This window comes from Lolium rigidum, chromosome 2, assembly GCF_022539505.1.
Source record: "Lolium rigidum isolate FL_2022 chromosome 2, APGP_CSIRO_Lrig_0.1, whole genome shotgun sequence".
Lineage (NCBI taxonomy): Eukaryota > Viridiplantae > Streptophyta > Magnoliopsida > Poales > Poaceae > Lolium > Lolium rigidum.
Genome location: NC_061509.1, coordinates 10,465,887 through 10,537,975, shown reverse-complemented (window position 1 = coordinate 10,537,975; position 72,089 = coordinate 10,465,887). Strand labels below are relative to the sequence as shown.

Below are 72,089 nucleotides of genomic sequence, written 5' to 3'. Positions count from 1 at the left end.
CATTTGAGCAAGTCTGGTGCCATTTATAAATTCGTCTTTACGGACTGTTCTGTTTTTGACAGATTCTGCCTTTTATTTCGCATTGCCTCTTTTGCTATGTTGGATTTATTTCTTTGATCCATTAGTGTCCAGTAGCATTATGCAATGTCCAGAAGTGAAAAGAATGATTGTGTCACCTCTGAATGAGTGAATTATTAATGATGCACTAACCCTCTAATGAGTTTGCTTGAAGTTTGGTGTGAAGGAAGTTTTCAAGGGTCAAGAGAGGAGAATGATATACTAAGATCAAGAGGAGTGAAAGCTCTAAGCTTGGGGATGCCCCCGTGGTTCATCCCTGCATATTTTAAGAAGACTCAAGCATCTAAGCTTGGGGATGCCCAAGGCATCCCCTTCTTCATCGACAACATCATCAGGTTCCTCCCCGAAACTATATTTTTATTCGAGTCACATCTGGTGTTCTTTACTTGGAGCGTCGGTTTGTTTTCGTTTTTGTTTTTGTTTGAATAAGATGGATCCTAGCATTCACTTTGTGGGAGAGAGACACGCTCCGCTGTTGCATATGGACACATGTGTCCTTAGGCTTTACTCATAATGTTCAAGGCGAAGTTTCTTCTTCGTTAAATTGTTACATGGTTGGAATTGGAAAATGCTACATGTAGTAATTCTAAAATGTCTTGGATAATGTGATACTTGGCAATTGTTGTGCTCATGTTTAAGCTCTTGCATCATATGCTTTGCACCCATTAATGAAGAAATACATAGAGCTTGCTAAAATTTGATTTGCATATTTGGTTTCTCTAAGGTCTAGATAATATCTAGTATTGAGTTTTGAACAACAAGGAAGACAGTGTAGAGTCTTATAATGTTTACAATATGTCTTTTATGTGAGTCTTGCTGCACTTGTTCATCCTTGAGTTTGCTTCAAATAACCTTGCTAGCCTAAACCTTGTATCGAGAGGGAATACTTCTCATGCATCCAAAATCCTTGAGCCAACCACTATGCCATTTGTGTCCACCATACCTACCTACTACATGGTATTTACCCGCCATTCCAAAGTAAATTGCTTGAGTGCTACCTTTAAAATTCCATCATTCACCTTTGCAATATATAGCTCATGGGACAAAATAGCCTTAAAAACTATCGTAGTATTGAATATGTACTTATGCACTTTATATTTTATTAAGTTGCTTGTTGTGCGATAACCATGTTTATGGGGAACGCCATCAACTATTGTTGAATATCATGTGAGTTGCTATGCATGTCCGTCTTGTCTGAAGGTCTATCATTTTAGTGGTTGGAGCATGCAAAATTGTTAGAGAAGAACATTGGGCCGCTAACTAAAGCCATGAATCATGGTGGAAGTTTCAGTTTTGGACATATATCCTCAATCTCATATGAGAATAATAACTTTGCTACATGCTTATGCATTAAAGAGGAGTCCATTATCTGTTGTCCATGTTGTCCCGGTATGGATGTCTAAGTTGAGAATAATCAAAAGCGAGAAATCCGAAATGCGAGCATTCTCCTTGGACCTTTGTACGAGCGGCATGGAGGTACCCCTTTGTGACACTTGGTTGAAACATGGCATGCAAAGATCCGGTAGTCCAAGTTAAGTAGGACGAGGTGCGGGCACTATTAGTATACTATGCGTGAGGCTTGCAACTTGTAAGATATAATTTACATAACTCATATGCTTTATTACTACCGTTGACAAAATTGTTTCATGTTTTCAAAATAAAAGCTCTAGCACAAATACAGCAATCGATGCTTTCCTCTGCGAAGGACCATTCTTTTACTTTTATTGTTGAGTCAGTTTACCTATCTCCTTCCACCTTAAGAAGCAAACACTTGTGTGAACTGTGCATTGATTCCTACATACTTGCATATTGCACTTGTTATATTACTTTATGTTGACAATATCCATGAGATATACATGTTACAAGTTGAAAGCAACCGCTGAAACTTAATCTTCTTATGTGTTGCTTCAACACCTTTACTTTGATTTATTGCTTTATGAGTTAACTCTTATGCAAGACTTATTGATGCTTGTCTTGAAGTACTATTCATGAAAAGTCTTTGCTATATGATTCAGTTGTTTACTCATGTCATTACCTTTGCTTTGATCGCTGCATTCATTACATATGTTTACAAATAGTATGATCAAGATTATGATGGCATGTCACTTCAGAAATTATCTTTGTTATCGTTTTACCTCGCTCGGGACGAGCGAGAACTAAGCTTAGGGATGCTGATACGTCTCCAACGTATCGATAATTTCTTATGTTCCATGCTACTTTATTGATGATACCTACATGTTTTATGCACATTATATGTCATATTTATGCATTTTCCGGAACTAACCTATTAACAAGATGCCGAAGAGCCGATTGCTCGTTTTCTCGCTGTTTTTGGTTTCAGAAATCCTAGTAAAGAAATATTCTCGGAATTGGACGAAACTTTCGCCCGGGGTCCTATTTTTGCACGAAGCTTCCGGAAGACCGAAGACCTAACGAAGTGGGGCCACGAGGCGGCCAGGAGGGTGGCCGGCGCGGCCCGGGCCCCGGCCGCGCCGACCTGCCCCCTGGGCCCCTCGTGTGGCCCCTCGCGTTGACCCTCCGCCTACTTAAAGCTTCCGTCGCGAAACCCCCAGCACCGAGAGCCACGATACGGAAAACCTTACGAGACGCCGCCGCCGCGAATCCCATCTCGGGGGATTCTGGAGATCGCCTCCGGCACCTCGCCGGAGAGGGGATTCATCTCCCGGAGGACTCTTCATCGCCATGATCGCCTCCGGAGTGATGAGTGAGTAGTTCACCCCTGGACCATGGGTCCATAGCAGTAGCTAGATGGTCGTCTTCTCCTTGTTGTGCTTCATTGTTAGATCTTGTGAGCTGCCTAACATGATCAAGATCATCTATATGTAATTCTATATGTTGTGTTTGTCGGGATCCGATGGATAGAGAGTACTATGATTATGGTGATTATCAATCTATTGTTCATGTGTTGTTTATGATCTTGCATGCTCTCCGTTATTAGTAGAGGCTCCGGCCAAGTTTTTACTCTTAACTCCAAGAGGGAGTAATTATGCTCGATAGTGGGTTCATGCCTTCATTGATACCTGGGACAGTGACAGAAAGTTCTAAGGTTGTGATGTGCTGTTGCCACTAGGGATAAAACATTGATGCTATGTCTAAGGATGTAGTTATTGATTACATTACGCACAATACTTAATGCAATTGTCCGTTGCTTTGCAACTTAATACCGGAGGGGTTCGGACGATAACCTCGAAGGTGGACTTTTTAGGCATAGATGCGAGTTGGATGGCGGTCTATGTTCTTTGTCGTAATGCCCGGATTAAATCTCACTATATTTACCATGTCATGTATATGCATTATTATGCCTTTCTCTATTTGTCAATTGCCCGACCGTAATTTGTTCACCCAACATGCTTTTATCTTATGGGAGAGACACCTCTAGTGAACTGTGGACCCCGGTCCTATTCTTTCCATAGCATACAATCTACTTGTTTTACTGTTTTCTTTGCAAACATCTTCCACTCGATACGTTTAATCCTTTGTTACAGACAAGCCGGTGAGATTGACAACCTCACTCGTTTCGTTGGGGCAAAGTACTTTGGTTGTGTTGTGCAGGTTCCTAGTTGGCGCCGGAATCCCTGGTGTTGCGCCGCATCACATTTCGCGACCATCAACCTTCAACGTGCTTCTTGGCTCCTACTGGTTCGATTAAACCTTGGTTTCATACTGAGGGAAAACTTGCCACTGTGCGCATCATACCTTCCTCTTGGGGTTCCCAACGGACGTGTACATCTACGCGCATCAGCCGCCACCATGTGTGGGGCCCCCAGGGCACCCCTCTGGTCCCCCTCTTACTTTCTGGAAGGTTCCGGGAAAAATAAGATGTTGGGTCTTCGTTTCGTCGAATTCCGAGAATATTGCCCGAACAGCCTTTCTGGAACCAAAAACAATAGAAAACAGCAACTGGCCCTTCGGCATCTCGTTAATAGGTTAGTTCCGGAAAACGCATAAAAACATTATAAAGTGTGAGCAAAACATGTAGGTATTGTCATAAAACAAGCATGGAACATCAGAAATTATGGATACGTTGGAGACGTATCAACTGCGACTAGGGTTGGAGGTTGAAGATTCAAATCATTCTAGGGTTCCATGTCGAGGGCTTACATGAGCACCCCCAGTTAGGGTTTACATGATTATGCACCTAAGGCGGTTACAAATGCCTAGGCCTAATGGGCCTTGGTGCTACTTAATCATGCTTCATCCGGGCCCACTACCTGGTGACTTCCTTGATCGAATCGCTCCAGCGAGTAACGTGGGCTTCCTGGGCTAATTGCCACTAGAGCTCAAATCAATTGGTGGTTTTTGGGTTTGAACAACCTCTTGACTAGGAGGATATTCGTCAGCATGGGCAAAATTGGGGTTGTAGTCCTTCCCCCGATAACCTGTGTATACATGAGATTGTACATGAAAATTCGTTACTTCAAGACACAAACCAGGAGTATCTACCCTAAACCAGGAGTAGGTGATCTGTTGTTGATCGTTATCTACAATAACAAAAACCAGGACTACATCGGAAATTCAATTCGGCTCTCGGGTGCGTATGCTCCCTCTACTAAAAAAATATATTTTGAAATGTCGAAAAATTTGGACAAAAAATTCTACATGTACATCTTCATAATATACGTGCGTTCGTCAAGTTTCACGAAAAACCAATATTTTGTGTGGTCTATATAAAAAAGAGAAAGTTTATCTTGTGAAAAACATTATTTTTAGCACTGAATTTTGTTTTTTTACACACGTCACATGATAAGTCGATTTTTTATGAAATGACTTTGTGAGCACGTAGCACGTGAAGATGTACGCACGAACTTTTATTTTCAATTTTTTTTTAAAATTAAAATGTATGTAAGATGTATTTCGAAATATAGAGAGCATATGGACCCATGTTCCAAAACACCACTCCCGGACTACATGGTCTATATAATTTGTCTACAACAAAATAAATATATAAACGGGCAAACAGAGAAAGCTGGAATTATGTACCAGTGTACGTCAACTACACTAGGGTTTAAACTACATGAACTGTGACACATGTAGTACACCATATACGTAAACAAGCGGGTTTAGGCTGGGTTTACCTTCGGTGGTGCCACCGGAGCCGCTGCTGAAGTTGAAGTCCATGGAGTCGCCACCGGAGCCGCTGCTGAAGTTGAAGCCCATGGAGTCGCCGCCGTCGCCGCCGCCGCCAAAGGAGATCCCGCCGCTACCATTGCTGAGGTTAAACCCCACATAAGAAGATTGGGCGCTCCCTCCGCTGCCTGTCCCGCCCCCGCCGACGAAGGCACTCCAATTCAACGAACCAGCCTCGTTAGGTGCGGGAGGGCGAGATGGGTGTGACAGGCCGACGCGCCGACGGGCAAGGTTGATGGAGGAAGATGCGGCTCGAAGCCAGCCGTGCCGACGGAGAAGGATGGCAACGCTCGTCCGGTGAGACCAAGAGGAGGAAGACCTCCGGGCGGCGGCGACCTACGTCGGAAAGCAAGTCGCGAAAGCCCACGGAGGCCAAGAGGAGGAGGCCGGCGATCGGTTGAACCTTGCTGCGGTGGCGCCATTGATGAGTGTCGTCTGTTCGTGTGCCTCCATCGGCACATATATATAGCGAGCGGAATTTGGGAATGGGGAAGATCGGCGGGAGCTTATGATCCACGAAATTTTCGTTTTTGATTCAAGTTTGGAATTTGGGAGCGGGGAAGATCGGCGGGAGCTTATGATCCACGAAATTTTCTCTCCTTTTGGATGGAAACTGTGCGGGAAGAAAGGAAGGAGTGCGGGAAGAAGAAGGAAGGAGAGAAAAATCCGCTGCAAACGATATCCACCTCTGCATGCGAGGAAACAGGTTGTTAATTGGCCGGGTGGGTTACTAGGCGCTAATTTCTCGCGTAATTAGGCGTAGATCACTAACTACCAAATCTACTCCCACGTTCGCCGTGTATACTGTGATGGAGGGAGTATAAAACTAAACTAGATACAAATTAAAGTGGATGAACTAAACGAAGCGTTTCGACATCTTACATTTTAAAACGGAGCGAGTAAACGCTAATAAAACTGAGAAAAAAATAGATTGTTGGATGACACGCACTGCATGCGATGTTTATAAGTTAAGCATGGCTCCCTGGAGCGTGGAGGTGGAGATGATAGCGCTGTAGAGTAGTGTCAAACTGTAGTACAGCGTACCGGACTAGTACGTACGTGACGGAGAGATGCTGTCGTCTTCTGTTGTGTTTAAGATATGATACGTCTAGGACAGGATAGATGTGTCGCCTTTTCCGAGACGGGTTCGGTTTGATACGGCGCCGAAAGGAAAGGGGCGGGCGGATGATATCATTCTCCATCGGCATCCACCGGCCGGTACGCTGCAAGTAGCTAGTGATGCGATGCGCCCATGTCAACGAGAAAGCTCTTCATTTGAAGCTTTTCTTTTTCTTTTTAAAAGCATTATATATATATCAAGCTAGCAAGACGCCTCATTAAAAACCTTCCGGTCCCCTTCGGTTGCCTGGTAAGGAAAAGAGTGCGTCAAAAACTTGCAGCCACCAGTTACACACTATTACAATCAGCCCAAAGACTGTGAGCTAACCAAGGCGGTGGCTCAGCATCCCAAGTGTTAGGCTCACCATTGATAGCAGCAAATTTAGCACAACAGTGAGCCACTTGGTTAGCTTCGCGACCCTCATACATAAAATGAAAAGAAGAAAAGGCACTCTTCATCTCACTAATCTCATCTAAGATAGGTCCAATCATAGATCTCTGTCGACTCCTTTCTTCCCAATGCTTCAACAAAACTTGACAGTCTGTACTCAGAACCACTCTATCAAAACCCCTTTGAATTGCATAGGCACATGCATCACGCAGGGCTAGAGTTTCAACAATCAGGGCGTCCAAAACCCCATCATAAACCTTGGTCATTGCTCCACGGAAGGACACATTGTCCCTTGCAACTGCTCCCGTGGCTGCCCTACTATCCTCCTCCCGGATCGCCCCATCTAGGTTTATTTTCACATACCCTTGGGTCGGTCTACTCCATTGACTAGCCCGCCGAGCTCCCTTAGTCGAAACTTTCTTTGGCGGCTCCAAGAGACTCAATGTCTCATATATAAATTTCATTAAATTTGCTGGATTATACCCCACCTCTCCATGAGTAATGTTATTTCTGGAGGTCCAGATATTATACATCACCGTAGTAATCTTTGCTCGCTCATCCGCGGTATACCTAGGATCACATAAAATGTCTTTTGTCCAAGTCAGAGGGTGAAGCTTTGGTAACTTCAAGAGAAGAATTTCCTTGGCTGCACTCCAAAATTGCTTGGCATGACTACACTTAATTAGAGCATGCATCAAATCTTCCGATTCTGCTTTGCAAATACCACAAGTACTGTTTTCCATGACATGCCGCCGTGTAAGAGTCCTATAGTCAGGTAAAATTCCTCGAAGAACTCTCCACCAAAAGACACGTACTTTAGGTACAACACAAAGCTTCCATAATCGGCTCCACACATCGGCGCCATTATCGGATGTGGAGGCATTATCTCCCCCACTGATATTCTGAACCATCTCCTGACGATCCATCAACGCTTTGTAAGCTGATTTGACCGAATATATACCATGGTTTTCCTTCGACCATGCAATCCTATCGTCACCCCAACTGCTTCGTAAAGGAATTTTCATAATGGCTTCGGCATCAGGTGCAAAAAACAGATCCTCGATCACATCAGTGTTCCATTTATGATCATTCATGATCAATTCACTTACCTTCTCCATATCAGTGTCTCTACGACGACCCATAGGCCTCATAGAATGCAGCTTTGGGATCCAGTTATCATTCTAGATAGAAATACTTTCACCCGAGCCCACTCTCTTAATCATTCCAAGTCCCACGGCTTCCCTTCCTGCCAAAATAGCACGCCAGGTTTTTGAAGCTTTTTTTGGTGCAGAAGCTTCCATCAAGTTCGTATTATGACAATACCGTCCTAATAGAACTTGAGAGCACAGAGATGTAGGGTTAGTCAAAAGACGCCACACCTGTTTTCCAAGAAGAGCAATGTTAAACATATGCATATCTCTGAATCCCATACCACCATTACTCTTCGGAACTGATAATTTTTCCCAGGATAACCAATGCATAGACCTTTTGTCTAGATTTCCTCCCCACCAAAATCTGCCAGAGATTGAATTTAATTTTTGACAGGAGCCTTTAGAAAGAAGAAAGCAACTCATGCTATATGTCGACATAGACTGAATAACGGATTTAATGAGGGCTTCCTTTCCCGGATATGACAGATTCTTTTCCGCCCAACCATTAACCTTGCTTCTTGCATTATCCGCTATGAACTCAAACACTTCACTCATAACCTTCCCAACTGCAGTTGGTAGTCCAAGATATTTATCACTAAATGCCTCAACCTAAATCTTCAGATTCGTCTTGACCTCAATCCGATGAGCATCAGAGGTACATGGGCTGAAAAAAATAGAACTCTTCTCTTTGTTTACTCTATGGCCAGACGCCCCATCATATATTTGCAAAATCTCACTAATTCTCCGAGCGCTTGCCCCATTAGCATTGATGAATATTAAGCTATCATCAGCAAACAGGAGGTGTGAAATTCAGGGTGATCTATTGCAAACTCTCACCCCTCTAAGTCCACGAAACCAGTACTATTATTTGAAGCTGGGGAGTGGGCCTTTCTCAGCTCCCTTGTTGTGTGTTTCTTTTGCCCTCCTCTTTCTCATCAACATCCAAAGATTTAACAAGACTCTAAACAAGGAACACATGTCGCTCATGCTTCAGAGAAGGCTCCAAGTTTCTCCATCAAAGAGGAAACTTAACGACACACATCTCGCGACAAACTTATTAGGTAGCACACGCTTAATAAGCTGAAGTTCGTTAGCCATAGAGCACTATAGCTAATCGGTTGGTCCGACTACATAACGAGTGTAAACCATCTCTTGTAATCATTGAACTTCTGCATCCATATATCAAATAACAGGTGCGTCATTGTTTACAACTGAATGGCATCGAACTTACCATATTCCAGGTTGCATAGTAGATCAGTGGTATATGTTGTATGCAGGGCACAAGTTACTTACTGGTTGGTACGTGTGTGTTGGGTACGTGGTTTGCGGCCTCAAGGAACGAAAGGTTTTGCATCTGAAAAATCGGGCAAAGGGTCCATGTAATCCATAGAGTTTTACGAGAATTCCTTGGGAATTGTAGCATAAGGTGTATGGGGGTCGTTTCCAAATTCCACAAATTCTATGTTTGACCAAATTTATATAAAAAAATAAACATCTAGAATTCTAGTAATTATAGTAGCTTCACCATAAAATATATTCTCAATATGCTTATTCAATATTGTAGTGTTGGTATTTTCCGTAAATATTTAGTCAAACTTAATAGGATTGAGTTATATGACTAAGCTTATACGCCTCATACTTTAAACAGGAAATTTACTATAGGACACCGCTATTTTTCGGTCTTTGCCGAAACAGACTGCCAGAACGTGTCTTTGCCCATTGCCATTACAATTTTGCGGTACGTTCTAACACACCAGATGACAAAAACGGATATATTTATTTATTTTATCCTGAAATTACAAATTACCTAGAGTGAAACCGGTTTTCCTTCTAATCTAAAAACAGAAAACCAAACCACAACTGATTTTCTACCATACACCTTACATTCAAGGGGGCGAATCAGCATCGATCAACAACCAGCCCTAGCAGGATCCGGGAACTTCCATCCTCCATCACGGCGGTCGTCATCGTTCTGCTGCTCGGCGAGCACGCGTACCTCGTTCCCAATGACTCTTCTCTCCCTGATTGTCCCTATATCCCGTCCGCGCCATTGGCGACCTACCGCAGGGACACAAGTGTCGCGGCGCTGAGGAGGGTTTCTATCCCTTATTCGATGCTCTATGCCGCTCTCACCGGCACCCTCGGCCGCAGTCACCGGCGCCGTCACACTGGACCACGATCTGCTGGCAGCCATGGACGAGGACTAGGCCTGTGTGCATGGATCCTAATTGAGCACATACAAATGATTCAGTACTAGCTCACATCTCATAAGAAATTTGCCAAAATATGCTATGTCCATCGAGTTGTTTATCGTATATGTTGGGTTTCATAAGCAATCTCATGGAAATTCGAGTCTCATAATTAATGAGAACCAATTTGTGGTTGGATGGTTAGGAGGACACTGACACCCTCATGCCACTAGAGTTTAAATCCCAAATTTGACACTTTGGTGTATTATTAAAAGGTGGAGTAATTCTTCAGTGGGGAGGTGACGTTCTCGTTGACATCGATGTGTCTGTGGTGATTTCGTCAATCTCAAGACCCATCAGATCAGTTTCTTGGATTCAGTCTCTCGGAGATGCTCATAGGGATAGGGTGAGTGTGCGTTCATAAAGGAAAATGTATGTACGTATGCGTGAACGTCTATGTTTGTACCGTGTTTCATAGAAAAAAAAGTCTCGTAATCAATCTGCAATCTTCTAGTTTATTCGGTGTGTATGTTGATTCATGCAATGTACATATCCACTCAGTCTCGTGAAAAAAACTACAGACGACCGGACCAAAATTTTAACAGGAAAATTAAACTACATAGAAAAAAATAGGTCTAAACTTGACGTGGATGGTCATCCTAAGTAAAAGAAATAAACTTTTCGTTTTAGATCATTAGGTGTGTTTTGGCAAACGTACCGCAAAATTATAATCGTAGTATGTTTCGGCAAAGACCAAAAATAATGGTGTACCGTGACAAATTTCCTTATTTTAAAACATAGGGAGTGGCTTTAGAATACCATATTATGATTTTGAAACGATTCTTGAACTGTCATGATCCAAATTACGCAAACATGAATGTTTTACTGTTACCCTCTCCGACTTTATAAACTTATCGTAATATGTACTAAAATCTATCTAATGAAGTCATCAAACCTGCAATAAGTATTTAAATTCGAGGGAGTATATTATTACAACGTTTGAACCTTAAAAGGTTATTACAGCAGTGCACTGATTCGAAAAATGAAATGCTCTCGCTAGAGATCGACGGGCTTGTATTCCTGCACACACCATCTCGCTCGAAAAAAACATCTGGACAGACTGCGATCATGGTATGTCTCTAGGTAACTGAGTTCTCTGAATCCATGTACTCCTACCGTAACACGCCGCAATAAGATGTCATATGTCAGTTCCGGCCGATCCACGTCCACCACAATTTGCGACAAAGATCGCCGCAGAAACGTCACACTCAGTACGTGCTGATGCTAACTGCTGCTAGTCTACTAGGAGGAGTATGTGTAGTGCATGGATAGGCTTCGAGCGCCAAACCAGGCCGGGGCCATCTCGATCTGCTCCAATCCCAGCAGCTAACTGCAACCGCACTTAATCATACGACTCTATCGACTCTCTCCAGGATATACAAACCACACTAAACTCGAGATGTATCTACGTCATTTTCCAAACTTTCCCCGAGCTCAGTTGGCAGCCGGCCTTTCCAACTATCCATTTACATCATGTGAACGGCAATCAACCACTCAAAGGTGGATTGGAGATCGTCATTTACCAATTGAGTTGGTTCTCAAAGTTTCACCGACAACACCCTACAAAAAAAACAGCTAATCTTTGCTTACTTTGCAGATACAAAAAGAAGAAAGATCGTGTCTTGGAACCCAGAGAGAAATTGAGCAGACAAACAATCTCACAACCGAGGAGGTGCTGAAACAGGAAAGAAACGGCCCGTCGAAATGGTTCCCACCCACTGACCCACGGGATCATGGCGAGCAAGGGTCGTTTTGCTCCACCTAGCCTAATTTTCACCATTTTCGGCGATGTCTTTTAGCTTTAGCTCTGCCCATGGGTAAAAGAATACACCATGGGCAGCTGCAGTTTCAGAGCTTGTCTTCGTTTCTCAGCTACACTGAGACCGTCACGGCAGAACGAGCAGCCACAGTGGAGCGCTTAAGCATGGGAAGCAGGTGCTTAAAATTGCAGTTGATGCGTGGAGTAAGCGCTAGCTGCTTGGTAGCCATATTTTTTTTTTAGATTCAAGGCTCCACGAGCCCGACTTTAAATTAATAAAGCCCACAACGGCCAGAGTTTACAAAATGCTGAAAGACAGCTTACAGGTGACGAAGAACAAGCACTAAAAAGAAAAATACATTGAAGCAAAGCTTGATCTACGACGCCATTGTCCCGCGCTGCGATCCGACTGAAGAGGAAGAGAGATACTGGGAGCACGCCACCAGGACTCGTACCATCGTCGAACACCATAGGAAAGCACAATGCCAGACGCTCCACCTCCGAAGAAAACCCCTGTTTTCTCGCCCCGGATCGGGGGGCGCCGCACCTGTCAAGAGGGGGATCTGCTCACCTGAGCACGCCTGGGCAAAGCTAAGAGATTGGGAAGACGCTGGCCACCGCCACACCGCGTCGCTACCGGAGACCGTCACCTCCGCCACAAGCAACCATCACCACGCCGCGACCCAAACTGCCGGAAGAGAACACACCGAAGCCGCGGGAAAGAAAGTGCCGATGCCCATGGTTGGCACCCTAGCTCAACCACCGGATCACCGCGGCTACCGGAGAAGGGACCCTTCCCCTCTCACTCACCAAGGCAGAGCGCCGGGGAAAGCGGAACGCCGCGCCAAGCACCAGCCCCGCAACACGAAGACGCCCGCTCCCGGCAGCCAAAACCACCATCGAAGACACGACCACCTGACCTAGCCATCCCAAGGCGGCGCCTTCAGGAAGGGGACGACGCCGGAGCGCCGCCGCCGCCCAAGCCGAGGCTTTTGGGTTTTCACCCGAGATAGGCAAGACAGGGAGGGGAAAGAGTACCTCGGAATCGCCTTCAAGAAGGAGATCGGCGCCAATGGCGTCGACGACTTCGTGGCCGCCCCGTCGGCCAAGGGTTTCCCCGGTCCAGCGCTCCACCTCCAACCGCAGCGAACCCACCGCAGCAAGTCCAGTGGTTGGGCAGGGTCGATCTTGACGCAGAAAGGCCACGCGCTCCGGATCCGGCGCGGTAGACCACCGGGGCGATCTCCCCACCGCGTCCCTTCCACCGGCGCCGCCACCCGCGTAGCCAAGGCGCACAGCAACCGAGCATCGGCAGACGGAGCCCGCCGGCGAGCCCACGCCGCCCTCCCCAACATGAGGCCGCCGCCTCGGATCCCGCAGCCCCACCGACGCCACCTCCGTAGAACACCTCCCGAGCCATCGTCGGGCCGTGGACCCGCCGACGGAGCGGCATGGCGCCCGGAACGGCGACGTCGACCACAGCAGAACCCGGCGCGAGATCCTCCAGCCTAGCGAACGCGCGGTGAGGCGGGCGCTCAGATCCCCGCCGCCCCCTTCACCGGCGTCGCGGAGCTTAGCCCGGCGGCGCCTTGGGGGCGACGAGGAGATCCCGGAGGTGGTGAGGGCGGCGGCGGCGGCGGGCTAGGGTTTCGCCCTCTCAGTCGCCTGGAGGGGCGACCCGAGAGAGCAAAACCGTCTATCTCTGTTACCTCCGCTCTGAAAAAGAGTCTTCTCTGGTAGCCATATTTTACACTGAACAATGTAGCGCGTTCCTAAACGAGGAAAAGAAACGAATACCCTGTAAAAGTGTAAATCCACCTTTACCTACACAAATGGTTGAGATATCACGATCGCAATAAGATGCTGTTTTGCCTATTCCCGGTAGTTTTGCTAGCACCGATGCCTAAGTTAGAGTCCGGCGCTCCATATTTTACACTGAACAATGAAGCGCCGGACTCTAACTTAGGCATCGGTGCTAGCAAAACTACCGGGAATAGGCAAAACAGCATCTTATTGCGATCGTGATATCTCAACCATTTGTGTAGGTAAAGGTGGATTTACACTTTTACATGGTATTCGTTTCTTTTCCTCGTTTAGGAACGCGCTACTGAATCTAGCGATGGACATGTATTGTGAAACAGTGCAGACACAAGTTATCCACGTCAATTCCAGCCCATTCACGCCCCCCACAATTTGCGACAAAGTTCGCCGCAGAAACGTCGTGCTCAGCAGTCGGTACGTGCTGCTGCTACGATATGGAGTAGATGCGCTTGGCTATTGGCTGGCCCCATCTTGATCTGCTCCAATCCCGGCAGCTAACTGCAACCGTACTTTAATCATAGGAGTCGGTCCCAAAGATACATAAACTGCAATAAACTTGTGATGCATCCACGTCGTTTCAAAACATTTCTGGAGTTCAGATGGCAGCCGGCCTTTCCGACTATATATGAATCCTGTAATACCTCAACCAATCAGAGAGGCAGTAGTGGTGGATCAGTCAAAAGATTACTAGTTGGTCCTCAATTTTTTTACCCCACTGCCCTAGGGTGCTGTACCGATGATCAATTTGAACACATCATTATTGGAAGGTTAAAGAAACCAGTCAATGGTTATTCTGCAAAGAATCTTAGCAGGGTAGCTCGAGAAGTGTTGATTTCTCACATATTCAATGAGCTGTTTTAGGCTATCGAAAAAGATGTCAAAAAAGTTACAGAGTATTATTACAAGATATGAACTTACAAGGAAAATCCACTGAATGGTGTGATATGGTGATCCTAAAAGTAATAGAAGTCATGGGTTGTGATCTTCAACCTTTTAATCAAGTGAATGCTTACCAAGCAAGGCCGAAGACTAATGACAAAATTAACCAGATTCCCTTTGTACCACGGTTTTGAAAGGAAAATACGACCACAACTCTGACTTTCTCTCGGCAGGGTGAAAAGGAATTTATTGCACACGCGGACATAGGTTTCTATTGAGCTATATGAAATCTCTGCTAATGATTAAACATCATCATGTTGAAGACCATCAATAAGGAAAATCATTGGGGATATAGAGGAGATGAGGTTATTCAGACCAAAAGTGCATCAACCTGAGCCTATTATCACTTGGAACCCGCCGCTGGAGGGCTGGTGTAAGCTTAATACTAACGGTTCGTGTGGTCCGGAAGAGGATGCATGGGCTAGTATGATAGTTCGAGATCATAAAGGAGAAACTATATTGTCAGGTTGTCGCTAGTTATTCTTGTGTAGGGATGCGTTGGAAGCAGAACTCTCGGCAGTTTTGGAACGTTTTTCATAAGCATTGTAATAGCGCAATCATCCCTTGATCATTGAGATGGATTGTTTGGAGATCATTGAGCTTCTAAAATAAAGATGTAGATCGCTCAGTCTATACCATGGTGATTGAAGAGATCTAAAACTTGTTGAAAGTCTATCATGCTTGTGTTACTCATGTTAAGAGATGCCAAAATACTAGTAGTCATTTTTTGGCAAATTATGCTAGAACAAATGTGAATGGCAGTGTGGTTCGCCTCTGGTCTAGAGGGTCTAGGGAGTAAAAGTCACAGAGATTGTAATCCGTAACTGTTGAGTAATACAAATTCATTTGAAAAAAAAAGACGAATGACGACGCCATCGTCTTTGGATTCTAGACCTGCGCGGATCTTAGCTATATGACTAGTCAGCTCTCTGTATCTTATGTTTTCCAAGGCAAATCTCTTGCACTCATCCATCAAACTATGCCAGATTTCGTATATGCATCAATAAATCTACGGATGTTCTAAATAAGGTATTCACTAGCTAACTAGTGTCGTCATCACGATATTCCGCCTACACCATCATCATCGAAAGGAGACAAAACTACGGATAAAAATGCCTTAACACCGAGTGACCTCTTGGGAGGCTTAGGGTTTCATCTCACCAAAATAATCAGTTTTTGACATATTGTCATGGTGTAATCAAACATATTTTGGTGTTGGGGGGAAATGACCACAATAGAAACCTATATTTTTGTGTGTGTCAGTTACGCCATTTTTTGAAACGGAGAGTTACGCCGTTTTTAATATGGTTGTGCGAATCTATAAGCCCGAATGGCTCTCTCTGAAACATTTGTTTACTGTCAAGGAGGATTTGCAGGCTGTTCATTTCTCCTCTCGTTCAGTACTTTGTTGTTGGGGAACGAGTAACTGAATATAGTGATTAACATGCAAGAACAGTACGGCCGCAACTTGACACATGTGTTAACCACGTCAATTCCACCTATCCACGTCAACCACAATTTGCGACAAAGATCGCCGCAGAAACGTCGCACTCAGCACGAACTGCTGCTGCTATTAGCCGGCCTACTACTACTATACTATGCATGGATAAGCTTGGAGCTTCAAAACAGGCCGGCCATTGGCTAGGCCCCATCTTGATCTGCTCCAATGCCAGCAGCTAACTTTTTTTTTTTTTTTTTGAACGGGGAAGAGGCCCAAAGGCCCCGGAAGCTGTATTAAGCGGTGGGACAGTTTACAAAGAGGACCCTAACAAATATAGCAATAAGAAAGCAGTCCTTAGATTTTACAAGAAACACCTCCACAAGAAAACAGAAAACGCAATCAGGTGCTTCTTCTCCACCGCAGCTCTGCCATGGTCTGGAAGCACGGCCGCCGTCGTCGACACCGGGGACTACGCCACTTGGATCGCCGTCAGCGTGGAGCGCCGCACTGAGACCGAAGATCCTCCGCACGGCGACAACGACTCGGAGGAAGAAGATTATGTGGTGCCAGCCGAACACCACATCGCGGAGTGGCCTCTGTTGGCCAAGAATCACGTCGGCGACCTTGTCCTTCGTGGATGAACTCCGCTGAAGAGCTTCACGAACCATTCCCCAAGCTCCAGCCTCCAAATCCGCTACCCGCCTTCCGCCCCCATGGCAGCGAGATGGAGCAAACAGAGGAGGAGGAAGAGCTCCGACATACATCGAGCTTATTGGGGGTAGCGCCGTCGTTGACCCTCCCAATAGCAAACAGCGCCGCCGCTCGCCACCGGAGCATCATCAACTCTAGCCGCCGGACGCTGCTCGTCCACGCCAGCGGCACACCACCCATCGGCATCATGCCAAGACACGGCATCGCGCCAAACCTCCCAGCAGAGAAACACCTAACACTAATATATACAAGAGAGCACCGAGCTCCTCCCCCATCTCGTCTCCAACCAGCTGCGCCGGCGGATCTGGTCCGGGGTTGGGCCGGGCAGCGAAGCTCACTCACGACTCTCAACGGTGGCTGTTTCGAGAGAGAGCCCCCGTTCCAGCAGCTAACTGCAACCGCACTTAATCATACGAGTCCATCTTTCTCGATCAGGGATATAAAATCCGCAATAAACTCGCAATATGTATCATCCACGTCGTTTTCACAACTTTTTTCCGAGTTTAGTTGGCAGCCGGCCTTTCCTACTATGTTTCCTGTAGTGTATGTGACCAATCAAGGAGGTAGCAGTAGACAGAGGTGGATCAGTCAAAAGATCACTAGTAAAGCTGGTCTTCAAAGTTCATCAGCAAATTATGTTCAACGTTTCACCTAAAAGACTTCAGAAAAGATCAAATCTTCCGCGGATCTATCTTGGTCTAAAGGTGGCCAACGGGCCATTGCCTGGCCCATCATTAGCCCAGCCCGGCGACTTCACTCGTTTTGTAAACATAAAGCCTCTGGTTCGGCTTTACATAAAGCCACAAATGGAGGTATAGCAGATTCAGTTACAACACATAAATAAGTCCGAGCGCATGCCACATCTGGTCGGCAGGAGATAGTAAAAGTCCGACACAAAGAACAAACACACACATATCAGCATAATAAACAAGGGTCAGGCTCTAGTCTGCGTGTTTAGTCTCCTCACCGTGCCCATCGTCTCGTCTAGCTTCTCCATGTCTCTCAGTCTAACCATAGCCCTCCAACGCTGTATACGGATGGACATTTGAAACAAAACATCAACTAGATTATTAATCATCTTCCCCTCTATCATAAGTTTGTTGCGAATAGTCCACAACATTCAGCACATGGCTGCGAAAGTGAACCCACCAAGCCTACGAAGGGAGCCCGAGAGACCTTGCTCTAGTCGCAGTGTAGTATCTCCCTAGCTCATGCCCATGCAAAGCGATCATGTGGTCAAGAGAAGAAAATGTGGGTGCAATCCTCAAACTCCCGACAAAGCGAGCAGAGACCCATCGATGAGCCTTGCCGCTTCGCGACCTGATCACTAAATGAAAATCTACCCCGTATCAACTACCATAGGAAGACCCTAATCTTGGGGGTACCCTAGTGCGCCACACATGAGTGTAATGTGTAACAGCCGCTCCATGTGACAAGCTAAGATAAATCGATCTTATCAAGTACACTCCAGAGGGCTTCCAAAGCCCAAGACACATCATCCTCCCTTGTGTCATCTGAACTCCCTACACATTTTATCCCACTCCACCGCTTCATCAAGATTGAACTGCCTATGGAAAAGGATGTGACATTCCCCATGATTACCCCTACAACAAGGGTCCCCTAAGCCGTGGTGAAGGGGTCGGCACAATAACCGATCAGACTCCACTCGTTAGAAGTCTTTATATGAATTTGAATCACAATATGACACACCCGGCTAACATGGCGGTGATGTTGACAAATAAAGCCACGTGCACAAACGATGTATAATGCTACTAGTGATGGACATAAGCTTGAAGCTCGGTGAGTTTAATGAGCACTCATTTGTTCGACTCATTTGAGTATGGCTTGTTTTCTTAAAGAGCCGAGTTGAGTAACAATTTGTGCTTATAAGGTGCTTGGTAAGGTTAACAAGCTAAACAACCGAGATGACCATATTCGTGAGCTACATGTTAATATCGGTAAAAAGCTAGTGCTAGTATAAGCTAGTATATTATAGTGTCCTTAGGCCCATCTAATGTGAGGCAAACATGCAACAACCAAGGCCATCAATGAAGACCAACGGGGCGACGACCCAAAGATCTAATGAAGCAGCCACCCTGCCTCTTCCTCGTCTAGTCGTCATCGTCATCCCATGTTCTCGATCACCCTGATGGTTGCGGTTGCGCCCTAGGGTTTCTTCTGACCACGCCCTGCCCGTGTGCTGCTAGCCTCTCTAATCAGGCCAATTCACATCACTCCATCTTTCATTCTTGCCTGGCCCCTCACTCTGCCCGCATCAATGTGTCTAGGTTCATGCTCGTCAGCGCAATGGTTCAGCGGAAGCAACTGGTGTCCAAGTTCAAGTTCAAGACGACCTCCCATTATATTCTGGCATGCCGTTGCAGTTAGCTTGCTTTGCATTATCCTAACCCCAATGCTAGATAGCTGGCCTAGCTTGCTACATGTACAAACATGCGTGGCTTGATTATCATCAAATCTTGAACATACACGTACCTAGGTTTGGATTTCCCTAGCTCTCCCTTGCTGTCACACGCACTGACTTGAGAAGTTGGGTGAGCACGGAAGGATAGCTTGCCTCGAGGTGTTTATATCCCTTCGTCGCCAAGACGGCATGGAGGTTCTCGCGAGTGCTCACAATGAAGTCGATGCACATGGCCTTTAGCCGCCGATAGTTGTGCTGCTCTGCTAAGGCAAGAGTCGTCGCCGCCATGCCGACGTATATGGCACCAGATTGCAGCTTGCGTTTGCAGATGAGCTTCAGCCCGTCCACCTCGTACCTGTGGGCAGCTCCAAGTAGGTGGTGGGCAAACACCGCCACCGCCTCCATGTCCGGCTGTTCCTGGTCGAATTCGGGCACCATGTCGGTGTAGATGAAGTGAATCATGGCCTTAAAGGCCGCCGCGTTCATGTCCTTGACCTCCAGGCATGGAGACTTGTCTCTAATGCCGTAGAAGAACTGGCGCAAGAAGACGACGGACTTCCCGGCCAATATGTACCTGTGAGCCGCCACAGACACGCCGGACACCAGGAACCTGACGTCCGCCTTCGCCTGGACCGTCGCCGCGCCGCCGTCCGTTCCAGCTCTGCGGCATAGGTCTCCGTCGAACAGACGCAGCACCCGCTTGGCCTTGATCCCGTTCTCCGTGGCCACGAACAACAGTATCCCCACTCTCGCGACCGCCCTGGCCAAGCAATCCCCTCTCTCCCACGCGGCCGGGTATGTGCAGTAGTCCCCCCTCTTTCTCCCGGACAAGGAATCGGCGTTGAGCAGCAAGCTGGACGACCACTGCCACCCGAGATCCTCCTCGCCGCCCTTCAGCGTCAGCTTAATGCTCTTTGTCGTCCCCGCGTCCGGTGAGCGCATTAGGCCGGCTACGGCCGCCGACACATCCAAGAACCGCGTCGCCTCGTGCACCATGTATCGGACCACCACCAGCGCCTGCCGCTCGGCGTCGGAGGAGGATATGTCGGCCTCCGCCGTGTGCGCGGCGAGCGCGTCCACTGCCTCCGTCATCTGCTGCCGACCGACGGCGAAGTCGATCGCTTCTCGTGCGCCACCGGCGAGGTCGCGGTACGTGCCGCCAAAGCCCAGGGATGAGGATCCCGGGATGAGGCCGCGCGGCCCGCGCATCACGCACACCATTGCTCCTCGCTTTCTTCCGTCGCTCAGCTCCCACCACGTGCCGTCGCTGCTTTGGAAGCCCACTAGATCGAGGTTGTCGGCCCGGGTGGCAAGCGTTAGCGCGCTCGCCGGCGTCTTGAGGACCACGTGGAACCACCGGCGCGGCGGGATGCCGGGCTCGACCGGCGGGAGGACGGGGCGGCCGTGGGAGACGTGCCTCGGGTTACCCAGCCTGGCGCGGATGCCAGCGATGAAGGCGCCATAGTCGTCCCTGCTGCTGCTGGTGAGGTCGAACGTCACGGTGAACAGCGGGTTCCTCGCCATGGACAAGAACCAGATGAGACGAGGCAACAGCAATGAGAGTTGACAATGGACGAAGAAGGAACATATTATTTCTGATCGATCCACGTCTAAACACGCAAGAAACGCAAATAATAACACCTCACACGGTAGAAAAGTTGACATTGTTGAATGGGTCGCAACTTAACAACTTCCATATATAATTTCGTCCAATTACAATGTCAACTCTTGCTAGCACATGGTACGGCAATTGGTATTGCAAAATTACAACTGTCTTAATAGGAACTAACACTAAATAGTGTCTAGATACATCTAAATTTAGACGAATTTGTAACATCCTTTTCAGGACAAAAGTAGCAGTAAAATTGGTCTTCAGAGTTTCACCGAGAAAAGACATAAAAGACCAAATAGTTGCTTACTTGCAGAGACAAAAATATCATGCTTTGAAATCCGACATTAGATTCAAAGCTGACCAAAGATGGATCGTATCAGATGTAGAGAGAAAAAGAAAAGGTTATTGAAGGTTATTGTCAATCTCAGTCCCAACTGTTCACTTGAGCAGACAAACAAATCTCCTCACTGTCTCATAGAGGTGCTGAAACGGGAAAGAAACGGCGGTTGCAAATGTTACCACCACCTCTATTTACACAGTGGGTACACAAGTAAACAAGCCACCATGGGCAGCTACTGTTTCAGAGGTCCTCTTCGTTTCTCAACGTTCTAAACTAGCAGCAGACTTAGGCGGTCAAAGCAGAACCCACCATGCCACCGGTTAAAATAACTTCCATGTTTCGCCTAGCAAAAAAGAAAATTCCACACCTGATCATGGATGGATATTAGCAGTCCGGTGCTGCTCCTGCACCCTTCAGAATGTTATCATCAGTGGAGGTGTCGTACCAACAGTACAGTCATCAGTAGACAAAAACTCCTAGGTTGAGCGAGAAGTTGGCCATTCCAAATCCCTATACTTCAGAACGTCAATCTTGTCCAAGTTGTACTCCTGGCAAATGCTTGAAATAGTGTCGCAGTCCAGACCCTCATCCAAGCCTCTCTTTTCAAGGAACCCAGCAAGCCTCTTCGATGGCTGCAAATTCTGTTGAAGGAACAACACAGTGAGCATTTTTACAAAGTGCATGCCAGAAATGAGATACAGGGTACAGGTCACTGGAACATATAGTTAGTCACACGTGAGGCTACATGCTAATGATCAGAAGGTTGCAGCCAAGCAAGCACAAGAACTTGAGACCGAAACCCAAAACACGCAAGAGACGAGAGTACAGAAAAAAAAAATGCACACAGCTGCTGACAGTCACTGAAATCTAACATCCTCTTCTAAATAAACTTGAGGATATACAGCAGAAAGCAAGAAGTGTAGAGTGCCAAGCTACCATCACCCAATGACTCTTGCACCTAATTGGTGGAGATACATGCCGCTCTGAACTCTCAAGAGTCTACACAGAGGCATGTGTGACCAAGGACTTTTTTTGATTCATCTACTTACCCAAGGAGTAACCTCTTTGTCACCATCCTTTCCTTCACTAATTCCCTTTTTCTTATCAACAAGTGCTTTCCATTTGCCCGGGGAATCTGAGACTAGCAGCTGGAGCCTCTCACTTCCCTGCATCAAAATAAATAACAAATAAACATATCTATTTGATTCCCATTTTGCTAACTCTTATATGGTACATCTGTTATAGTACATCTCTAGCTCTATAACAACATCAAAGAACACATGCCAGTCTAGGTGGTCAATCAAACAGTCCTCAAGTAGAAACTGTGCCATCACCAACAACTCTTCTCTTTCTAGCAAACTTTTAACTTGCAACAACCTATTTGACTTGCATGCCCTCTATAGCTTCTTTTTTCGAGAAAACGCAAAGGACCTTTGCGTTTCATTTCATTGGAAAGATAGAGTTTAGATTACATCCTCCTAGGAGGCAGTTTATCCTATGGAAAACAAAGTTTTGCGTAAATTATTTCCTATAACACTATACACCACAAACAAGTTTACAGAATATAACGAAAAAATAGAAAATTAATCAGAAAACGTGCTGACTGCTGAGAGAGCAAGTTCACAAGTTAGAATTCAAACAAACTGGAATTGTGTTCGACATGCTTTGAGTATATACACCAACATTGCACAGGAAAATCCTAAATTCACCCTCTACTACATTTCACCAAAAATATGGAGTTTGGGTAACAGCAGAGAATAGTCAAAAAAGAATTAGAGAATTGATTAGCTCTCATACCTGCAGAGCTCTCCAATGAGAATAAGAGCGAAACAGCATCCAGAAGAATGGTATGTTTGGTAAAGGCAGTACCTGTAGATGAATAAATAATGTTCTGTTAACAACTTATTTACCTTATGTAGTAACGAAGTACAATAATGCAACATACAATCAGATCTGTTGATGAACCAGACGATGATAAAATACGACAACTGCACTGAAAATGGCTACGTGCTAAACCATTAACTAGATAAGATGAATCACACTTCCACAAAAACAATCATTGTACAACATCTTTGAACATTGTGAGTATGAACCGTACTTGCACAAATCTAAGCCTGGTCCCTTAAATTTTTAGATACAAAAAATGGGCTTATCATTTCTCTATTCACAGTTTGGAGTACTAAGTCACAAAGTAGAACACGCGAGAGAGTTAGACCTCAACCAACTGAGGCGTGTGCAACACTAGAAGGCTAGAACGAGGCAGGAACAAATGTTCAAATGATGTGACCACTAAGATCTACTATTTTCTGTGGTCAGCACTCCATGGCACTAAAATATCAGCGATTCAGCGACAAGTATGAAATAACAATATCTTTGGAATCAACAACAAATGTGAAACATGATCTTCGGAATCATTCAAATAAATGTACTGGACAAACTATCATCAATTGTAGCCAACACTTTCAAAACAATGACTTACCATGAACACACTGGTAACTGGCAACAAGCAAATAGAGGCATATAGCCACTTCTTGTGAACAGAAGCACCCCTAACAGCAATGTGCCGCAACCGCCGACGCACAAGACGGGGATTTATACTGCAGTTAAAAAATGGTTTAAAATAAGTGTAAAATATGTTGAAGCCAGATGTAAGCACAAACTTAAATCGTACAGAACCCACTTAGATATATACTAAACATCCTGCTCAGTGTAGTTGACTAGTTCTATATCATTGGCAACAATGCCTACTTGCTGGTAAATGATATATCGCGCGTGTACCTCGAATATCAAAAACACAGTTTACAGTCACAAACATCAGAAATATTTCAATACAAGACAAACAGTTTCGATGTTTGAACATCAGCTTTCAAGAATGAAATTTCATAACTAAACTCAGCACGCACTAGCACCTCCCTTCCATTTTAGCAGCCACAAGACAAGCGAAAACTAGCATGTCCCTGTCATTTGAAATAGTAGCACTTGAAACTGTAAAAATTTACCTTTACTAGTAAATCCCCAAAAGAAGGCACGTACATTGTACAGCCATGGAGAAATAACAACACAAGCTATCACCACTGACCTTGCTGGCTAACAGAAGCTTAATCGCACAGAACCCACCTACATATAGTATAAAACATACCCTGCTCGGTGTGTTTAACTAGTTCTATCATTGGCGACAATGCCTACTTGCTGCTAAATGCAAAAAAAAAAAATGAGTCCAACAGGGATTAGCCCCTGTTAATTTTTGTTTACAGAAGAAACAACCATGCACAGTTCCCATGCAAAATGCTAATGGTATATCGCAAATGCGCATCCAATAGAAAAGATATACTAGTTTACATTCAAAGTCCCTAACATCAGAAAACTTTCAATACAAGACAAACTGTTTTGACGACCGAGCTTTCATTTTTCCCAGAATGAATTTTGGCACCTAAACTGAGCAGCACCACCCTGCCATTTGGACACACCCAACAGACAGAAACAAAGCAACGCACATTGTACAGCCATGGATAAACATCAACGCAGGACATCGCCACTCACCTCGCAGGGTACACGATGTCGAGCTTCGACACGTCCTTGGTGACCGACTTGAGCAGCATCTCCGACGGCCGCACCCGCGACAGCAGCTTGAGGCCGAAGCTGCGCGACAACAAAGCGAAACGGCGAACGGGATCAGCATCCGATCGATCATCTCGTCTCCACACACGCACGCGCGCACGCCAGAACGTTTAAACCACCACGGACCTGTGGATCCGGCCCTTCACCGACCCCGCCGGCGCGCTCCCGAACCCGTTCCACGCGGTGTTCATCTATCAAGGGGGAGAAACCGGAACCCTGTCAGAGACTGAAAACGCAGGGCGAGGGAGACGGAGGGGGAGACGCATTTCGTCGAATACTTTGTCTGCGACGAAGTCGGCGACCGCCTCGGCGTTCTCGGGCGCGGTGCGTCCGCCGGCGGAGATCCCGCGCCACAGGTCCCTGATCGTCGGCGGCGGGGGGAGCGCTCCGTGGCCCGCGGCGGAGGCGGAGGTGGCGGTGGCGGGGGCGCGCGGGCGCACGAAGCACCAGGCGCCGCGCCTGATGGGGAAGACGACGACGCGGGCCTGCATGGTGGTGTTTGCGGTGGACGGAGAAGTCGTCGGCCGGCGAGGGAGGCGGCGGCTGATCGCGGCGTGGGATGCGGCGAGGTGGAGCGGCGCGGTCGTCGAGTGGAGGCTTGCAGTGGGGGCACAGAGTGTTTTGTTTTGGGCGTCCACGCGGCGTGGGGTCGCTCTGTCTCAGCCGTTGGATGGCGATCCAAAGGCGCTTGGCCGCTTGTTTCCATTTATTTATTAGAGCTCTATTTATTACAACTATAGACCGGATCGGGTCGTCTGTGACTGTCAGAGTCTGAGTGGAAACATTTAAAAAAAGATTCTGACAAGGAAATGTTTCACAACACAATGGATAGTATCATAATATTGTATCATACTTATGTCATATTTAATTATTTGTAGAATCTCAATGCAAATATGTGTACATGATGTATTTGTCATGAAGTTTTTCTAGGTTTATGTGTCATAATACGGTATCATATTATGATACTACTCTAATTTCTCACCTCATTAATTGATGTGACATATCAGATTTTTGCCAACTTGGCATGCATGATACTACTTATGATACTCCTATTGGGGCTAGTCTTAATGTTCATGCGAAGCATCTTAAAAGAATAGACAGCGGAAAAGTTTTTTTTCCGAAAAAACTGCCAATCCATTGATAATTATTTGTAGTACAAAGAAATAAAAAATTATAAAAATTATAAATTGGTATTTACACCACCTACCGATGACTACAGACACTAGCAAGCCAGACGAAGCTTTTTGTAGTGGAGCTTATTGTAGCAGACAAACGAGAAGTCATCGTGTTAAGGTCCAAAATAACAATCGCACCAAAATATGAACCATCATCAAAGATGATATTCATAGGTCGGAAGAGATAGACCTTAAACCATGCCGACAAATACGAATATCAAATGAATACCACAAAATTTGCAGGGCACAATTCCGCGCTTGGTGCCTCACGGGAGCAAGAACAATGTGGGGAGGACAGCGGAAAAGTATTTAACATGTGGATGGTGCCATTTCCTGACAAGGTTCAGTCTTGGCAAGAACAGATTCTGCCGTACCAATACTTAGATAGATGAATGCAAAATGGATCAGTGGAGAGTGAAATTCTACGAATGAAAGGAACCGGAAATCCACAATGAGAACCAGATAAGATTAACACTAGTTGGATTTGATGCAGTGACCGAAACCAAACCAAAAAATATTATTCGGTCCGATTCAGATTAATTACCACAGATTCAAATTCGGATTAATTACCACAAATTCAATGTACCTAGACAGATTTAGGCAAAATGCAGTTAATTCGGATCGGGAGGGTGTACCAAGTTTTCAGAACACATGATTCGCTGCCCGGATGTTCATAACAAGGAACTGTCCTTGCTCAATCACACGGCAGATGGGCAGCTCTGTAAGTTTCGGCGCCTTACAAAGAGAAACAACGAGATATAAGTACGGTTATCGCGCACAATTTAAATTATGATAATAACCAGCAACCAAGGAGATGGGGTCTGTTCTTCCGGAGGATACAGTTTATTCATCGAGCTGTGCATTGGATACAGTTATGGGCTTTCCTACTACCGGAGGATCAGCGCAAGGATATGGATACTAGATGCAACAAGCTGATGTTGGTTACTCAGGATTTCTACTACCGGGCTACTGGATGGCGACACAGTAATAGGATAGAGTATGGCTAGCCTTTTTTTTTTTTTGCGTATTGGACACTGGCATTAAAAGAAACAACGAACAGTACAAAACACCCCAAGAAAAATGAAAAGTACAACGAGATTCTTGAGAAGCCCTTCAACTTCAACCTCTAGACCATGTCGACGGCGCGCCGCCGCTGCCGCTCCTCCCTGAGACGGCTTAACGTTATTGATTGCGGACGGGAAGTCGCCGAACGAGTCAAGAAGACCACATCCGTTCCGAAGACGTAGAAGAAGGATGAACTGCCGCTGAAGCTCCTTGACGATCCGAAGATCCCCACAGCCAGACGAAAACCTCGAAGACGACACCACTCCCACAAGCCTCTCAACGTTGCCGCCGAGATGGGGTTGAAGCCGGGGAGACTTTATTGCATGAGGCGGCGCCACCACCACCTGAGCGCCGCCCCTACAAACTTTGACCCTACAAACGAAGAACGGAACGCACAAAATAGGGAGTGGAGCCCTCCCGCCGACAAGGGCCGCGATCCACCGCACCCCCATGGCCCGAAGGCCACAGAGGCGAGGCAGATCAGGCAGCACCGCCGGCAGGAGGCGTTGGTCAGATGCGATCTCGCTGGAGCGGTTCCGTTATTGGTTGATTCATGTAGCAACCTTGTCGGATCCATGAATGTACTTTGTATACTGTTGCTTTCGTACTCGATACTTTGTGATCTTTAATAAAGGGCCGTGTGCATCAATTGATGCAGAGGCTGGAGCTTTTGCTCCTTTATCTAAAAAAAAGGAGATGGGGTCGAGCTCCGAGGCTATGCAAGTCTCGGAAACAATAGTGACGTCCCGACATCTTACAGACAGCAACCACGGGATATAACAACAAGCATCACATAACTCAAACCATGATAACCAGCAAGACAGCAACCAAATGATCAAACACAGATCGATTACGGCAGGCAGCATACCACACGATCCCATCTCCCAGAATGTATAGAGTTCGTCTAGAAGATGCAGACCACATATGGAACGCGGCCCATCAGGTCTAAATGACGGCTACTGTCACCCATCTAGATGAAGTCAGGGCAAACCAGAAAGGCTTTACCACTAGATGCTAAGAGCGAAATCTAGTGTCAAGTGCATAATAGTATCTTGGTACATACAAACAAGACACCAAACTACCTGATGTGGTTCATAATATAAAATTCGGAGACCATCTTGGTGTAGCATCGCAGCACAATTCACAGAAGACCACGCGCGTGTTTCCTCCACCTGTTTAACAATTCAGAGATCAAATTTTCTGCTTCACTATGATTCTGATCATGTTTTAGTCAGGTTGTGTACATTGCAATATAACACCGTGTTCCTCCCACCATCCCATCTCATCTCCCTCAGTACGCGAGGAGCGTTTTTCAGTTTTCAGGTGGTGAGCTCGACGCTGAAGTCCCAGAGCTTCTTGGCCAGCTCCACGTCCTTGGCCTTCTCGCTCGCCTCGTACACGTTGCTGTCACTGAAATACTTCCCCGACACACCCTTTGCGCCCGGGTGCAGCGCGACATAGCACGTGGTCGCTGCCCCCTGTTCGCAGCACAAACCCAAGGCTCATGTATCAGACAGATCCAGGAAGAAAACCAAGATCGCAGGAATGCAATCTTAAGCATAGTCATAAAACAAGTGGCTTGGCGAGATCTAGATTTGTGCTACCAATGTAGTATACAGTTTAGTAGTCGTCATCTTGCAGAGACCATACATGCTAAACTAGATCTTCAAGTTTAGGGGCATGTAGCAGAACAAGTGAAGTGCAGCTGTGCAGGTCCCTAGATCGACGCCCACTACTCCAGTTACAACACGACACAGCCCGAAGGCAGCACGGAAAAAATGAAGGCAACGGCCACATAGCGGCAAACTAAAGAACGGTTACTGCCCAATGAACAATAGCATAGCCGTAAAAAAAATGACTTAGTAAGATCCACAGTTGTACTATCAATATAGTACAATATGGTAGTGGTCATTTACGGAGACCGTACATGCTAGAGTAGATCTTTAATTGTAGGGGTCTGCAGCTGAACAAGAAGTGGATTCTTAGATTGCTAAATCTAGGGCAAGAGTGATTTAACTATATATTATAAATCTCTTTACACTTTGCTCCAAAACTAAGGATTTGTATGCCATTTCCAGGCAAGTTAAAGCCACCTGGAAAACCCCAGGATAGAAGTTGGCGACAGAGTAACATAGAAATCATTGATCAACACAATATAACACGAAGTGCTACATTTATTGCATTTTCTTTCCTATTTATGTTCTGTAATATGATAATATAAAGACCCTAAAGACTGAGCATAGTAGTGCAAAAGTGTACCTGATTAGCATTTTTCAGCACCAATTTACCAATAGTACGAGTGAGAACTGCATATGATAAAATGATGAGATCAGTTGCTACCGCTACAAAATAAGCTACTAATAGAAATCTAATGTTAACCAACAAGTAGAAGTATTGTTTAATTTCAGAGCTAGAGGTAATTTGCACATCATTTTGATTGATGCATGTGTTTCTGTCTAAATCTTAACATTTACGGTATTCCCTTTTTCTGCTGCTGTGAGTACCATGAGTTATTCAAAGTAAGGAGAAACGTGATTCAAGACAATTTCTTTTGTGAAATCAGGAATGAGAAATTTCTGTCAAGTATATTTACCATCTATGATACCGTGGTAGCGCAGAAGGTTCGTGATGATACATCCAGGGTGGAGAGAATTTGCAGTGATGTTAACACCCTCTTCCTGTTAGATAAACTGTTGTATCATGGTCATGATGATTTCACATAGTTGAGCTCAAACAAAGCTATGTAACATGAAAACGAAACTGAAAACAGACAAAACAAGTTACATGCAAACAGTTTACAAAAGTCTGACACACTACTACCCTATGAGGTCTCCCCATGGTTACAGTTTACAAAAGTTCTTCAACTATTTTAGACAAAGTGGAAAAAATGAAATAATGGCATGCAGATCGTGTGCAAAACAGCTTGGTTTCCTCAGCATAAGTACTCATGTTGGAAGTTTGGAACAAACACAGACATATAGCACACTGTACCTAACAAACTCGAAACATGGTGCAATGTCCCAACTACAAAATCTGATGAATGAACACACATTGAAAGAAAACACTTTGGTGGAACTAAGCATACCTTGAATCTCCTAGCAAGTTCATTAGCATGCAAAATGTTCGCAAGCTTTGACTGCCCATACGCTCCAAAGGTGCTATACCTGCAGAGCACAAGATCGAAGATCAATTGAATGGATTTGTCTTAGATGAAGGAAACAGGAGGGAGGAAACAAATAATTACATACTCTGCTTCATCATTTATCTTGTCAAATCGGATGCCTTCTTTGTACGTAAACCTGTGGACCTCTGATGAAACATTGATAATTCTTCCTTCCACGTTTGATTCACGAGAGGTCTTCTTCATGGTCTCCAGCAGAAGATTTGTCAAGAGAAAATGCCCTGAATATTATGACACCAGAGTCATATTTTACTATGCTGTTGTCTGAAAACATAACACCACCCTAACTTTTGTTAACGCTGACACATTTCCATCTGAAACATGGGAGGGTGAGAAGTAAATTTCAATGGTAATAACACTATATTGTTCAGATGAAGCTGTGTAGTATATCAGGTTATGTAACTGGTTCGTCATTAGCTAGTCAAGTAGATGTGAGTCCGTAGTTATACCAACATGGTTAGTTGCAAACTGCATCTCTATGCCATCCTTTGAGAGGGTGAAAGGAGTTGCCATCACTCCTGCATTGTTCCTGCCAGAGAAAGCACCATGTAATCAGGGAATGCAATGAGCTGCAAAGTACAGTTGAACAAACATGTGAGCGAGCAGAGCATAAAAATAGTACTCCCTCCGACCCGAAAAAATGGGCGGGCGGGCGTTTTAATTAAAATTTACAGAAAACCCCTTAGAAGTTTGAAAACTTTTGCAATCAGGTCCTCCCGTCGTCTTCCTCGCGTCGCCAGGACGCGCGCCGCTGCTCCCCGGCGACCGCACGCCGCTGCTCCCCGGCGACCGCGCGCCGCTGCTATCCGTGGCTCCGCCCTTTCCCGCGGAGAGATCCCAGCGGCCGGACGCTTCTCCTTCCCCTGCCCAGGCGACCTCGTCGACGGAAGGGTCGAGCTCGCCGACGGAAGGTTGGAGCAAGGCCGCTGGTGGAGGGCGCCGGAGCGGGGTATCAAGGCCGCAAGGACGCGACGGCCACGCCGGTGAAGGACGAGCCGCCGGAGAACCGCAGCGCTTCCAACCTCGCCGGAGTATCTCGTCGCTGCCGCCCCCAGGGAGGTGAGCTCGCCCTCTTCTTTACCGGCACCTCTCCGTGATGTCTTCTGGCCAAGCACCTCCCCATGTTCTGCATCCGTCCACTGGTACAATCAAGTAACCTCGGCACTCTAACAACATCAAGAATCTGAAGTTCAAAACCTCCTTCCCCGATGAAGCAGTCGTCCCTGAAGTTCCTGGTGGCAAAGTTTTTGAGCAACTGCCTGTGGAAAACATTATCCCATTATGAACAAGCTCCCTGCACTAGAGTTTAATATGTTGGTGTGTGCAAAAGAAACAGAAGCTATGATAGCATCACTTACGTTATGTACTGTAGGAATGTAGACATAGGTTCATTGGTCTGACACAACATGTGTTTGTATTCATCAACCAGCTTAAGAGTGCACTTCTCCACAATTGTTGTTGTGTGCAATGGAGAAGGCTCTGCAATTGATCAGAGTAGAGTTTTATCAGAACAAGCATACACAGCAACTATCTTGCCTACGGATGCTTTGGATAGTAGGCCGGTATGGGCAAGGCGTGGCGAAAACATCAGATCCTCCAGCCATCATCATGTGATCATTGATCTACAAGAGAGAATAAGATCATATATTATAAGAGTAGAAGCAAGAATATAGACGTCTAGCTAGTTATGATCCCCCTCACCTGCTGATTAGATTCACCCAAAAATTGCTGCCTCAAGTGCTGATCTCCATAGCCTTTCCCTTGATGCTCCGACCTCTTCATCCGCTCAAACACACTGATGCAATCCTGAACATCACCATTTGGCCAAATTGAATTGGTGCAAGGTTAGCAAAATGAATTGCCAATATTATTTACAGGTCAATAAAATCAAACATGGTCTCAAAGAAAAAAATACTGCCAAGCACCGCTATAAATGTTCATCTTGTGTTCCCTAAAAGAAATGTTCAGTTCAGTTTTATTGTAAAGATACAGCAGCATATAGGTCTACTAGTCCAAGTGAACTGATAGCAAAGTACTGTTGGACAGGCATTGAGGCAATAAGTAAAGGGTCTACAATATTTGAGATGCTCTCCTTGTCATGTGTTTCAATATAGCCTAACGTGATTGCCAACCAATCCTCTGAATCAGTGTCATTTGAGCCACTCGCACCGAAATTCCCGGTGATTATCTCAAGCAGCACCTTTCCAAAGCAGTAAACATCATATGAGCAGCTAGCAGGTGGACCTGTTGGTGAGAAAAACATGCCATAATGTTAGACAACATGGTTAGCAATGCTCATCAGGATTACTGCACATATGCTGTAGTAGACTATAAAACTACCAGAAAGGGGAGTTATGCAGAAGCTTTACACACCTGATATATTCTTGTCAAGAGACCTGTAACAAAAAAAAGACAAATGTAGATGTCAGCCATATACTCATACACCAAATTTCCATAGTTTTTGTTTACATAAGGACAACACCCTTTTGTATAACAAAAAGTAAACTATTACAGTACTCCTTCCTTTTTGGGACATTATGTGACAGCTTCCTTCCTTTATAGACAAAAGGTATAAATAACAGTTATATGTTAACATAATGTTACAGTAACTGGAAACAACAGCTATTTGTCATCAGATAAATTCAGTACTGTTAACTTTGCTATCATATAGGACAGCTATTTGGGCAGCGGATGCTCTATACTCATAGAGCACATAATTCGAGAACTAATAACCTTCCTTATCTGGAGGTCCTACTTGGTAACGCACTATGACAGTAAATTGCAAATCAGAACACAATATGGAAAAAGAATTGAGGGTTAGTTTAGCACACTCTGTTCTTATTCTTCTCCACTAACTGCTCCTCCTCGGACCTGAAGTGGAACAAGTGAGCTTACACAAGGATTATGTATTGCTTATAATATGGAACATTGTAATGACATGGATTTATTTTCTGCAGCTGGTTCATAATAGGCGAAAATGGTCATGCTCATTGATATCAACTCAACTCCTCCAGAAGAGGAGGATGATGTAGGGAGGGTTCTGGATCTGAACTTCAGTCCACATACTCCACAAGAACAAGAACAAGCTGCTCAGCCAGGTCACATTCCAGACGAACAAGAACAAGAACAAGCTGCGGAGCTAGAACAGAATCCAGAACAAGAACAAGAACAAGATGTGGAGCTAAACCAGAATCCAGAAGAAGAACGTAATTTGCAGCGGCGCCGTAAGGATGTGCCAGAGAGAAGCAAATTTGCCTCATATATTGCATTGAAAGCTTTAGGCAAAGATAGACCTGTTGTGAAGGCAGATAAAGAAAATGTGGCTCAACTCTTGGGAATAAGTCTTCGGTCAGTCGAGAAGACATGGAAGAAGGCAATGGATCAAGAGGCCAGGAATGAAGTGGTTGATTTCTCCAATAATCGGAAGATGTGTGGAAGAAAGAGGAGAGAGCTTAATCTGGATGAAAGGGTTCCTCAAGTTCCATTGAACCAAAGGGGTACACTGAGGGCGCTGGCAAGGTCCCTTGGTGTCCCTTTCTCAACACTACAAAGACGGTTGGCATGGGGCGATTTAAGGCGCCATACTAATAGTCTGAAGCCATATCTATATTTGGAAAATAGACTAAGAAGACGGCTATATTGCATCTCAATGATAGATGAACCATCAATAACAGATGCAAAGGTTATCTTCAAAATGATGGGGAACATAATGCATATGGATGAAAAATGGTTTGATATGACAAAGCGCAATCGAACATATTACCTAACTCCAGAAGAACCGGATCCAGTTCGCACTATCCATAACCATAACAACATCGGTAAGGTGATGTTCCTAACTCTGGTTGCAAGACCAAGATTTGATGCACAAGGTAATATGACATTTGACGGAAAGGTCGGAATTTGGGCTTTTGTCATAGAGGATGTGGCCAAGTACAACTCAAAGTATCAAACAAAAGGCGATTTGATGCTAAAGAATCTCAATGTTACTAGAGAGGTGATGCGGGAATACCTCTGTGAGAAGGTAATTCCAGCAATTGTTGAAGTATGGCCCGACGATGGAGACGTGGGAACCATATGGATACAACAGGACAATGCAAGAACACATGTTCCGCCTGATGATCCTATTTTTCAAGCCGCCGTAAAAGCTTCAGGATTGGATATTAGGTTGACTTTTCAACCTCCTAACTCCCCAGATGTGAATGTTCTGGATCTCTGCTTCTTCAGTTCAATCCAATCCTTGGCATTTGAGAGTGCACCTAATACTCTCAAAGAATTGATAGAATCAGTAGAACAAGCTTACGATGCATATGACGTGAATACACTTGCCAAAGTGTATGTCACCTTGCAGTCTGTCCTTGTGCAGATTATGAAAAACCAGGGTGGAAATACATACAAGCTAATTCACATGGGCAAGGACAAACTGATAAAGGAGGGAAACTTGCCTGACACACTAGAGGTTGATAGCGAACTATATGAAGAAACCTTAAAGTTGATAGAGGAATATGAGAAGCAACTAAAGGAGGAAGAGGAGAAACAGATCAAGGCTACAGAAGCAAAGAAAGCATCAAAGAGAAAAGGAAGATCCCAAATAATTGTGGACGATGACACCATTATCACAACAAAAGAATATAGCACATGGTTGAAGGAACCATCAAGCATTATCCAACCATTGCGTCGAGTCAAGACTGTATGTCAATGTCCTATTGCTTGTAATTATCTGTATTAAGATAGGTCTAAACTGATGCATCTTACTCACAGAATTTTATGTCTACTATTTACAGAAACTTGACCTCATCCGGGAAACACAAATAGGCAAATTTGAAGCTGCAATACAGCCAAGAATAAAAGAAGAGAAGCCTAAGCAGGAGAAGAAGATCGAGGCAAAACAACCAGCCAAAGCATCAAAGAGAAAAGCACGCAGGACTGGCCCCCAAGTAATTGTGGATGATCACATAATTATCCCAGGAAATACATATGACACATGGTTGAATGACCCATCAAGCCTTGTCCGTCAAAGGCGTCGAGTCGAGACACATAAAATTAACCTCATCCGGGAAACCAAAATAGGAGAATTCCAAGCTTCAATACAAGAGAAACTCGGATAAGGAGGACCCAAACAAACAGTCCTAAAATAGCTGGCATGGAGTACTGTACAATTGAACTGAGGAGAAGCAGGGTATATTGAACAAGGAGCAAACAAATGTAAAGTAGAAGCATGGTATATTGCAAAAAATGTAAAGGATAAGATGGTATAATTGTGTTGTCTGTAAGTCATTATTCTACAACTGTGTTTACTACTGTGTATATATGTACTTGATGGCATATACTGGTAGATTGCAATGACAGAGACAAGGAGTAATAGATTGATGGAATATTCTAGCATGCAAATTGTTCTGATTTTCAGTTTGTCTGTTTTTTGCAGCAACTCTTTCCAAGAAAGCCTTCAAATCAACAACATGATAATTCTTTCTCTTCATGTTTCAAACCAAATTAACCTTATGCAGTCTGAAAAATTAAAACTAAAAATTTAGTCTGCTGAATTTCGGACAAGCTGGGTAGAAGACTAGTTTAAACCACAAGCCATAAGTCAAAAAAATAAAAACTGAGATGAATATTACAGTACTCAATAGGACAACAATACACTGAGAGAAACCAAGAAGACGTAACACAAGGCTGTACTATATGCAAGGTTACACAAGGAAGCAGACTATCGACAAACTCTATCGAAAAACCTGAGCTATCTCCTTAAACTGCAATGGAGCAACAACCGTCAGTTTTCCAACCAAACCAGAAAGCAACCATGTCATTCAAACAGATTAACGACGCAAGCAACGGTCAACATCAACTGCTGAATTTCCCAACACAAGCACTTAACACATTCTTGCAGATATGAAACACATTGTTGCAACTAAATTTAAAGCCTGGGATGAACTGGAGGAAGGAAAGCTCACTCTGATCCACATGACAATTCAGTTACGGAGTATGACACACATTCTTGCAGCTATATTTAGAGCCACATTACTTCTTATCAAACAAAGCAAAAGCTCAGTAATTTTCGCAGTTAAACAAGCTAATGGCAACTCATACGAAGCATTTACATCGACATGTAGAGCAATTTAAACCCTCATGCTTCACCACATGGCTGAAAGGTTAGATAATTCAATTGGTCTCTGATCACTGGTAAGCACACTCTAAATTTGTCAATTATAAAGAAGCTAGAAAGTTCAGATGCTCTAAATAAGCACGAAACTAGATTGTCTACCTAGAAGCAACCATACAGGCTTTGTAATGAGAGCAAGTGCAATCAGTGGAGGTATCATGAACTTTACATAACCCCGGCTAAGCAGCAGCACCTAACTCTGGCTACCATTTCAGATCGAACCCAGGGTCAAACTGTAGGAGTTCAGACGGACTAAATTATGCTGGCAAACGGAACATCTGCAACGGCAAGCCTAATAAACAGTTGACTGAATTGAGCAGCAGCGAAGCGGGTAAGGAGGATCTGGACCTGGAACTCGCGCTCGACGGCGTGGGCGGACTGGAGGATGGCCCCGGCGGGCTTCTTCCGGAGCACGTAGCGCCGGGTCTCGGTGGCGGAGGCGGCCCGGAGGCAGTAGGTGGGGTTGGACTGGCCGTGGCCGAACTGCGTGAGCGCCAGCGCGGGCGCCGGCGCGGGGAAGCCCTGGATGTGCGCGGCCGCGTAGCGCAGCAGCGCCGCCTCGTCCAGCGCCAGCGCCGGGTCGACCGGCCACATTACGCCAGGTGGAGAAGGTTGCAGGGGAGCTCCGACAGGCGGTGCGTGTGGCGGCGCAAGAGGACGCGAGGAATCCGCTGGATTCACCCCGCAGACTACGAGCATCGCCGCCGGAGCCGGCAAAATTAGATGCTTGGGGGCAAAAGGGATCACTTTCATCTTTGCTCCCTCCTCGTTGGGTTCTGGTTGGTCGAAGGAAGGCGGGGAGATGATGAGGAAGGAAGGCGGCCGGCGAGGGAGGGGCGGAGCAGACGGCGCGGGCAAGATGTGGCCACCGGCGGTGGAGTAGCGGGGAAAGGGGGACGACCAGACGAGTAGCGAGGATAGAGACGACCTCGGTTGTTTGTCGGGAAACTTGGAAGGTGTGTTTTATAAAAAGGACATCACGTCCACTAATTCGGGTCGGAGGGAGTAGATGTAAATAGGAGATGTTTGTGTTTATCCAGGATTTAAGTGTCCTGGTGCAAGAATCGCCATAGGTAGTTGCTAGGTACGTCGGTACTGGGACAAACTTGTTGGACTGTTACAATTGTACAGAATGAACTCATACTGACCGAACACCCGACATAGAGACAAACCTCAGAGATCATATGCTAGTAATTGTACTGAAACTATCTGCATACAGACAACCAGCTAATTGTACTGAAGTGATTTAACACCTTTGAGACGCACGGGGAGGGAGTGTATGAGTATATTAGACTATTATTAGTACTATGGGAATTAAGAGCAGAGGGTGTACACGAGGATGTTGAGCGGGAGGCCCTTGGCGTTGAAGTCGGCGGCGAACTTGCGGACGGAGGCCATGGAGGAAAGGTCGAGCTCCATGACGTCGAGAGTTGCCGCGGGGTTGTCCGCAAGCACGGCCTGGCGCACGGATTCGGCGGCGGCGAGGTTCCTGGCGGCCATGACGACGTGGGCGCCCCGCGCCGCCAGGACCCGCGCCGTCTCGGCGCCGATCCCGCTCGACGCCCCTGAGGTTGGAACGAACCGAATCGAAATGAAGGCGGCAGAAAAGGCAAGAGGAAAGGAGGCGGCAGGGGAGGAGCCTTACCGGTGACGATGGCGGTGAGACCTGCGGCGGAGAGGCCTTGGGTGACCTGGTCGGCGGTGGAGGCCCAGGAGAAGCCCGAGGCGCCCTTCCGGCTGAAGATCCACGGCGGCATCGTCGCCTGCGGCAATGCGGTTATTGATCTCCGGCGGATGAATCAATTAATCGATCTCATGCAGAGAGGGGGGAATGGGGAAGAAGAGGAGTGCGGCGAAGTCCAGCAATCAGCACCACCCGCCCGCCCGACGTGCTGTGCATATTGTTCTTCTCGAGTCAACGCACTCAGTGCCTCGGACCCGATTTCTGCTCCAAGGTGAAGAAAAAAACCACTTATAAAATAATTCGAAGGAAAAAAATAAAAAACACAGAAGACCCACCCTTGCTATGTTCTGGTCAAATTTGTATGAAACAACCCGTAAAGGTGATGTGTCAGTTGGAGTGGAGTAATTTGGTAGTATGCAGTGTTGTTCTTGTCGAGTCAACGCACTCAGTGTCTCGGGTCCGATTCTTTTTAAACAGAAGGCCAAAAGGCCCAGCTTTATATATAAAGTCAACGACCACATACGATTCGATACAACGCACTCCAGCACATCACGATAGCTGATACCAAGTTTTAACAGGTCCACACAGGTCCAAACAACACAGGAAAGAAGTACATCGCGCAACAACAAGGACTAGGTAAAGGCACGCCCGGGGGTGGGTCATGATCATCCAGCCGCCTCCGTCCTGATTGTCGCCTGTAGCCTCCTAAGCTCGCCTATCGCCGCGTCCAGCAGCGGCCGGTCCCTCGGTCTGACCAGAACCCTCCATCTCTGCATGTACATGGACATATGATAAATAGCATCAACTTGTTTTGTATGTTCCATAGCGCCCAGGACTGAGCCGCGAAGGTGAACCAAGCTAGCCTACGAAGAGACCCCGAGCGACTTTGAACGATGGCGATGAAATGGCCAACCCCTGTTGGATTCCAGTCGCAGTGTAGGAGTTCCCTAATTCCCGCCCACATCATTCTTGCCAAGTGACACCCAAAGAAAATGTGGTTGCAGTCCTCTGTATCCCCACAGAGGGGGCAATCCCCATTAGAAGGATCATTCCTCTTAGCCAGCTGAACCCCGGAGGGTAGCCTACTCCTAATGAGCTGCCAAAGGAAGACTTTGATCTTGGGGGGCACCCTAGCCCTCCAAACCTCCTTAAAATGTGTTACCGCCACCCCCTTTCTCCTTCTCCTCGAAATAGCTTCCTTCTCGCTTTATAAATAAAGCCACAACGGTAAACCAATATAAAGTGGAGAGGAGAACCTCTTCAAGTGGAGAGGAGAACCTCTTACCAAGCAGTTTTAAGAAGAAGAAAAATGAATAACGCATAAGATCCACAATTGCTATGTTCTGGTCAAACTTGTATGAAATGACAGGTAAGGGTGATGTGTGTGTAAGTTAGAGTAATTTGGTGGTATGCATGTGGAAGTAACAATAATATATTTTGCTACGGTTTTTACCTTTTCACTGGTTAACTCACTAAGGATAAATGATTACTTATGTTATTCTTCATCCAATGACAATCTAGTTGCTTTGTTTCCTCAAAATAGTATTATGTTAATGTTCTTGAGGAAATACGTTGTTCAATCTTAAACTTGGTTTGAGAAGTTTTTTCTTTACAAAATAGTATTAGGGAGATGTGTTCCATCATCTCAATGCTAGAACATGATCCCTATATCAATGTGTATCAACTACTCAATTTATTTTGCTATCATTCATTTTTTGTTTGTCAACACCCGGATTTTTAAGTCCAGATGCCTATTATGCCATTCATCGCAATCCCAGAAATATTGTTTTGCGAGACATAATAGATTGATATCACAACACATCATTCATTACAACACATAATCGTCTTACAACAAAGGATCACATGATCCAGTTTTAATACAACATAGGGGATCTCGAGATCCAAATACAATTCATACAGCGGAAGCGAAGTAGCGGTTGCGGTCCATCTGTTCCACAGGCAACTGTTGACGTCAGGAGTAGTCCTAGTTGTCGTAGACGTCCTGCTGTCCTTCATCCTGGTATTGGGGCTCTTCTTCATAGTCTGGCCATTTGAATAGCCAGGGACACAGCCATGAGTACTTTAAAGTACTCGCAAACTAAGCTAATGTAAACACTAACAATTATATCAAAGGGGTTCTAAGCTCTAGGTTTATTTGCATAAAGCCAGTTTTATTTCGTAAGCAGTTAATAAACAAAGACTCCTCATTTGCCTAACTTAACTCAAGTGGGAACATTAGTGTCATTCCCACAACTCAGTTGTGATTCAAAGTCAAAGTCACCTTTCAAACTTAAGTCACACGTCACCATTCATATTTTGGAAAAGTTCTGATGACGGAACAGTATGGCCTTTCCAACTGTCCATGACCGCGGACGCGGTTATTCGAATAGGTTAAAACTCTGTAGATGTTGTACACTTGTGCCACAATAATTGCAATAGTCCGTCAGGGGTAACTGGCCCTGATTTATCGCACTCAGTGTGCGAACTACCAATCCTAACCTTTCATTTACATACCCTAGTATAGGCACCTCTCCCCATGAGCTTGGCCTCCCGGTGAGAGCAAACCGCCAACCCGGGAACTGCACAGGGCTTGGGTAGGACATTCACCTCATTTCACGTTATTTCACTTTCAACGGAGGCAGTCTTGGCATAACCCGTATGACGATTGTTCAGAGGGAACCCATACTAAAATACATAAGTTTCCAGTTAAGCCTTACCCAGATTCAGGTATTGTGGGGATATTTAAGAATTGGAATGGTATCGCATCCGAACCCAACCATCAGTTTTTGGTAAATTTCACCAAGTCATTCACAAGTTATATTCACCTTCAAAATCTTTCAATAGAATGACTCATCATTCCAAGGTTTTCAAAGTCATTGGTTTTCACAAATTCCCATCTAGAGTAGTCCATTTTAGTTTTAGCACTAGCAACTAGTCATGAGGGGTGCTAATCAACTTGTATTGCTCTAGGCTAAGTTTGAGGCTCTTGCACTACTCCATAACTAAACTAATTGAATCATGAATCAAAAAGTAACTTTGATAAATAAAATTCAATAAAGCTTGTAAAGTAAAAAAACTTGGGATAGGACCATTAGGCATAAAGTAAAATGTAATGGTGCCTTGCTCTTGTAGAGCTTTGCACTTGGGTAACTTGCAAGGGTATAGCTTGCAACAATATAACTTGCATTAGTCTAGCTTGCCTTGGTTGGGGTAGTGATCAAAGTTCTCTTCTCCTTCCTCTTGGTAGAATACCTCCTCCTCTTGATAGTCTCCGGTACTAGCGTCTATAAACGAATACGAGGATACAATCACCAAACAACACTTAAGTAGACTTAGTTAGCCTTAATGGCTCACACAAATGATCTAGCATCATCACTTAACATTGCTACCCAAAATTATGCTAGGGTTTTCTTATTTAGTGTTAGGGAAATAATTTCCTCTCATTGAAATGTGGATTAGGGTTTCTCTTTCGTTTGGAGAAATAATTTCCTCTCATTGAATCTTGTTAATATTTAATCTCCTCAAATAACCATGTATGATCACATGTTGACCAAGGTCAACACTTCACACTTATCATTTGAGAAACCTGATTTAAATGAGGTTCTATACCTCATGCAATTTAACTCATATTTGATTTAATATCCTCAAGTGAGCAAATATGAGACCATGCAATAGAGGTCATCACATTACTTCATAACACTTGAGAAAATGATTTAAATGAGGTGCTACACCTCATAGATTTGAAATCTTAAATTTTGAAATAATTTAAATGGGCTAGTATTGACTACATAGCCAATTTTGGATTCTAGCCCATGATCATATGAAGTAACTATGGTATTTTCTTACATACTAAATTATACAACATAAAATATGATTTATGGGAGTTGGAATCAACTCAGAATAGTTTAAGGTTGATTTTAAATAATTATTTGAAGTGTGAAAAGTTACTGATTTGTCATTTTTATGGTAGAGTATCTAGGATGAATTTTCAATTGAAACTAGTGGGATTTGAAGGAGCATTTCATGAGCTTTCCAACAACATCAAATTCATTAAATTTGGTTGAGTAGATTTGAAGTTATTTGATTTTGAGTAAAGCATCTGCAAGTAATTTGACTGAAATATTTAATTCGAAATCAAATTTCTGGGCCTAGGCGGGAAAGAGAAATGGGCCAGGAGAGGGGAAAAGAGCTGGCCTGGCCCAACTACGCGTCTGGCGCGAGCGGGCCGCCTGCCAAGGTGGGGCCCAGGCGTCAGTGTGACTTAGCTAGCGAAACGGTATGGACGAATTCCAGACACACGATAATAACGAAGATCTACGGCTCACGCTCGTCTCCTTCATCCGACGGGGAGCAAACCCTGGGCGCGGCAGAGGGGTCGCGATGGAGGGCTTACCGGCGTCCGGCGGGGTCAGCGAGGCGGGCGATCGGCGTTGGAGACGACGGCGGTTTGATGGAGGGTCGCAGGAGGGTCTGAGATGGTCACAATCAACGGCGTCGTCGAGCTACCATCGCGGCAGACTTCGGCGAAATTGGGACTGGCTACTGCACAATGTGGACGGGCGAGAGTTCGAGGAGATCGAGTGAAGGGAGGGGAGCAAGTTTGTTGTGGAGAATGAAGGCTGAAATGGCCTCTATTTATAGGAACGCGAGGTGGCCGTGGGGTGCGGGCGAGGTCGACGGTGGTGATGGCGTTAGGAGCTGCGAAGGGGCAAGGTGAGGGGTGCGTGCGCTTCCTGGCATCATGACGAACACGACGCGCGTGCTGGTGCAGCGAATGGAGGACGAGGGAGTGCGAGCGTCGTCGCCGTCCTTGCAGTACGGGTGCGGCAGGGTTTTGATCATGGCATCGTCTACGGCGCAGGCGACGCCCAATGGGGTTGTCTGGCAGTGTCCTGGTAGAGCATTGAGTGAGCGTGTGCGAGGAGAGAGGGAGAGGAGGACGATGGCGACGAGGCGAGGCAGAGCTCTGGCGTGTCCCGTGGCATGCCAGTGCAAGCTCTGGCGTGTCTGTGCGTGGTGATCACGATGCGTCCAGGGCCTTGTCGTGGTGCTTTTGATTTGGGATCATGTCTAGCATGCTCGCATACTGTCTGGTGAGTCTAGATGACAAGGTTGGAGGGAGAGGTGAGGTACAGGGACATGGGTGGCATGATGGTGAGCAAGTGGATGGCATGGAGTGGCATGGGGATGCTTTGAGCCTTTTTCTTTGTCTCTGTGGGTTTGTCATGCATGAGTGAGGTGAGACCAGTGGGTTTGGCAAGGTGAGAGGGATAAGAGAGAGAGGAAAACCAGATTTGGCATGGTGAGGTCAATTCAATGGCATGGCTGGGCATTGGTCTTGTGTGCATGATTTCTTGTGTAACAAAGGTGTTGCAAGCTTGAGTGTGATGAGTTGAGTGTGTATGACATGGAGCACAAGGTTGGAGAGGGCTAGATGTGTGCACATTGGATTAAAGGAAAAGCATATGTGGCACATGCGAATGAGTGGCATGCTTGGGCATGGTGATGATCATCCAAGGTTGTGTCACTTCATTGAGGTGCTTTCAGAGTACATGGTGTACTATCAAGGATGACAAGAGAGAGAGAGAGAAAAAGCAAAAAGGGTGGGATAAAGTGAATTGTACCTCTCTCTTATTCTATGTGTACTCCTTCTCTTAATGCAATGATCTCTCTTGTATTTACTTTTGATCAAATTTCTGCATGGATGTGTTCTAAATGATGTTGGGCAACTATGTGTGGCATTGGTTTGAAATTTGGAGAGGTTTTGTGAAAATTCAAATAGTGGAGGGAATCTAGAATTTGTTTCAAGGTGGCATCTTGGCTTGACTAAATGGAGCAACGGTCAAAGCTTTGGTCAAAGTGGTCAACACGAAAAATATTCATCTTGATGACGTCTTGGATGAGGTGCAAATAGTTGTTAGGGTTTGGTTTAAGAATCTCTTAATAAAAGGGCTCAAAGTGGGTAGGTTGTTAAAAATGGCACAAGTGACCATTATCACATGCCACATGGTTTTTGATTTTTCTTTGATTTGATTTCTTTTGACCCAAATGATGTTGTTGAATGTTGAAATGGTATAGAGGAGTGATCCAACCATTCACAACAAGTCTTAGGGTCAAGATTCTCAATTTCATAATTTGGCTATTTTACTCTCATATGCCTCTATGGCATTTTTATTTTCTTTTTAATTTCTTTTGTTCCACCATGAATTTGACTTGTTAAGTACTAGGTAAGGTTTAGTAAGGTTTTTCAATCCTCTAAACAAGGTAGAAAGGCCTAGGGTAAAGTTTTACAAAAATAGCCATAGGCACATATATGAGGCTATTTATATTTTCTCTTTTTCTTATTTGTTTCTCTTTGATCTAAATGATCATGGTTTAGGGTTTAGTGGGGTCTAACAATGGTTCACAACCATTTAGAAAAAATAAAAAGGGTATATCCCAAGATTTGCAAATTCGGGTTTTAGGCTTACATATATTTTCTCTTTTTATTTATTTTTATTTTGCTTTATTTCATTTGGACTTCAAAGAGCAAGGTTTAGGGTTTTAGATCATTTTCAAACACTTTAACAAACAAACATGGCATAGATCATCAACTACAAGCATGAGCACTATGATCCTTGTAGAACTTAAATAAAGTTTTTGTTGGTTCCAAAATTTGGAATAAGTGAAACTCCTTTTCTTCTTTGTTTTAAAATTTTGGGATGTTACATTGTTATTGAAAGCTATATAGGTATTCATGCTACCTTGTTTATAGAGATCAAGCAAAACCATGAACTCCATCCATTTTAGTTCATAAGAAATAATTTTTAATTTGCGTTGTTTCCAATTTTACTTTCAATAATTACTAATTTTGAAAATACTAATAGTTTGCACTTCATATTTACTTTATTTTATTTTTGTTTTGTATTAGTTACACATTGACAAATACCTTGGTGGAGTTTGACACACAAAACTATTCTTCTGCATTTGCAAGTTGTTTGAAGATGATAGAGAATAGAACCACCACCACCCCCCCCTCCGGGGAGTTTGATATAAACCCTCGAATCATCCATGTGAGTAACGCTTGTTGCATCAGTGTGTTTGGAATCCCAGCGAGTTGGTAAACACATGTAGTTTTGTTGCCATCATCTGGTCCTTCATGCTTCGTCGCATCCACTCAAAGCGCACCGTCTGTTAGATCATGCCAAGGCAGCACAAGGAGTTGTGCCCCCGCATCCCGGAGTTCGCACACGAGGAGGCCGTACGCAAGCTCTTGGCAAACGCTCCAATGCAAAAACACCGAAGAATTGACGTTGTCTACAGCTTGATTTGATAATTCTGTTGGAGATATGGGGATAAAATTGACGATACATTCTGGTTTTCCTACCGCCCTGTTTTACAACATCTATAATTTTGCTTGTATCCTATTTTACATCATCTGGTGCTCTATATTATGTGTCTTAAAACCTAACAAGTGGTGCCCTATGACAGTTTTGAGCCCCTTTCTTGAAACTTTTTGAAACTCGCACTTTTCAGCCTCCAAAAAGTATGCAAAAAAATACCTAGACATATACATCAAGATTGTACGACAAAAATTCCGTTTAAAAATACTTTATATTTTGGGAAATTCAAAAAGACAAATTTTTTACAATACATGTATGAAAGCCCTATATAGTGTCAGATATTTTTTTTTCCTGCAGCCCAAAAAATAACGAGTTTTCTACTGAAAACTTTGAACGGATATACAAACCATGTATGGGTTTTCCAGAAATAAATTTTGGAACCTTCTGAACTTAAAAGTACAATTTTTTTTTTTGAAAAAAAGAGGCCACACTGATGCCCAGGTGCACCCCAATTCTCGTACTTTTCAGGTACCAAACACCGCTGTGGGCAAACCGGAAAGGTTTTTTGCACGGGATGCCACGGCCCACGAGCGAAGGCCATGAACATATGTACAGTCGGCCAGGAACATATGTACAGGGAGCAGTTATGGATCACGGCGGTCTCTTCCTAAAGCACTCAGCCAGAGGGCCCATGATAGAGTGTCAAATAGGACTACCTGAGACCTCACAAGATAAAATTCAGACACCATCTTGGTGCAGCAACACAACGCAATTCAGAGAGACCACGCGTGTGTTTCCTCCACCTGTATAACTGTTCAGAGACCAAATCCTCATCTCTCACCGGACACCAGGAGCGTTCTTCATGTGGTGAGCTCGACGCTCAAGTCCCAGAGCTTCTTGGCCAGCTCCACGTCCTTGGCCTTATCACTCGCCTCATACACGTTGCTGTCGCAGAAATACTTCCCCGACACACCCTTCACGCTCGGGTGCAGCGCGACGTAGCACGTGGTTGCCGCCCCCTGTTAGCAGCACAAATGCATGGCTAGTGTATCAGACAGGTCCATGCAGGAGCAAACAAAGATCGGAGGAATGCAATCTTAGCATAGGCATTAAATTAATGACTTGGCGAGATCTAGATTTGTGCTACCAATAAGTATACAGTATAGTGGTGGTCAATCTTGCAGAGACCATACATGCGAAGCTAGATCTTCCAGTTTAAGGGGCATGTAGCAGACCAATTTGTCACCCACTGTTCCAACCGGGAGGCAGCACGGAAAAATGAATGCAACAGCCACATAACGGCAAACTAAATAATGATTTACTGCCCACTGAACATTAGCATAGCCAGAAACAAATGACTTAGTGAGATCCACAGTTGTACAATCAATAGAGTACAGTATGGTAGTGGTCATCTTGCAGAGACCGAACATGCTAGAGTAGATTTTTAATTGTATGGGCCTGAATCTGACCAAGAAGCGTGCGTTTGTAGATCGCTAAACCTAGGACAAGAGTGATGAAACAATATATTATCAATCTTTTTAGACTGTGCTCCAAAACTAAATATTTGTATGCCATTTTCAGACAAGTTGCAGGCACATGCACTACTAGAGGCCTATAGCCGCAAAAATTATTACCGGCGCACCAAAATCTATGCCCGCCGGTGCTAAATAGTACCGGCGCACCATGTTTTCGCCGCGCTGGTGATGATCCTATACCGCCAGCGCATAAAAAAATTTGTGCGCCGGGAATAAGGGTGAACCAGGTTCCATGCGAAGTTGAAAATCGGAGCCATCTTACTACCGGCGCACCACCATGTAGGTGTGCCAGTGGTAAGTTGCTTACCCGTGGATCGTCTTTTCAGTTTTCGAAAAAATAAAATAAAATGATAAAAAAATTCAAAAAATAAAATCCTTTGAACTGCCCATGTATTATGTAATCTAGTTTTAATGAAATAAATTAGAAATGAATTTCGATATATTATGCAAAACGGATTTCGATTAAACGGGATTTCTGGTTGCATACGACTTCCGATGAAAAACTTTTTTTTATATCAAAATGTATATACACAAAATTTCCTATCTGAATTCAACCACCTACGCTCGTTTGGACAAAAAATGGATTCGTCAAGTTCAAAATAGAAACAAGACTTTTTCAAATTTTAGATTTTGATAAAAAAAAGAAAAAATTAGCCCCAGGGCACCACGATACTAGGTGCGCCGGCGGTAAGCAGTGCTATATAGGCACACAACTCGATCGGCTCCTCCTCCTCCTCTTCCACTTCTCCTCTCCTCCTCCTCCTCTTCCTCCTTCTCCTCCTCCTCCTTCTCCTCCTTCACTTCTCCTCTCCTCCTCCTTCTCCTCCTTCACTTCTCCTCTCCTCCTCCTCCTCCTCCTCCGGCCACCTTCTCTTCTCTTCCCTCCACTTTCCCTTCTCCTCTCTTCTACCTTCTTCATCTCCCTCCGGCAAGAACCTTCTCAAGATACTTACCGGCAACCACCTCCTCGACCTCCCTCCGATGAGCTTCTACCTCCGGTGGCCTCCCTCCGACGAGCTTCTACCTCCGGTGTCCTCGCTCCAGCAAGCTTCTCCGGCGACCTCCCCTCACTCCGGCGGCCACCTCCTTTAACTCATACGGACATGGCCACAGCGCCGACAACGGTGATGGAGCCGACCACGGTGATGGAGGTGCCACAGTCACGAACTAGAACTTGACCTAGATCTAGATCGAGATCGGACCTTTTTTTGAATCCTGAAAAAAAATACCACCGGCGCACCAGGCTGGTGCGCCGGCAATAACTCGTGTTACCACCGGCGCACGGGCTGGTGCACTAGCAATAAGACATTACCACCGGCCCGTTCCCACCGGCGGGCGCTAGTGTGACGATGATAACTGATTTTGGTGCGCGGGGATAAGTCTTTTCCTAGTAGTGATGGCAGACCCCAGGATACAAGTTGGCGACAGAGTAACATAGCAATCATCGATCAACACAATATAACACGAGATGGTAGACATTTATTACCTTTTTTTCCTATTTATATTCTTTAGTATTATGATAAGGACCCTGAAGATTGAGCATAGTACTGCACAAGTGTACCTGATTAGCATTTTTCAGCAGCAACATACCAAGACTCCGATGGAGAACTGCATATGATAAATTGACGAGAAGAGTGGTTACCCCTGCAAAAGAAGCCATTAACCAACGGAAATCTAATGTTAACCCACAAGTAGAAGTATCGTTTATGTCCAGAGCTAGAGGTAATTTGCATCATTTTGATTGATGCCTGTTGTTTCTTTCTAAATCTTAACATTTACTTTGTTCTCTTCTTTGCTGTGAGCATGAGTTATTCAAAGCACAGAGAAACGTGATTCAAGAAAATTTCTTTTGTGAAAGCAGGAGAGCGAAATATCTGTCAAGTATATTTACAATCTATGATACTGTGGTTGCGCAGAATGTTCGTGATGATAGATCCAGGGTGGAGAGAATTTGCAGTGATGTTAACACCCTCTTCCTGTTATATGAAATGTTGTATCATGATCATGATTATTTCACATAGGTGAGCTCAAACAAAGCTATTAAACATGAAAATGAAACTGAAAACAGACAAAACGTTACATGCAAACAGTTTACAAAAGTCTGACACACTACTAGCCTATGAGGTTCGATGCAGATAGTTCTCCAACTATTTTAGACGCAGATAAACAGTGAAACAAATGAAATAATGACATGCAGATCGCGTACAAAACAGCTCAGTTTCTTGAGCATAAGTACTCGTGTTGAAAGTTTGGAACAAACACAGACATATAGCACGCTCGACCTAGCAAACTCGAATAGACATGGTGCAATGCCCCAACCACAAAATATAATGAATGGACCACATACAAAGAAAACACTTTGGTGGCACGAATCATACCTTAAATCTTCTAGCAAGTTCATTAGCATGCAAAATGTTTGCAAGCTTTGACTGCCCATACGCTCCACTGGCGCTATACCTGCACAACACAAAGATTGAAGATCAACTGAACGGATTTGCCTTAAATGAAGTAAACAGGAGGAGGGAAAACAAATAATTTACATACTCAGCCTCATTATTTATCTTGTCAAACCGGATGCCTTCCTGGTATGTAAACTTGTGGCCCACTGATGAAACATTGACGATTCTTCCTTCCACGTTTGATTCTCGAGAGGTCTTCTTCATCGTCTCCAGTAGAAGATGTGTCAAGAGAAAGTGCCCTGAATTTTATAGCACCAGAGTCATATTTTAAAATGTTGTTGTTTGAAAACACATGTTACGGGCCATGGTCCTACCACGTCACCTGCTGCCACAACTACATCAATCGGACCAACCAAGGAGGGCGCAACACCTGCTCGACAAAGCAAGCGGGATCGGAGGCCCAACCCAAGGTACTGGTGACCCTAGGCCCAACTACCACGCGACAAGCGAGCACGCTTCAGGTGGGGAGCTCCTATACACCGTCTGGGTCAGTGCGGACGGGGTGCTCCCCCCCCCCCCCGACCCGACGGCTGTATAGTGGACCGCGGCCCATGAGGTAAGCTGGTTTTTATTCTTATTCTGTTTTTTTCTTTTCTATTTATATATTTTCGTAATTTAAAAATTGAATATTTTTAAATCCGATTTTTAAAAAATACAAAAGTTTTAAATTTTGTTTTTCAAAAAAAATCTATTTTTCAAAAAATCTCAAATTTAAATATTTAAAAATTGATTTAAGAAACAATTTTTTTTTGAAATTAAACATTTTCTGAATATGATTATTTTTCGAATACGAACAGTTTTCAACTTTGAACATTTTTCAAATTCGAATACTTCTCAAATTTGAACATTTTCAAATTTGAATGTTTTCCGAATTTGATTTTTTCGATTTTCAACAAAAAAGAAAAATAAACAAAAAAGGAAAGGAAACAAAAAACAAACAAAAGAGAAAACAAGAAAACGAAACAGAAAAAAAAAATGGGCTAGGCCCAATACGCAACCAGAGTGTGCGGTGCCTGGTAGGCACGGTCGGTGTATAGGATTAGCCTCAAACCCAGACGTGAGCAAGGGGAAAGGGTATGGAGAAACTAGACACGCAACTGGCAGCCGGCTCTCTCTTCTCGGATCCCCTTCTTCCTCTCTGAATTTGTGCAACTCTGCACAATTTGTATCGGATCTTGTATCAGTAGTAGAGGGATCGTAACAAAACATAACACCATCCATAATTTTGTGAAGGCAACACCATTCTATTTCAAACTTGGGAGGGTGGGAAGTAACTTTCAATGGTAACAACACGTTTAGATGAAGCGTTGTATATCAAGGCATGTCTCATCATCAGCTAGTCAACTAGATGTGAGTTGGTAGTCATACCAACATGGTTAGTTGCAAACTGCATCTCTATGCCATCCTTTGAGAGGGTGAAAGAAGTTGCCAACACTCCTGCATTATTCCTGCCAGAGAAAGCATCATGTAATCAGGGGAATGCAGTGAGCTATAATGTACACTTGATGACTTGAACAAGCGTGCGAGCGAGCGGGCATGAAAATACTAGATGTAAATATTGAAATATCGCGAGGTTTGTGTTCATCCAGGACTAGGCGTACTCGCGCAAGAATCGTCATGGGTAGCAGCTATGAAGTACCACTTCGCTAGTGGGACAAACTTATGTCGGGGCACATAATCAGGAATTTGGAGTTGGACAGTTAACCGATTGGCCGAAGCGATTTAACACCTTGAAACGCACGGGGAGGGAGGGAGTAGAAGGGGCGTACACGAGTATGTTGAGTGGGAGGCCCTTGGCGTTGAAGTCGGCGGCAAACTTGCGGACAGAGGCCATGGAGGAGAGGTCGAGCTCCATGACGTCGAGGGTGGCCGCGGGGGTGGCCGCCAGCACGGCCTGGCGCACGGAGTCAGCGGCGGCGACGTTCCTGGCGGCCATGACGACGTGGGCGCCGCGCGCCGCCAGGACCCGCGCCGTCTCGGCGCCGATGCCACTCGACGCCCCTGAGGTTGGAACGAACCGAATCGTAATGAGGGACGGTAGCAAAGGGAAGAGGAAAGCAGGCGGGAGGGGAGGGGCGTTACCGGTGACGATGGCGGTGAGACCTGCGGCGCTGAGGCCTTGGGTGACCTGGTCGGCGGTGGAGGCCCAGGAGAAGCCCGAGGCGCCCTTCCGGCTGAAGATCGACGGCAGCATCCTGGCCTCCGACGTCTCGGTTGTTGATCTCCGGCGAATGAATTGATCAATCTCACAAAGACGGAGATGGGAAGTGGGGGGAAGAGGAGAGCGGCGAAGTCCACCACCCGTGTTCTTCTTCTTCTGTCTATTTTTGAACGGGTCAAGGGCCTCGGAGGGCCCTCGAAGCTTCATACAGAGTTATATAAAGGCCCATAATAAAAGTAGTTACACCATAGCCCTTAGAAATTAAAAAAGGACCTCACTTGAAAATTTGGAACGTGACCCGGTCCTTCTCCACCGATGCAATTGATGGCTTAGACGCATCGGCCGCCAACTCCATCCCGGGGATGAAGAACACTGCTAGAGCCAACGTCGAAGCGTCGCGCTGATTCCAAAAATCCTCCCATCTTGGAAGACAAATATCTCTTCGAGTAAGAGCTCCCGAGGTGCGGAGCAGCTCCTCGGGCAAAGGTAGCGGGTGGTTTACCTCGCAGTCGCCTAGAAGCTTCCGTAGGTAAAGCTTCACCTCTCCCTGATATCGCCAAGCATCATCATCGAACACACCACCACGTCAACCTCTGTCCTAGCCACCGCAGACAGCGAACTCATGCTTAGCACATCCCTATGTTTTATTGATGGAGTAGCTCGTGGCTCCTCTCCCCCTCTCGCACATCTATCGAGAAATCCATCAAATCGAGAAATCCAAAGAACTTTGATCGGTAATTCCAAAATACTTTGATCATCCATCAAATCGAGAAATCCAGCTACGAATTACTGGCATCCAAAAGATTTAAAAAACTTGCTTGTTGTACCAATTACAACCCTTCTTTAATACCAACCTTTTATCAATTCACAAATTGTAGTAATTGCTAGTTAAAACCCAATGACTCAAGTATCACTACATAATTGTTTGTAGTCAGCCCCTTTGAATTTGTTAAAACGTACTTTGTGAAAAATCGAGCTTTATGTGTTTCTTGAATTTTCATTCTTCTAAGAAAGATCAAGTAACATCTTTACTTAATAAGATCAAGTATGAGAATACCTTGTAGTCTTAAATGTAATTTAATATAGAATTTCATAACTCATAAGCCATTTCTCCTACTTACGTCCACCATCGCTTCTTTGTAGTTGGTGCGTATGTCTTATTCTAAGACAAATGAATCATGAATATTACTCCGCAATGCGGCAGAATGTATTCTTGAATCCTACTTACTTTAGTAAAACTTTAATTGACATGCCATGATCATATCCATTAATCTCTCCTCCACTTATGGAGTTTGGTTCCGGAACACATTCCGTTGAGCTAATCAATATATGGAGGTAAGGTAAACAACCTTGGTTCAGTTTTACTTTCTTCCATCAACACCTTTGTCGATAACATCTTTCTCGAGAAAGCAACATATTTAGCAAGCCAGTCTAAAGCTTGATTTTGATTTGACAATTCTATTGGAGATATGGGGATGAAATTGGAAAAACTTCAAATGGAGGCCAAGCTACATGTAATCCTTTATTTTCAAACACTCAAAATACGTATTTTAAAATTTTGAAAAATCCAAATCATAATTCTAGAGATAGCCAATGATGTATACTACAATGGTGTAAAATCTCAATAGAAACTACTTTATATTCTAGGCTGCACAAAAATGTAAATTCTGACAAATTTTATAGTGAATAGTACATATTTCAAGACTACTAACTTTGTCAGATTTTGTCAATTTCGTGTAGCCTATAATACAAATCAGTTTGCATTGAGGGTTTGCACCATTTCTCTAGAATTTTATTTTAGATTTTTTTAAAACTTTAAAATACAAATTTTGAGACTTTAAAAATAAAGGGCTACGTGTAGCTTGGCCTCCAAAACGTCACACTGGATGAAATTTACGCTACATTCTGGTTTTGCTATGTGTGGTGCCCTATTTACATCATCTATATTTTTGCCCATGCCCTATGATACGGGCATGAGGGCCGATGTGAAGTCCAATTTCAGGACTCCACCAGCCTAGTTATCTTATTTTATGTAATGGTCATACATGTGCTAATTAGGATTTTTAATAAGTCAAGTTAGTTTTGGTTTGGGTCTATCCAAACCAAGTTAGGCAAGCCCACAAGGGCTTGGCCGGCCACCCCCTCATATAAGGGCTGACACGGCTAGAGTTTAGGGGTAGACAAGTTTAGGTTAAAACTATTGCGTGTGTTCACATGTATCATCCCTCCGGGGGTACGACGCTGCCGTTTATCTAGTTCATAATATATCCGTTGCGGAGATTCTTGTGTTCATCAAGGATTATCTAGCTCAGGTTTGAGGCGCATCATTCATCGATCCGTTGCTTGTTGGATTCGTCCCTCTTCTCTAGGCTGCGTTCATCGTGTGGTTGTGAGTATCTACTATCCCGGGTTCTTGCTGTGAAAGATCGGGCAACACCTTAGGAGGATCTGCTGGGATCCCCTTATCATGTGGTATCATAATGTCTGACCGGACCGCAGGCCGGCCAGGCCGGTGCCCAGGCCGGCATGACCGGGTCCTAGGTCGGCAAGTCCGGTGCCCAGGCCGGCAAGTCCGGTGCCCAGGCCGGCATGACCGGGCCATAGACCGGCCAGGCCGGCACCCAGGCCAGCCAAACTGCCCCCTGACCGGCCCTGTTGTTGTTTCTGTGATGCCTTCAGTTGTTTCGTCTGCTGCTGCTGTGAATCTTGTCGCTACTGTTTCTCGTTTTGGTGGTGTGGCAGATCGGAGTAAAGATATCTATCATGACTACCTCGGTATGGTGACGGATTCACAATTTGATGCATCTACAATAACGTGGAGGTTGGCTAGGTCCGTAACACCGGCGGAATTTTAGCTTTGGGAGTCACACATTGACGGTGGTTTTGAGAGATGCAAGGCGTTTGATAGTACGTTCGGTGGCCAAACTGAATTTGATATTGCATACCGGCGTGTTGATGATGTTCTGGCTGATTGGTACCATGATTTACTGATAGTTCAGGGTATCATTGGTGTAAGGTCTAGTTGGGCAGATTTCAAGCAATTTCTGCGTGCTAGATTTCGGGTCAAGTCCACGGAGTTGGATGATGTCTACGCACGCTTCTATTCCTGTAGACAGTGTTGGGCCTCCAAGAGCAGAGGTTTGTAGAACAGCAGCAAGTTTCCCTTAAGTGAATCACCCAAGGTTTATCGAACTCAGGGAGGTAGAGGTCAGAGATATCCCTCTCAAGCAACCCTACAATTAAGATACAAGAAGTCTCTTGTGTCCCTAACACACCTAATACACTTGTCAGATGTATAGGTGCACTAGTTCGGCGAAGAGATATTAAAACGCAGGTGGTATAGATGGTGGTAAACGGTAATTGCGATCTGAAGTAAATATTGCAGGAAGTAAAGATGCAAGAAACAGTAAATAAGCGATGTTTGCAGTATTTGGAAACAAGGCCTAGGGATCCTACTTTCACTAGTGGCCACTCTCAACATTGCAATCATAATTGAATATAAATATAAGCACTTCATCATACTACTCTCCTGTTGGATAAAGAACTCAAATTCATTGGGCAAGTGTGCAAAAGCACACCTCAAAGGCGTATTCCCAAGTACTAGTAAACACCCCACACTCGTCACCGTGAGCATTCATAGGAGGTACTAACACACCACAATTCATAAGGGAGTTACACACGGCGCACACACTGTCACCATTACACCGAGGTCACAGTAACTCCAAAGTTCACATAATAAAACACTTGAATAGCATATGACGTCTAGATTGCAAAGCCTATGATCACATAGATGAACAAATAAATGCTACTGTCAAACACTCTCTTGTTGGATAACAAACACCATTCATTGTGTAGGGCTACAAGAGCTCCCTCAAGCCGGAGTAAACAAGCTCCACAACATCCGGAGTTCATATTAAAGTAACCTCTAGAGTGCATAATAGACAAGAGTAACATCTACATATTCATAATGATCACACCATGGGAGAGAGAGATGAACCACATAGCTACCGGTAGAGCCCTCATCCTCGGGGGAGAACTACTCCCTCCTCATCATGGGAGACAGCAACGGCGATGAAGATGGCGGTGGTGTCGATGGAGATGACTCCGGGGGCAATTCCCCGTCCCGGCGGCGTGCCAGAACAGAGACTTTTGTCCCCCGAAACTTGTCTTCGCGATGGCGGCGGCTACGAAACTCTTCGTGGAATATCGCTTGGTGTGTTAGGGTTTTCACATCTGGGAGCATATATAGGCGAAGGGGCGATGTCGGTGGAGTCCCGAGGTGGGGTCCCCACCTGGCGGTGCGGCCAAGGGGTGGCCCGCGCCCCCCTAGGGTGTGGGCTCCTCGTAGCCCCCCTTCGTCTCTCCTTCGGACTCCGTGAAGCCCCTGGAAAAATAGGAACGTGGCCTTTTGTTTCGTTCAATTCCGAGAATATTTCCTGTGTAGGATTTCTGAAACCAAAAACAGCAGAAAACAAGAACTGGCGCTTCGGCATCTTGTTAATAGGTTAGTTCCGGAAAATGCACCAAAATGATATAAAGTATGAATAAAACATGTAGGTATTGTCATAAAACTATCATGGAACATAAGAAATTATAGATATGTTGGAGACGTATCATTGGACAAGGCGGTGGTGTGCTCTAACACTACCGTGGAGGAGGTTGTTCCAGTACAGGCAGTCACTGAGGAGAGGAAACCTGACTCTGATACCACATGATAAGGGGAATCCCAGCAGATTCTCCTAGGGTGTTGCCCGATCTTTCACAGCGAGAACCCGGGATAGTAGATCCTCCCAACAACGCGGTGAACCCAGCCTGGAGAAGAGGGACGAATCCAGCAAGCAACGGAGCGATGAACGATACGTGATACGGGCATGAAGGCCGAGGTGAAGCCCAATTTCAGGACTCCACTTAGCTAGTTATCTTATTTTATGTATTTATATCTATGGTCATATGTGGGCTAATTAGGATTTTTAATAAGTTGTGTGTTTCGACTTGGGCCTGTCCGAGTCGAACTAGGGAGGCCCACTAGGGGCTTGGCCGGCCACCACCTCCTCATATAAGGAGATGGTGCGGCTAGGGTTTATGTAGACAAGTTTAGGTTAAAACTATTACGTGTGTTCACGTGTATCATCCCTCCGGGGGTACGGCTGCCGTTTATCTAGTTCTAATAAAGATCCGCTGCAAAGGTTCTTGTGTTCATCAGGAATTATCTAGCTCAGGTTTGAGGCGTATTGATAAGGGGAATCCCAGCAGATCCTCCTATGGTGTTGCCCGATCTTTCACAACGAGAACCCGGGATAGTAGATTCTCCCAACAACGCGATGAACGCAGCCTGCAGAAGAGGGACGAATCCAGCAAGCAACGGATCGATGAACGATACGCCTTAATGCGCGTGGTTGACGTATTGTCTTTTCGTTCGACACGCGTCCGTTGGGAACCCCAAGAGGAAGGTGTGATGCGCACAGTGGCAAGTTTCCCTCAGTAAGAAACCAAGGTTTAATCGGACCAGTAGGAGTCAAGAAGCACGTTGAAGGTTGATGGCGGCGAGATGTAGTGCGGCGCAACACCGGGGATTCCGGCGCCAACGTGGAACCTGCACAACACAACCAAAGTACTTTGCCCCAACGAAACGAGTGAGGTTGTCAATCTCACCGGCTTGCTGTAACAAAGGATTAACCGTATTGTGTGGAAGATGATTGTTTGCGAGAAAACGAGTAAAACAAGTATTGCAGTAGATTGTATTTCGATAAAGAGAATTGGACCGGGGTCCATAGTTCACTAGAGGTGTCTCTCCCATAAGACGAACAGCATGTTGGGTGAACAAATTACAGTTGGGCAATCGACAAATAAAGAGAGCATGACAATGCACATACATATCATGATGAGTATAGTGAGATTTAATTGGGCATTACGACAAAGTACATAGACCGCCATCCAACTGCATCTATGCCTAAAAAGTCCACCTTCAGGTTATCATCCGAACCCCTCCGGTATTAAGTTGCAAGCAACGAGACAATTGCATTAAGTATGGTGCGTAATGTAATCAACAACTACATCCTTAGACATAGCATCAATGTTTTATCCCTAGTGGCAACGACACAACACAACCTTAGAACTTTCGTCACATCGTCCCAGGTGTCAATGCGGGCATGAACCCACTATCGAGCATAAGTACTCCCTCTTGGAGTTACAAGCATCTACTTGGCCGAGAGCATCTACTAGTAACGGAGAGCATGCAAGATCATAAACAACACATAAGCATAACTTTGATAATCAACATAACAAGTATTCTCTATTCATCGGATCCCAACAAACGCAACATATAGAATTACATATAGATGATCTTGATCATGATAGGCAGCTCACAAGATCCGACAATGATAGCACAATGGGGAGAAGACAACCATCTAGCTACTGCTATGGACCCATAGTCCAGGGGTAGACTACTCACACATCACACCGGAGGCGACCATGGCGGCGTAGAGTCCTCCGGGAGATGATTCCCCTCTCCGGCAGGGTGCCGGAGGCGATCTCCTGGATCCCCCGAGATGGGATCGGCGGCGACGGCGTCTCAGGAAGGTTTTCCGTATCGTGGCTCTCCGTACTGGGGGTTTCGTCACGGAGGCTTTAAGTAGGCGGAAGGGCAAGTCAAGAGGCGGCACGGGGGGCCCACACCATAGGCCGGCGCGGCCAGGGGTGGGGCCGCGCCGCCCTAGGGTTTGGCCACCCCGTGGCCCCTCTTCGTCTCGTCTTCGGACTTCCGGAAGCTTCGTGGAAAAATAGGCCCCCGGGCTTTGATTTCGTCCAATTCCGAGAATATTTCCTTACTAGGATTTACGAAACCAAAAACAGCAGAAAACGACAAGCGGCACTTCGGCATCTTGTTAATAGGTTAGTTCCGAGAAAATGCACGAATATGACATAAAGTGTGCATAAAACATGTAGATAACATCAATAATGTGGCATGGAACATAAGAAATTATCGATACGTCGGAGACGTATCAGCATCCCCAAGCTTAGTTACGCTCGTCCCGAGCGAGGTAAAACGATAACACGGATAATTTACGGAGTGACATGCCATCATAATCTTGATCATACTATTTGTAAAGCATATGTAGTGAATGCAGCGATCAAAACAATATGTATGACATGAGTAAACAAGTGAATCATAAAGCAAAGACTTTTCATGAATAGCACTTCAAGACAAGCATCAATAAGTCTTGCATAAGAGTTAACTCATAAAGCAATAATTCAAAGTAAAGGTATTGAAGCAACACAAAAGAAGATTAAGTTTCAGCGGTTGCTTTCAACTTGTAACATGTATATCTCATGGATATTGTCAACATAGAGTAATATATTAAGTGCAATAAGCAAGTATGTAGGAATCAATGCACAGTTCACACAAGTGTTTGCTTCTTGAGGTGGAGAGAAATAGGTGAACTGACTCAACATTGAAAGTAAAAGAATGGTCCTCATAGAGGAAAAGCATCGATTGCTATATTTGTGCTAGAGCTTTGATTTTGAAAACATGAAACAATTTTGTCAACGGTAGTAATAAAGCATATGCATCATGTAAATTATATCTTATAAGTTGCAAGCCTCATGCATAGTGTACCAATAGTGCCCGCACCTTGTCCTAATTAGCTTGGACTACCCGGATTATCACCGCAATACATATGCTTTAACCAAGTTTCACAAAGGGGTACCTCTATGCCGCCTGTACAAAGGTCTAAGGAGAAAGCTCGCATTTGGATTTCTCGCTTTTGATTATTCTCAACTTAGACATCCATACCGGGACAACATAGACAACAGATAATGGACTCCTCTTTTAATGCTTTAAGCATTTGACAACAATTAATTCTTTTCTCATTAGATACTTGAGGATATTTGTCCAAAACTGAAACTTCCACCATGAATCATGGCTTTAGTTAGCGGCCCAATGTTCTTCTCTCACAATATGCATGCTCAAACCATTCAACTCAGTGTAGATCGCCCTTACTTCGGACAAGACGAACATGCATAGCAACTCACATGAAATTCAACAATGAGTTGATGGCGTTCCCCGGTGAACATGGTTATCGCACAACAAGCAACTTAATAAGAGATAAAGTGCATAATTACATATTCAATACCACAATAGTTTTTAAGCTATTTGTCCCATGAGCTATATATTGCAAAGGTGAATGATGGAATTTTAAAGGTAGCACTCAAGCAATTTACTTTGGAATGGCGGAAAAATACCATGTAGTATAGGTAGGTATGGTGGACACAAATGGCATAGTGGTTGGCTCAAGTATTTTGGATGCATGAGAAGTATTCCCTCTCGATACAAGGTTTAGGCTAGCAAGGCTTATTTGAAACAAACACAAGGATGAACCGGTGCAGCAAAACTCACATAAAAGACATATTGAAAACATTATAAGACTCTACACCGTCTTCCTTGTTGTTCAAACTCAATACTAGAAATTATCTAGACCTTAGAGAAACCAAATATGCAAACCAAATTTTAGCATGCTCTATGTATTTCTTCATTAATGGGTGCAAAGCATATGATGCAAGAGCTTAAACATGAGCACAACAATTGCCAAGTATCACATTACCCAAGACATTTATAGCAATTACTACATGTATCATTTTCCAATTCCAACCATATAACAATTTAACGAAGGAGAAACTTCGCCATGAATACTATGAGTAGAAACCAAGGACATACTTGTCCATATGCTACAGCGGAGCGTGTATCTCTCCCATAAAGTGAATGCTAGGATCCATTTTATTCAAACAAAACAAAAAACAAAAACAAACCGACGCTCCAAGAAAAAGCACATAAGATGTGATGGAATAAAAATATAGTTTCAGGGGAGGAACCTGATGATGTTGTCGATGAAGAAGGGGATGCCTTGGGCATCCCCAAGCTTAGACGCTTGAGTCTTCTTGATATATGCAGGGGTGAACCACCGGGTGCATCCCCAAGCTTAGAGCTTTCACTCTCCTTAATCATGTTGCATCATACTCCTCTCTTGATCCTTGAAAACTTCCTCCACACCAAACTCGAAACAACTCATTAGAGGGTTAGTGCACAATATAAATTGACATATTCAGAGGTGGCACAATCATTCTTAACACTTCTGGACATTGCATAATGCTACTGGACATTAGTGGATCAAAGAAATTCATCCAACATAGCGAAAGAGGCAATGCGAAATAAAAGGCAGAATCTGTCAAAACAGAACAGTTCGTATTGACGAATTTTAAAATGGCACCAGACTTGCTCAAATGAAAATGCTCAAATTGAATGAAAGTTGCGTACATATCTGAGGATCACTCACGTAAATTGGCATAATTTTCTGAGTTACCTACAGAGAATTAGACCCAGATTCGTGACAGCAAAGAAATCTGTTTGTGTGCAGTAATCCAAATCTAGTACTTACTTTTCTATCAACGGCTTAACTTGGCACAACAAAACACAAAACTAAGATAAGGAGAGGTTGCTACAGTAGTAAACAACTTCCAAGACACAAAATAAAAACAAAGTACTGTAGGTAAAAACATGGGTTGTCTCCCATAAGCGCTTTTCTTTAACGCCTTTCAGCTAGGCGCGGAAAGTGTATATCAAGTATTATCGAAGAGATGGTGCGTCAACCTTACCTTGGGCTTTACCCTTACCTTTCTTATTGTTTTTCCTTCCCTTTGGTTTAGGGAATATATGAGTTTCCCCCGGCATAGAGGTGAATTTCAGAGTGCCTTTTCCCACATCAATGACTTGCTCCCAATAGTTTCAACGGGGATCTTCCGAGTATGAGTTTTCTCTGTTTCAATAACAAGATAATCAATGGATATTGTTCTTCCACAGTATGGTTGTATGCACACCTGCAGCTACTCCCTTAGGAATTATAATAGAGTTATCAATGAGAGTTATCTCTTCTCCTCCTTCTTCGACTCCCCAAAGTTTCAAAGATTTATAAATGCTTTCAGGCATAAGGCAAAATTTATACATAATATCACAGTAGGCATGAAGAGTTCGATCACCGATAACAATTTTAACAGCAGGATCCCATAATGAAAGTTCAGAGTTCACTAAAACTTGATCAAGACGATTACGAATGTATCCATAATTTTCATTTAAGCGAGATGCACTTGTCTCAAGAGTATTTAATCTATTATGAATGCTGATAAGGACTGAATCAAAATTATTAGCTGAATCATGTGATGCAACCAACTTCTTTATGGCATTAAAAGCTTGATCCCCATTGCAATGGAGGAAATCTCCTCCCACTAAAGTATCCAAAGCATATCTATAGCGAACCATAAGACCAAAATAAAAATTACTAAGGAGCAAACTTAGAGTCATTTGAGGTTCGGTTTCACGATAAGAAGTAAAAATTCTAGACCAAGCATCCTTAAAACTCTCCTCATCCCCTTGTTTAAAAGTGAAGACTAATTCTTCAGGCGAAGAAGTAACAGGTTCAGAGCTAGACATGGTAACAAAAAGTAACTAAATATATTTTTTGTATTTTTAATATTGAGTACAAGACAATAAAGCAAACTAGATAAAGTAAATGCAAGTAAACTAATTTTTTTTTGTGTTTTTGGTATAGCAAACAAGATAGCAAATAAAGTAAAGCTAGCAACTAATTTTTTTGTGTTTTGATATAGTGCAGCAAACAAAGTAGTAAATAAAACTAAGCAAGACAAAAACAAAGTAAAGAGATTGAGAAGTGGAGACTCCCCTTGCAGCGTGTCTTGATCTCCCCGGCAACGGCGCCAGAAATTTGCTTGATGCGTGTGGTTGACGTATTGTCTTTTCGTTCGACACGCGTCCGTTGGGAACCCCAAGAGGAAGGTGTGATGCGCACAGCGGCAAGTTTCCCTCGGTAAGAAACCAAGGTTTAATCGGACCAAGTAGGAGTCAAGAAGCACGTTGAAGGTTGATGGCGGCGAGATGTAGTGCGGCGCAACACCGGGGATTCCGGCGCCAACGTGGAACCTGCACAACACAACCAAAGTACTTTGCCCCAACGAAACGGTGAGGTTGTCAATCTCATCGGCTTGCTGTAACAAAGGATTAACCGTATTGTGTGGAAGATGATTGTTTGCAGAGAAAACAGATAAAACAAGTATTGCAGTAGATTGTATTTCGAGTAAAGAGAATTGGACCGGGGTCCACGGTTCACTAGAGGTGTCTCTCCCATAAGACGAACAGCATGTTGGGTGAACAAATTACGGTTGGGCAATTGACAAATAAAGAGAGCATGACAATGCACATACATATCATGATGAGTATAGTGAGATTTAATTGGGCATTACGACAAAGTACATAGACCGCCATCCAAGCTGCATCTATGCCTAAAAAGTCCACCTTCGAGGTTATCATCCGAACCCCTCCAGTATTAAGTTGCAAGCAACGAGACAATTGCATTAAGTATGGTGCGTAATGTAATCAACAACTACATCCTTAGACATAGCATCAATGTTTTATCCCTAGTGGCAACGAGCACAACACAACCTTAGAACTTTACGTCACTTGTCCCGGTGTCAATGCGGGCATGAACCCACTATCGAGCATAAGTACTCCCTCTTGGAGTTACAAGCATCTACTTGGCCAGAGCATCTACTAGTAACGGAGAGCATGCAAGATCATAAACAACACATAAGCATAACTTTGATAATCAACATAACAAGTATTCTCTATTCATCGGATCCCAACAAACGCAACATATAGAATTACAGATAGATGATCTTGATCATGTTAGGCAGCTCACAAGATCCGACAATGATAGCACAATGGGGAGAAGACAACCATCTAGCTACTGCTATGGACCCATAGTCCAGGGGTAGACTACTCACACATCACACCGGAGGCGACCATGGCGGCGTAGAGTCCTCCGGGAGATGATTCCCCTCTCCGGCAGAGGTGCCGGAGGCGATCTCCTGGATCCCCCGAGATGGGATCGGCGGCGACGGCGTCTCCGGAAGGTTTTCCGTATCGTGGCTCTCGGTGCTGGGGGTTTCGTCACGGAGGCTTTAAGTAGGCGGAAGGGCAAGTCAAGAGGCGGCACGGGGGCCCACACCATAGGCCGGCGCGGCCGGGGGTGGGGCCGCGCCGCCCTAGGGTTTGGCCACCCCGTGGCCCCTCTTCGTCTCGTCTTCGGACTTCGGAAGCTTCGTGGAAAAATAGGCCCCTGGGCTTTGATTTCGTCCAATTCCGAGAATATTTCCTTACTAGAATTTCTGAAACCAAAAACAGCAGAAAACAGCAACTGGCACTTCGGCATCTTGTTAATAGGTTAGTTCCAGAAAATGCACGAATATGACATAAAGTGTGCATAAAACATGTAGATAACATCAATAATGTGGCATGGAACATAAGAAAATTATCGATACGTCGGAGACGTATCAATGGGCCATATGACTTGGATGACACGGTGGAGGCATAATGTTTCTAATTCTTGTCGCATTTGGGTGACACTTATTTGTATACAATATAAGACTTAGCAAGAGAAAACACTACCAAATTTCCGGCCTTATATCTTTTATAATATTCTACTTTGTTATAAATTGAATTATAAGTTTTCTATAAGTATTTAGTGAATTTAGTTTAGCTTCAATTCTACATTTTTAAAACCTCATTAAGATATCACCACGTAAATTTATGTTATTTTATTACAAATTTATTTTGACCAGAATCCGTATTTTCCCAAATAACCATGTTTTAGTTTAGTTCTAGACCATTATTCTTCATATAATAGTGAAACGTATATTCTTCATTATAGTGAATGATTTCTAAAAATGCTAAAATCCGCTAGGCTCCTACCATAATATGAAACTTTTTTTAATATATATTATGCCTCCGACGTGTCATCCATGATGTAAGCCTGCCAACTACACCAACCATCCTTGTCAGATAAATGTTCAAACATGGTACTAATGCATGTAAAATGCATACATTAACTTTGTTCTTTATTAAAATGAATTTTCACATATTTGGAATATATATGATGATAATACCATGTTGTACATTGATTTATGGAGATTTATCAATGATCCCATTTATTTGGTTTATAACTCTACAGAACATGAATTTCGTGTTTTGTGTATTTTTCACTTTCACAGACCTATACGTATTCAAATTGAGCTAAGATTTCTGAAGGGTCCTTTTTTCATCGAGATAAACAACCTGTGCCATGTAAGCACACCTGGAGAGGCCTGAGGCCCAAAAGAGGGCAGGTGGCGCGCCTAGGCAAGGAGGGCACGCCACCCATGCTCTTTTGGCCGTCGATCGTCCAAATCGCTTGATTCTTTCGTCCACCGACGTATTTTGACCTAAAAATCACTACCTATATGACCCCCGAGGGTTCTCCAGAGGAGAGCGCCACAGAAACATAGAAACACGAAAACGGAGGCTGCAACAACGAAGATTGGAGTGCGAAACTCTGCCGGAGCCGCCACCGGAGGGATCTCCACCTTCTCCAATGTCTTCCTCATCATCACCATGATCAAGGGGAGTATTCCACCTCTGAACTACGGGTTTTTGGAAGTTGCTTGATCTATTTCTCTCATGTTATTCATAGATCTTAGTTCCATATGAGCTACCAACATGATTATGGTCATATTTGTAATACCTATGTGGTTGATCTTTATTCTTTGATATTATACTATGAGATTTTGCTATACTTTGTGTAAGATGTATTGATATATGCATATTATGTACCCGTTCTTAAGTATTGGTTCTGATCCAACTTGTATGCAAGAACGTGTGTGAGGTGATGTGTGTGTTAGATGTAATAGCATGGTTTTAGTGATTGAATAATGACAACAAATTCATGATCTATTATGAGTTTTCCTTTTCTTTTTTCTATCTTACTAGGGATAAAGTGAATGCATGTGATATGTTCATTACGTGACAAAAGTAATGATCTTGTTTGTTCAAGTTAGCATATTTGATATTCAAACATCGTGTCAAAGTACTTATGGCTATACTCTGTTAATTCTTAATACAAATTTCTTGAAATTTTTCCTATCTCGTGGAGTATAAGAGATATGTATTGCATCATGTCTATGTTAGGACGTGATGCTCATATGAATACTTATCTTATACATGTTAAAGTTATTTTCTTCATATCTCATTGATGAATTGTTATTGTCCACTACAACTTAAAAGAGAGAATAGTCAAGTGAACCCACGAACCTCGGTCCAATTTTAATCATAACAAACACCTTTCCAATGCATTTATCTTACTTTTTATTTGCAGGACTATTTTAATCAGAAAATACAAAAATATTTATCTTTCTTATTTGCATACAAAACTCCAAAACAAACAAACCTTTACCGTTTTTACTTAGTTTGCTTTACTTGTTTAGTTTACTTTATTTTCTACTTTATTTACTTTTACTTACACAAAACCTTGTGCTTGACAACCACACGGTGGAGTTGGGGACACAAGGTTTTACTTTATTTTGTGGAATCGCTAGAAGAAGAGAGGGAGAGATAACTCTTTACTCCATTTCCCGAGAGTTCGATATAAATCCTCGAGTCACCCTTGTGGGGATAATACTCTGCTGACACAATACTTTGCACTTGGAGTCCCAACGTTATCAGGTACATTTTGATATTTAGGCACGAGCTCTCCGCCCGCCTCCCGCAACGATCAAGCGTGCCAAGTGGGCATGCTGATGCCGAGGTTTCTCCACCTCGACATCGACACTGTTCGATGATATCTATGAGCTTGGATGATGTCATTGCCTTCAGTGGGATAGATAATATCACCCCGCTACTCAACTGGAGAGGACGGTTCAGATGACCCATAACCGGGATGATTTTCATGGGAAATGTAGAAAATTAAATTCAGCATTTTCTATTTTGTCTTTCTCTTAGAGTGAGATCTGAAAATGAAATAAATATTTTTCTAAAACATTTACTCCCCAGGGTTACTGGGTTACCACTTGCTCACACCTTTCACACATCTTTAGGTTTAAGATCTCTAATTTAAATAGTTTGTAGGTTTCTAGATTAATAGTGTCCACTAAAAATAACCTTACATCATCTAAGCTATTTGCAATGCATGGACGAACATATATAAGAGGGTTGTAGGAACTTACCTAATAGTGGTTTACCTTTAGCTACCCGTGGGTATGACACTCAATACTTATTAAATTATGTTACATCTATCCAATACACTTGGGATTATCAATGGTATTTTAATGATAGACTTCGATAAGACATATGATAGAGTTAAATGAACCTTTTGTTGCAATCCATGCACATTTAGGGGTTTTGGGCCTCACTGGTGTGACTGGATTTCGATGTTCTTTCAAGCAAGTAGTATGGGAATAAGGGTTAATGATGACATTGAACACTATTTTCAAACTAGAAAAAAGGTTGAGACAAGACGACCCTTTATCCCCAATTCTTTTAATAGATTCGCCGATATGTTGGCAATCGCCATTGCTAGGACAAATAGGATGCTCAAGTATGGGGACTCATCCGTCACCTTGTGGTGGGTGAGGTTTGTGTCTTAAAATATATTGATGATAGGTTCTGTTCACTGAACACGGCTTTGAGAAGGCCGTTACACAAAATTGGTTTTTTCTAATTTTGAAAAAAAAATCAGGACTAAAAATTAATTTCCATAGGAGATGTTTTATTTTAGCAAAGCAAAGGATGATGAATAACAATATAAGCAAAAAAAAAATGTTTTGATGCTCGTTCTTAGTTTTTTGGTACCTTGGGATATATACCAATCCATCAAGAAAAACTCGGAAATGCACAATATGCCGAAACGTGGTTTGCTAATAGTTGTTGTAAAAGCAAGTTGCTCTCATATGGTGATTGAATTGTTTTCATAAACTCTGTGTTGACAAGCATGCCAGTGTTTATGTTGTATTTATTGAGATACCTAAGGAGTGAGGGATAAAAAGAGTTGATCTTTTCAAATCAAGTTTCTTTTGGAAATATCGATGATACTTAAAATAAATATTGTTTAACTAGGTGGAATTAAGTTTTTGACCTGAACATCCGCGAGGTTTAGGTATGGAGGTACAAGTACTAGAACGCAAAATAGATGTTTACTAAGCAATTTTATTTTCAGACTTCTCAATGAGAATAGAGTGTGGTAGGAGCTGCTACAAAACAAGTACCTCAACAATGAAACTTTATCTCAGATTCACGCAAAACCCACAAATTCACTATTTTGGAAAAGGTTGAGACAAGGCGGATGTCTTGCTTGGGGAGACATCCCTAAACTAGCAGTATGCATCTCCTTATAGCATCGTGCAACAGAAAGAGGTTTTGTTTGCCAATGTGTTATTTCAAACTCCTCGAAATACCGGTTTCAGAAGGGGGTTACATATGTTAATAAACGGGCGCGATGGCTGCACTTGTGCCAAACTATAATTAATGGGATTTCATCTACCTGATGAAAATAATATATTCATCTAGAAATTAATCTTATAACACCATTATTGAAGGCCCATACCAAAAGAAATTTAATCTTATAACACCATTATTGACGTCGGGAGGGAGATTTGATCATTAAATGAAGGATCAAATGCCACTTATTGTGGATGATCTCATCTCCATTGAGGCTGAGGCCAACAAAAAGATGGCTAAAAAACCCTACCCTATTCTAATAAAAATACTACTTTATAGAAAACTTCACTCATAGATCAGTTTTTCCACCCCTCCTGACGCCAGCGAGGCCAGCCGGAGGAGGGTGGACCGGTCTATGGAGGAGGCAGTGGTGGAGGCGGCGCTAGGTTTTTCTTAGAGGCGGCATTGATAGATGAGAACAAGGCTCTTGCTTTGCTTCATCTCTGTGTTGATCTGTTTAGACATGTAAGAGACAACATTATTTTTAATAACATGAGAAGTACCAACTTTTTTTATTAGCTTCTTAGCTACCCACTGAATTCAAATACAGTCCTTTCTTCTCTTGGAGGATCAGCTGTATGCACTGTAATATACTACAATTGGAACCTGTAATAAAAAACTTGTATACATTGCCTGATGCAAAGGCCTGGGTGCATATCCCCATTTTGAGAAAAAAGAAACTAGCACAGGATAAGCCTCTGCAAGTAATATATGACCAACGTCCGATGCATCACATATACACACCTAACTACGCAGCGGTCATGTGCATGCATATGTACTTAACAATAAGTTCAACGACCAGTGTAAACGTGTTGCCCAGAAGTACGAGCAAGCTATATAAAATCAGAGCCCTCGTTCTCGCACCTTTCAACCAAGAAACCGGAGCCAGATCCATGGAGGACGACTGCCCTGCTTGCGAATATTTCCAGTTCATTTTTCTCGGTAAGGACAGCACCGAGACAGCGCGTACCGAAGCATTCCGGTCCAGCTGAGTGATGGCTCTCAACTTAAACTCCATCTGCAAGCAGACTTTCTCATCTCGGAAGTCCCATACATAGGGAAAGCTAGATTAATCAACTGTGTACAGCATGCATGAGCTAGGCGTGGTGTGTTAAGATAATAACATGCGCCAACTCCTCTTCGTTCTTGGCGTGGCATGCTAGTTAACCACACAGCCACAAAAGGATTGAAAAATAAATACAGTCTGGATCAACTATCTTATCACCGGTGCTGCCCACCCCCCACCGGCGTCGTCTAGCCCTAGGTGATAACGGGGCGATGCTCGGTGAAAAATAACAGCAACTTGGATAGAAACATGATGGCTCGGTTTAGGAGCTTTGTGGCGGAGCTTGAGCTCAAGGACCTATACTTGCATGACCGTCGTTTTACTTGGAGCAATGAGAGGGAGGTCCCGACCCTGACTCGTATCGACAGGGCCCTAGTCTCCATAGTCTGGGACCTGTGCAACCCCGACTCTATTCTACAGGCGCTCTCGTCTTCGGCATCCGATCATGCGCCCCTACACCTATCCCTCAACGCAGGCTTCCGGCCAAATAAATGGTTCAAATTTGAGCTCTTTTGGCTTAAGTTGGAGGGCCTTGATGAGGCGATCAGAGAGGCTTGGAAATGCCACGAAAGTATCACTGATCCGTTCAAAAGACTAGATGCACTATTCAGGAACTCGGCGGAGCACCTCCAGTCTTGGGGGCAAAGGAAGCTTGGGAACATTAAGCTGCAGCTTGCGATTGCCAACACGATCATCTTCAGATTTGATGTGGCGCAAGAAAGGAGGAGCTTGTCTCCGGAGGAGAGATGGCTAAGGAGAACCCTGAAGCACACGGTGCTTGGGTTGGCGTCCTTTGAAAGGACGATCGCTAGGCAGAGAGCGTGGCTTAGATGGCTTAAAGAGGGTGATGCGAACACTAAACTCTTCCATGTTGTGGCGAATGGGAGGAGAACAAAAAACTTTATCCCATCTGTTAAGGTGGGAGGAGATATAATCACAGATCAAGAAGGCAAAGGGGAGGCGTTTACCAACGCTTATAGAGACCTTCTGGGTACCATTCATAATAGGGAGATGGGCATCAACTTGGAGGAGATCGGCGTTCCTACTGGAGACTTCCATGAACTTGAACACCTCTTTACTGAAGAGGAAGTTTGGGGTGTGATCAAGAGGATGCCAGATGATAGAGCCCCGGGCCCGGATGGGTTTTGCGGAGCGTTTTATAAGCGGGCCTGGCCGGTTATCAAGCATGACATCTTGGCCGGCTTGCTAAAACTTGGAGTTGGTGATGGTCGTGGCTTTGCGAGGCTCAATAGAGCGATGATAATTCTAATCCCCAAACGACCCGATGCAGCTGAGATCGGAGACTATAGGCCGATCAGTCTTGTGCATAGTTTTTCCAAGCTGTTCTCGAAAGTGATAGCCAATCGACTGCGAGGGAGATTGGGAGAGGTCATTAGCCCAAATCAATCTGCCTTCGTCAAGGGACGAGCGTTGCATGATAACTTCGTGTTGGTTCGCCAAGTGGCGCGGAGAATTAACCAGAAAAGGAGGCCAGGAGTGTTGCTCAAGTTGGATCTATCGAGAGCTTTTGACACTATTTCCTGGGCCTTCTTGCTTGAAGTGCTCAAACGTATGGGCTTTGGGGATCTTTTGCTGAGATGGATCAGCCTCCTGCTGTACACCGCGAACACCAGAGTTTTGGTGAACGGAGTCCCGGGCGATCGTATACAGCACGCAAGAGGCCTTAGGCAAGGTGACCCCACTTCGCCTCTGCTGTTCGTCGCCGGGATGGAGGTTCTCACCAGATTATTCACTGTTGCTGCCCAGGAGCCTCTTCTGGGAAACTTGGCGGGTATCTCCCCCCTACAACGTGTCTCGATTTATGCGGACGACGTGGTGGTGTTCCTCCGGCCAGAAACCCAGGATTTGCTTGCGACCAGAGAGGTTCTGTCGCTGTTCAGCGCGACCTCTGGACTCCATGTTAACTATAGAAAAACTACCGCTACGCTGATCAGAGAGAGCATGGGAGACAGAGATAGAGTGACAGAGGTGCTGGGTTGTGACATCGCCAATTTCCCCATCAAATATCTGGGTCTCCAGCTTGCCCTTCGACCGCTCACCAAAGCGGAGTGGCAACCTATGTTGGATGGAGTCATACATAGTATGCCTGCTTGGCAAAGGGGACTCGTCACGAGAGCGGGTAGACTTGTCCTTATCAAGTCTGTGATTTCTGCTAGACCTATACATCACATCCTGGTGGAGGACGCCCCTGCTTGGCTTTTGGAGGAAGTGTGTAAATGGCTGAGAGCCTTTTTTTGGGCGGGTAAAAAGGAGGTCCATGGTGGTCAATGCCTTGTTGCATGGGAGAACATCTGCATGCCACTATGCCATGGTGGTCTTGGCGTGAAGGATCTGCGCCTGCAAGGGTTAGCCCTTAGAGTCCGATGGGAATGGCTAAAGCGTACCGATCCGCATAAACCCTGGCAGGGCCTTAATCTGGCAAAGGATGCGAAAGCATTCGATATCTTCCAAAGATGCACCAATATTGTGTAGGGGGATGGGAGAAGTGTGCTCTTCTGGCTAGATCGATGGATCAGGGGCAGAACGGCGCATGATATCGCCCCTGGTGTGGTGGCGCTTGTAACCACCAGGAGGAAGAACGCCACCACAGTGGCGGATGCCCTTATCGGCGATGCTTGGGTGAGGGACATACCGGCTGATGAGATGTCCATAGAGATTTGCTTACAATGCATGAGGCTCTGGGAGGAGATGGAGAGTGTACCGAGGGCTTGGGATACCCAGGATCGCTTCCTTTGGAAAGGCACGGAGAATGGCGCTTATTCGGCGAAAGCCACATATAACCTCCTTTGTCAAGGAAGGGATATGGATGCCATGTATAGACCTTTGTGGAAATCTTTTGCACCCCTAAAGTGCAAGATTTTTGTGTGGCTTGCGCTCAGATATAGACTGTGGACTGCGGATAGGAGGTTTAGGCATGGTTTGGAGGATCACACTCATGCATGCTACACCTGCCTGCAAGAGGAGGACGCGATAGACCATATACTCACCCAGTGCCCCTATGCGAGGATGGTCTGGTTTGGCTGCTTAGACAGATGGGATCTACATGTGGAGGAACCGCAGGGGTACTGTTCTCTCCAGGCCTGGTGGACCTC

The 72,089-nt window shown here is 44.5% G+C and overlaps 3 protein-coding genes across 3 annotated transcripts; all 3 read right to left on the bottom strand.

The window, feature by feature from the left end:
* Positions 1–21,127: 21,127 nt before the first annotated feature.
* Positions 21,128–25,290, bottom strand: LOC124685949 (uncharacterized protein C23H3.12c-like). The gene is made up of 7 exons (XM_047219970.1): positions 25,078–25,290; positions 24,926–24,990; positions 24,722–24,820; positions 23,661–23,778; positions 22,979–23,050; positions 22,231–22,347; positions 21,128–21,822 (listed from the first exon to the last, which is right to left on the bottom strand). The coding sequence occupies exons 1-7, from the start codon at positions 25,288–25,290 to the stop codon at positions 21,658–21,660; spliced, it is 849 nt and encodes a 282-aa protein (XP_047075926.1). The 3' UTR covers positions 21,128–21,657.
* A 2,854-nt stretch (positions 25,291–28,144) lies between these two features.
* Positions 28,145–38,169, bottom strand: LOC124691279 (short-chain dehydrogenase TIC 32, chloroplastic-like). Its single transcript, XM_047224555.1, has 8 exons — positions 38,026–38,169; positions 37,714–37,945; positions 30,670–30,749; positions 30,288–30,441; positions 30,125–30,203; positions 29,633–29,717; positions 29,299–29,345; positions 28,145–28,517 (listed from the first exon to the last, which is right to left on the bottom strand). The coding sequence occupies exons 1-8, from the start codon at positions 38,135–38,137 to the stop codon at positions 28,359–28,361; spliced, it is 948 nt and encodes a 315-aa protein (XP_047080511.1). The 5' UTR covers positions 38,138–38,169; the 3' UTR covers positions 28,145–28,358.
* An 8,077-nt stretch (positions 38,170–46,246) lies between these two features.
* Positions 46,247–51,574, bottom strand: LOC124691278 (short-chain dehydrogenase TIC 32, chloroplastic-like). Its single transcript, XM_047224554.1, has 8 exons — positions 51,463–51,574; positions 51,150–51,381; positions 50,749–50,828; positions 49,466–49,619; positions 49,300–49,378; positions 48,813–48,897; positions 48,483–48,529; positions 46,247–46,405 (listed from the first exon to the last, which is right to left on the bottom strand). Exons 1-8 carry the CDS (start codon positions 51,572–51,574, stop codon positions 46,247–46,249), a joined length of 948 nt encoding a protein of 315 aa, XP_047080510.1.
* Between the last annotated feature and the right edge of the window lie 20,515 nt (positions 51,575–72,089).

Bases quoted from the DNA above. Each gene is read 5' to 3' on its own strand.
- LOC124685949 (XM_047219970.1), bottom strand. From the start codon at position 25,290: ATGCAGGCCCGCGTCGTCGTCTTCCCCATCAGGCGCGGCGCCTGGTGC. The intron at 23,779-24,721 runs GTGAGTGGCGAT...TTTTAACTGCAG, and splicing joins GACATCGTGTACCCTGCGAG to TATAAATCCCCGTCTTGTGC. The intron at 21,823-22,230 runs GTAAGTAGATGA...TTCCTTCAACAG, and splicing joins ACAAAGAGGTTACTCCTTGG to AATTTGCAGCCATCGAAGAG.
- LOC124691279 (XM_047224555.1), bottom strand. From the start codon at position 38,137: ATGCCGCCGTGGATCTTCAGCCGGAAGGGCGCCTCGGGCTTCTCCTGG. The intron at 30,750-37,713 runs GTACACCCTCTG...TTTCTCTGGCAG, and splicing joins CTCCCGCTCAACATCCTCGT to GAACAATGCAGGAGTGATGG. The intron at 30,204-30,287 runs GTATGTAATTAT...TGTGCTCTGCAG, and splicing joins AAGATAAATGATGAAGCAGA to GTATAGCACCTTTGGAGCGT.
- LOC124691278 (XM_047224554.1), bottom strand. From the start codon at position 51,574: ATGCTGCCGTCGATCTTCAGCCGGAAGGGCGCCTCGGGCTTCTCCTGG. The intron at 49,620-50,748 runs GTATGACTACCA...TATAAAATTCAG, and splicing joins GTTTGCAACTAACCATGTTG to GGCACTTTCTCTTGACACAT. The intron at 49,379-49,465 runs GTATGTAAATTA...TGTGTTGTGCAG, and splicing joins AAGATAAATAATGAGGCTGA to GTATAGCGCCAGTGGAGCGT.